The sequence below is a fragment of the Girardinichthys multiradiatus genome, chromosome Y (genome assembly GCF_021462225.1).
Source record: "Girardinichthys multiradiatus isolate DD_20200921_A chromosome Y, DD_fGirMul_XY1, whole genome shotgun sequence".
NCBI lineage: Eukaryota > Metazoa > Chordata > Actinopteri > Cyprinodontiformes > Goodeidae > Girardinichthys > Girardinichthys multiradiatus.
The window spans coordinates 11966166-12031218 of NC_061818.1; the positions used below are offsets into that span (position 1 = coordinate 11966166).

The 65053-nt window shown below is 40.0% G+C and overlaps 2 protein-coding genes across 5 annotated transcripts; both read right to left on the reverse strand.

Moving 5' to 3' along the window:
- Window positions 1–720: 720 nt before the first annotated feature.
- On the reverse strand, window positions 721–18575 carry LOC124864114 (interleukin enhancer-binding factor 3 homolog). 3 transcript variants are annotated; one of them, XM_047358744.1, is made up of 18 exons: window positions 18494–18575; window positions 15670–15763; window positions 13948–14171; window positions 13680–13854; window positions 13244–13391; window positions 10962–11053; window positions 9770–9865; window positions 7999–8110; window positions 7821–7918; window positions 7628–7739; window positions 7428–7541; window positions 7109–7314; window positions 6777–6953; window positions 6415–6696; window positions 5289–5403; window positions 5152–5199; window positions 3344–3757; window positions 721–1502 (listed from the first exon to the last, which is right to left on the reverse strand). In XM_047358744.1, exons 2-18 carry the CDS (start codon window positions 15676–15678, stop codon window positions 1375–1377), a joined length of 2550 nt encoding a protein of 849 aa, XP_047214700.1. In that variant the 5' UTR covers window positions 15679–15763; window positions 18494–18575; the 3' UTR covers window positions 721–1374. The 3 variants fall into 3 exon arrangements, with proteins under 3 accessions (XP_047214700.1, XP_047214701.1, XP_047214702.1); XM_047358746.1 differs by lacking the exons at window positions 721–1502; window positions 3344–3757 and adding an exon at window positions 3855–4649 and having other exon boundaries at window positions 18494–18571; XM_047358745.1 differs by lacking the exons at window positions 10962–11053; window positions 13244–13391 and having other exon boundaries at window positions 18494–18574.
- Window positions 18576–24272: 5697 nt separating this feature from the next.
- LOC124864670 (prostaglandin E2 receptor EP1 subtype-like) lies at window positions 24273–31014 on the reverse strand. Of its 2 annotated transcripts, none has more exons than XM_047359536.1 (3): window positions 30939–31014; window positions 28557–29431; window positions 24273–25755 (listed from the first exon to the last, which is right to left on the reverse strand). In XM_047359536.1, exons 2-3 carry the CDS (start codon window positions 29382–29384, stop codon window positions 25474–25476), a joined length of 1110 nt encoding a protein of 369 aa, XP_047215492.1. In that variant the 5' UTR covers window positions 29385–29431; window positions 30939–31014; the 3' UTR covers window positions 24273–25473. The 2 variants fall into 2 exon arrangements, with proteins under 2 accessions (XP_047215492.1, XP_047215491.1); XM_047359535.1 differs by having other exon boundaries at window positions 30812–30992.
- Window positions 31015–65053: the final 34039 nt, after the last annotated feature.

Here is a 65053-nt window from a genome sequence, read left to right on the forward strand (position 1 = left end):
GTGTTTTAGATGGCGGTAAAGCAGTACAATGACCTGAATTTTGAGACAATAAAAATTCAATGGAAGTTATTAGAATGTAAATGTTTTAAGATTTGTGAGCTCGATATTTTGACTGAATTCTGAAATTACATAGAGAATCCACTTTAAATAAACTTTATTTCAGCTTGGACTATCTAAGAAATGAATTAAAGTCAGTTATCAACTTTAAGATATTCTTAAAACTACTGGATGAGCGCACACTGAAGTGCGATGTAAACACCTTCTCCCTGTAGGCTTCATTGACAAACTATTAAACTAAGAGGTTCATTAGTTTGGTCTGCAGCTTAGGGAAAATCAATGATAGTTTATATCAACTATAATTAGCCACACAGGTTATTAGTTGATGCTCACTAACTGTAAAAGCGCCAAAACCCTAAATTGCTTTAAATCAAGATTAAAATCTTATTTGTTTAGAGTGGCCTTTGACTGTGCCATCTAGGCATGATTAGTTGCATTTTCTTGTCCATCATTTTATTCTCTTTATTTTATTTTACTTTTTTAAATTACCTCTGTTGTTTGATTTTATCATTTGATTTGTTTTTCTGTATCTGTTTATTTGCTTTGATTGTATTGTAATTGTATGTACAGCGCTTTGAGTGTCTCGTTGCTGAAAAGCGCTATATAAATAAACTTACCTTATTACCAAGACAAATACCCAAAATGTATAAACAGAACTGTTAATTCAAAATAAAAACAATTTATTATAACAAACACTCTGTTACACATTAACAAGAGTAAACCCCACCCAGTTTAAAAGCTACATTGAGCAGAGATGTTGATTTAACAGCAGAATAAATGTTCCAGTTATCTTTGAAAAATCAGATGGTGAAATCATCACATAGCATCAGGTAAATAACAAAAACAGCCAAAAATCACAACCACCGCTGGGTACATTTTAATGTTACCACAAAGCGCAGCAAAGTAATCAAATCAAAAAAGGTTAAACGATATTTCTGTTTTACTCATCTCACATTTTTCCAGCCATTAAAAGAAAATTGAAGTCAGGACTATAAAATAAATTTGTGGCATCAGTCTTTATGTTTAGTGGCAAGTGCCAGGAGCAAAAACGTATAAAATAAATAGAAACAAAATGTAGAACTGATCATACAACTGAAACAGACCACTAATGTTAACCACAACTCAGCTCTGACATTTAAAAAGTCCACAAATCTCAAAGTGTGCCGACATGTGCTACATCTAAATCCAAAAGCACATAGGCAGCGAACATGGAAAAGGCAAAGAGCACTAAGTCTTTGATCACTCTCTTTGGAGAAGGGCTGAGACACTGATGCAGGGTGTTGGGTGCCGGTGATTTACAGACAGAGTGGTAACAGCCTATCTATACTGGTAATTCATGTTGCCGTCACCCCTGCCGAAGCCTGGGCTGTGGTACGGAGTGTGGTTGGAGCCGAAGCCCTGGTTGACACCTCCCTGTGCACTGTAACCGGATTGGTGACTGAAGCCTGGAAACAATATAAAAATGGGAGAAAAACTTGAATTGTGATTATGGTTCCAGCACATTTATTTTAAGTCAAAATAAATTTCAGAGTTCTCAGTCATTTATGGCCATGTAAGAATAAATATAAAGTTTCATTTAGAACTTATAGGAGACGTATCCACAGTGGCAGTACACGTGGATACGAATGCTTGGGTAAACAGCGTCTAATGGGATAGAAGAACGTGATTGGATGGGAGAAACAACTAAATCAATGGACAAAAAGGTTCATGTTGTGCAATTAATCAAATGTTTCATTTTCTATTCGCTTCCATAAACAATCATTGCTAAAAATAAAATTTTTGTTTTGACACATTCTGCTTTGTAGGCTTGTGCCTACTTTGTAACATCTCTCGACAGCACAACACATTTCTGCAACCAGCTTAAATTTAAACTTTGTGATCTATTAGCAACAAATACAGAAAGTGACTGACATTTTCTTTTGAGTAAATTTCAATACATTTGTAGGGTTGTTTTTTTTTTTGTAGCTTTGTGCAAAGTAACTGCTATTTATTATTAGTGTTGACATTTCTCATACATTATCTAATTTAGTTTTTATTTCCAGTTATTGTACAGATTGCAGAAGGGCTTTGAGTATTTTATTAGTGCATATTTCTTTATATAATAGCATGCAAAAGTGATGATTCAACAAGGAGGCATGAGGGAACATTTTATGTTGCAGGGCAATTCATTGTTCAAGTGCAATAATGTATTTCTTTTTCAAACTTAGTAAATAATCATTTTAACTGACCCTGATTATAATTTATCTTTCAGCAGAAATAAACCGACAGCCCAAATTAGGACAAACAAATGACTGATGGATGGATAGAAATGGATGGATCTAAGAACGATGCACCAATGTTCTGATGATTGGAAAACAGATTGGTGGGTAAACATATGGATAAATAAATGGTTTGACAATGCTGTGCCCCGACTATGGGACGAAACGTGGACTAAACTGAACACTTGGAGACTTTTATTCTTTCATGTTTGCTTGGTAGTTAAAAGTTGTTGTTTATTTGCCTATTTAGAGATATTGACTGAAATATGTAAAACCTAGAGTTGAATTTTCTGTCAATTAATTCTTCTATTTTTAACCCATGTGTGTGCAGGGTTTGACGTTTTAAGAATTCCAGTGCTCAAATCCCTCTTTCATCTATTGGTCTAATACCACTGCCATATTGGGGCTGTATTCATAGGTCAATACTTGGCAGACTGGAAGTTTTAAACATACTGCACAAGTAGATGGATGGACACACCGAAGGACTGATGGGATAACTGATAGGATAGGATAACTCTATGCGTTACATTAACGCTCAGCTTGGACTCCTGCTTTACTTGCACAATGATCACCTGCACTGTTGTATTGCTCTTGCATCTTATACTGCTCTATACTTACTCTCACTCACTTAAAACTGTGCACATATATTTATATTATATTGTAGATATGTTTATACTTTTTAATTTGTATTGTATTGCATTGACTACGCCAAAACAAATTCCTTGTATGTCCAAAAACGTACTTGGCAATAAAGCTTTTCTGATTCTGATAGACTGATGGGTGGGTAGACAAACTGATAAATGGATTGCTGGGTGCATAAACAGACCTAATGATGGACAGATGGATGATGGAGAAACAGATAGATGAAAGGATAGACAGTAGAATGGGGAATAAAGTCTGGAAGTACAAATATTCTTCCATACGGTCTTTTTTCCATACTCGATAAGAGGAAAATACTAAAGTTCCAAACTTTTCTAGACTGTGTAGGAACCCTTTGTTTCAAGCTTAAAACTGAAAAAAATCCTCACCTTCGTAACTGTATTCCTGGTTACCTCCAGGGACAGTACCTCCTGTCACCTGGCTTGGGTAGGCAGTGCTGTACGAATAACCACCCATACCCCCCTGGTTCTGGTTGAAACTCTTCTTTACTTGCCCATACTGGTTATATGACCCCTGCCCTGCAGAGACGTTTAAAAGATAGCCTCCTGGAGGTCCTGCTGGTCCCCTAGGGGGACCTGGAATGTTTGCCTTCCCACCCTTCAGCACTGGGGGTTTCTTTTTGGGCATTTTGTTGGCAGCTTGGGCAGTGTAGGAGCCTTCATTCTGGTAATAAGAACCATAGGAGCCTGGAGCTGGTGCTTCTGTGGAGCTGAACAGAAGGCCACCTGAAAGGCTGCTTGATACCCCAGCTCCTCCATTTGCTCCACCATTGTCGTAGTAATCTAGAGATGACAGCATAGCACAGTCTTAAAACAGGTACAATATTTAGATGGTAGCATCTTGTGTGTGTTGTAAACTTGCAATGAATAACTAAGTCAGTCATGAATGCAACATTTATTAATAAAAAGAACATATAAAAACAGCTGGAGTAAGGAATCCTCCCATAAACAGATCATCATATCGATCCAGTCGAAGCCCAAATTTAATGCAAACAGCCTCTGTTCATCTTTGTCAACTGCCGATACAAATCAGGCAATAAAAAAAAACAAAAAACTGAACAACGCCAGAGTGAGACCATCATGCAGCTAGAGTATTTCTAACTGTAATACTAACAAGACAGGGAAACAACAGATTTCATGATAATAATGTAAAATTTCCTTAGAACAGAATGACATTTTTAAAATGACCCTAATCATGATTGGAAGTGATAAAAGGCATAAAGTTAAAAAACAAAAAACAAAAAAAACACTAGTTGTCTATTTAAAAGTTGGGAGGCAGAGATGTCCCTAAAGGTGGTCCAGCTCCCACTGGTCATAATTATGAGAAGACACTGAGCCAAGTTGGCCCTGAGGTTTGAGGAGGTCCAGGTGTTCAGGTTCATCCACAGCAGGTTGACAGGACAGAGGGCATCTTAATGGCTGCATGCATGCAGTGGAAGATCATCTCCCCAAGGTGGCAGGGTGTGACAAGTGGTATTGGCAAGACAGGTTAGGAGGAGTCACTTTATTCCCAGGCTTGTGGACTTGATGGTGATGGGACTTTATGGTCCTGCTGGAACACTACTGAGTATTTTGTCCATTCAAATCCTCTCAACAGGACTGTTTTATTTTTCTAAGACTGGGGAGTTCTATGTCGCAAACTCGGGGTAGCCATAGTAGTCTGAGACAAAGTCACCTAAAGAGTGAGACAGGGCAGAGAAGGGGGAAAAGAAAATCAAAATTAGATTATTTTGAATTTTTCTTCTGCCTTGAAAATGGCAGGACGTGTTAGGTCAAATTCTGCTTTTTTTTTTTTTTAGATTTCTCTGCTCCTGTCACGCTCAGGTAGGTCAGTCTTCAAACCAGGCTGCCAGAATGAAGAAAGGGAAACTCATAAGAGAAGGCTTGTCAAAAACCGATTCAACCCTGTGGCTTAAAGCAGAGAAATGTAAAATCACTCAGCTAGGATAATCCCAGCAAGGTATCAAGGAGCTTTTACACTAACTGTTTACACTCCCCCCCCCATAGATTTCAAGAGCTCTGGCAAGTTGCAAGAAGCTAAAGGACACAAGAACATCTTTGCCAACACAATGGTCGACCTTATTTATTTTACTTTCATCAACAATAAAAAGACATTTGATACAGGAAGCAGTAACCTCAAGCACAGCAACATTAGAGGGAAATAAATAAATACTCACTGTAGCCAGAGTTAGTGCTGTTCCCATATCCATATGTTCCAAAGCCACCTGAGAGGAAAGCACACATTTAGTGCGCCGATATAAACTCCATCAGCCCTGTTAGTCAAGTCTGTAAAAGTAGAAATGTAGGTTTCTACCTCCTTGGCCGTAACCTCCGCCGTTATTGAAGCCTCTGCCTCTTCCACGACCTCGTCCTCTCCCTCTCCCTCTCGATGCACCAGCATCCACACCTCCCATCATGCCAAATGTGTGCTTAAGAGGATATAAAAATATTTTAAAATAAACCAGAAAAGCAAAATGCCCCTCTGTCCTGCAGTCAACAAGTGTAACCTGTTTTCTTACAGTGCCCTTGCAAGTAGTCTAACCCCTTTGACTTTACACTTTTTTTCACTTATTTCACTGAGATTCTATGTGATAGATCAGAACAATGTACGGCATAATTATGAGAAATTGTGGATGGTTTACTTTTCTTATTTCACAAAAAAATAAAAAAAAGGGAAAAGTGGTGCATTAGACCCATGGTGACTTTGGAGGAGTTGCAAAGATCCATAGCCCAGGTGGGAGAATCTGTAGATGGGAAAACTATGCCATATAGGAGGACACAGCAAACAAGTGAAAGAAGGTTCTCTGATGAAATTAAAACTGACCTTGCAAAACACTGCAAGCGGCGTAAAACTAGCACTGCGCATCACCCCGAATACAAAATCCCCAGTTTCAAACATGTTGGTGGCAAGGATGCTTTTCTTCAGCATGGATAGACAAGATGGATGGAGCTAAACGCATCATCCTGGAAGAACACCCATCACGAGTTGGCAAAAAACCTGAGACTAGGGTGGAGGTTCACCTACCAGGGAGGACTACCAAAAAACATCCACCCTGAGCTACTATAGAATGGTTTTGATCAAATCATATTCATGTGTTAGAATGGCTCAGTCAAAGTAGAGAAAAACTCATGATAACTAGTGGTGAGACTAAGTGCCTTTTACAGAAGCTCTCCATCCATCCAGCCTGACTGAGTTAACTATTCTGCAAAGAATGGGGAGGAATTTCCAATTCTAGATGTGCAAACATGGTTGAGAAAGATGATTGATTTAAAATATCTACGTATTCGCTCAAGGATGAATACAAATGTGCACACAACACTTTTCCCACTTTTATTTGTAAAAAACAATAAAGACTTAAAATTGTGGCTGTAAGGCGACAAAGTTTGGAAAAGTTTAAGAATCATAAATGCTTTTGCAAGGCAACATGCAGGATGCTCACCATGGGTGGGCCCTTCTTCTTTTTAGCAGGCTCAGGAACAGAGCCTTCAGGAAAAAGTTTCTCCAAGGCCGCCAGGGCTGCATACGCCTTCGCCACCTTCTTATTTGAACCTGTGCCCTGGAATTTCTGCCCGTCTATCTCCACCTCCATGACGAAGCGTTTGTCGTGACTGCCGCCCGTCTCTGAAATGAGCTCATACTTGAGGCACCGCCGCTTCTCGTTCAGCTCCATCACGGGGTTCTTGCCATGTTTTGTCAGAATTGGTCCCTGTTGGCGAGCAGTCTGACGAGAGAGAAGACAGGTAATGATAGCTCTGAATATTAAACCTTAACGCCGTCCAAATGTCATCGTCTGAAGCTTACCTCGGTAGATTCAGAGGAAACACCAGCTGCTCCGGTGGCAGCAGTGGAAGATTCAGTAGATGTTGCTGCAGGCTTTACTTCCTCTGCAGTGATTGATACTACCACTTCTTCCACTTTCACAGCTGGTTCAGCACTTTTCACTTCCACCCCAGTAGGTAGGCCCATGTCCTGCAGTACCTAAACCCACCCGAAACATTCACTTTGATTGAGATAAAAACAGCAATATTTGTCTCCTAAGTCAAGCTTTTGGCTCGTCTTTCTGAAAGACTGCCTAGTATGAACTACCAAGGTAAATAACACATTTAGGATGGTCCTTTAAATGCTCTGCTCACCTTGACAGCTACGTGCAGCTTGGCAGTACGCTTGGATGGCCCAGAAGCCTCAAATGTCTTTCCGTCCACCTCCACAGCCATAGTAAATACTGGAACATGAACTGGACCAGTTTGGGATATCAGTTTATACTGAAGACCTGGTTTCAGCTGATTCAGCCTCATTAGGGCATTCATAACCTGTTGGGGCTCAGCCTTCTCTTCTGCAGCTTTTGGGACAAAACAAGAAAGGATTTAGCTATTTTACTGCCAGAACATCAGTGCACCTTTAAAAGTATATAAATAGTGAATCTAGTCATCCAAGTGCTAAAGGAACACGTACATTTCTTCTGCAGCTTTTTCTTCTTTTTGTTTGGACTCTTATCATCAGGTCCTTCTTCTTCCTCTATAGGCCTTTTCATAGGTGGGGCATATGCTGTGCTGGGTGGGATTTGCACTAAACAACACAATAAATTACCCCATTACAACAAAATTAGATCAACAGTCATAACTGTAAACTTCCAATTGAAGAGGGTGATGTACCTGTGTAATCAATAGGGGTATCACTGCGAGGTTTTTTGGGCATTTTTGACGGAAGTGGGTCCATCCCAAGTACTTTGTGAAGCTGTCCGAAAGCTGACAGCCTTAAAGCATGCTGACAGTAGGAGAGGCAGAGTTTTTGTAAATAACATGATTTACTATCTGAATTATTCACAAACAACTTTACTGAACTCACTTGAGCACTCGATGTGATGTCTTCTCTCTGCTGCTGATTCAAATGACCAATAGCATCCGTGGGGTCCTTTTCACATGGATCATAAATTCCAGGACCATCTGCAAAATGGCAATTTAGAATTGTATTTTGAACCATTGCAGATATATCTTGAGAGGATGCCCAGACGCTTTTCACATACCTGCCATAAGAATCCCTGAAGCGAGACACTCTAAAACTCTCCGCAGAGCTTCACCTGCCCCCATGGGCCTGTTTCCTGTCCCAATTGCCTTCTCACAGATCAGCTCCAGTGGCTGTGCAGCAGAAGAAAGAAACTGTGTTACAAATGTAACAGTGCTGCGTTGTCGTTTTTCCCTCATCCTAGAATTATACATCTTAAACTACATGCTTCATATTTATTTATTTTTTATGTATAGTGCCTCCCAAAATATTCACAGCCCGAGAACTTCTTCACATTTACCTAAAAACCACAAACGTCAATGCATTTTATTGGAAGTTTATGTAATACAGCTTTATACATCTGGAGATTGTTGTTTTGACCATTCGTCTTCACAACATACCTCAAGCTTAGCAGATTGGACTATAAGCATCTGAGAACATCACTTTAAGTATTGTCAACGATTCTTAAGATTCAGGTCTGGACTTTGACTGGGCCATTGTAAGACATGAACATGTTGTGATCTAAACATTTTCATTGAAGTTCTGATCTGGGGTCTTTTGCAGCCGTGAGCAGGTTTTCTTCAGGACTGCCCTGTATTTAGCGTCTGCATTCTTCCCATCAACAGCATGATGCTGCCACTATCACAGGACACTATAAGATGGTGTGTTTGGGCTGATGTGAATTTTTTTTCCAAACTGCATTTTGCAAATAGAACAGAGTTTAGTTTGGTTTCATCTTAGCATAGCACCTTTCTCCAAAGATTTGCTGTGTCTCCTATAACGCTTGAAGCAACATGAGAGCACTTATCTTGGCTTTCTTATGACCATTCATTAAATGCTAAATTTCTTAAATGTGCAGCTAATAGTTGTCCTGTCAACAGATTTTCCCACCTGAGCTTTGGATCTTTGCAGCTTTACCAGTTACCGTAGGTCTCATGGCTTCTTCTCCGACTGATGCTCTCCAGGTCTGGCCTGTTGCAGCTCTATTATTCCACTATTTCTATTTTCAGATGACAGACTAAACAGAGCTCTGTCAGAAGTTCAAAGCTTGGGAAATTGTTCATTGATTTAAACTTTTCCACAACGTTCTCCCTGACCTGTCTGCTATGGTCTTCATGATGCTGCCTATGTTTCCTTCACAGAACAGCTGGGATTTATGCTACGATTAAATTATACAAAACTGGACTCCATTTACTAAGCGGATGGCTTCAGAATGCAGTTTGTGACGATCGATTTAATTTAGGGGTGTCAGAGTAAGGGAGTATGAATACGAATCACACTTAAATATTTATGTTTGGTAAAAAAATAAAAAAGCTTGAAACCATTTATCATTGCCTTCCACTTCACCATTATGCAAAACAACCGACTGGTCTATCAAATAAAACACTTTGAAGTTTATGGTTATAACACAAAAAGTTCAAGAGGTAAAATGAAATTCTGCAAGACTGCACAATGTATCATATATCGTCAGCCAGGTATCAGTGTGTGCAGCATATACATCACAAAGGACCGTTTGGAGTGCAATAATTGTTGGTTAAAATATTTTAAGTGTTGTGAACTTGCACTTTACACGGGATCGTAATATTTAGCCAGTTGGACAGAGTCTCACGGCAGCAGACGCTCACACTGGACATAAATGACATTACCCAAAATGCTAAAGGTCCCAGAGAGATTAAAGCACAGATGAGAAAGAGAGGGAAGAAGAAACTAGGCAAATATCACAACTGATATTGCCTTGGCAAGAAGGGCGGCCCTAATGTATATTATAATGAAAACTGGGTTCATTAACTTACCCAGCCACGAAGCGGGGCCCATGTGGAGACTCGGGCGCACAGGTCCCTTAGGATCCGGATTACGATGACACAGGAACGCAGCCCATTGGCTCTGGCCTGGAAACACAAGCAGGAGTGGGGGTAGGGCAAGAAGGGAGGTGGACAATATTAGTCAAGAAGAGAGAACGATGTGGGAAAAGCAAGACAAACACCCACATAAAAATGGAGCCACAGACTATTACAGTTTAGTTTTGTAATTATGGAAAATATCCCCAGATATTAAAGAATTGTTTCTTTTAGAATATTTTATGATCATGAACACATAATTAAGTAAAAAAAAAAAAAAAAAAGAACTGATGGTGCAGTTATCAGGAGTAAACAAGTTCTTTTGTGGGGAAAAACATGCAGCTAACAAAGATCAGAAGAAAAGAAGTAAATAAAAGCACCTCAAACTCAATCCTAGGCTAATGTGAGAAACAAGTAAACCATTACAAAAGGCTGTGCAAACATGTGCCATCACTCTAAGGGGTCGTGGTGAAGTTAGAGACTGAAATACTTAGAAATGACTCAAGGTGCAATATTCCTGTTGATTTTGTGGCAAACACTAACAAAAGCAGCCAGAGGAGCAGAAAATGATGAGGCCACATACTCTAAACTTACAAGCTGCTGAGATGAAGCACTGACTGTTACAGCATGTAAAGCCAAAGGTGACACAGCCAACAGTACTATGAATAATAAAACACGGTTAACCACATCTAACGGTTTGGCTTACATTATCACATGGGGCAGCAAAAAGTGCTCTAAAGGTAGCTTGCATATTTACATGTAAGAAAACAACTCATTCACAGCAACAATGATATTATAGAAATATTGCACCTGGATGCATGGCTATTAGTTGCAGATTGTTTGGATTCGAGTTAAACGAAAGCATCGATAAATGACAAAACTAATTAAACCTAGAGCTAAAAGCAACCATTTTTACTGGAAGAAATGTTACTGACAGAGAACCTGTAAAGTGAGCAAAGCAACTGAAGCGTGTGATGAAACACATATCCTAAGAATCAACAAGTCATCAAATTATATTATAGGAAATACACCTCAAAGGAGGAAATACAAAAGAAAAAGATATCTGAAATTAATATAAGAACAAAGAGCATAAAACCAAAGTCAAAGCTACATCTGTTTTAGAGACAAATAAAGACAAGATTCAAACCTGGAACCACTTAGCGTGGCGTAGAGATGCCAAGGCAGTTAGGCATTTCTGCCTGTCCAGAACATCCGGGGGCTCGATGACTGAAAGCGTTTCTATTGGCAGGTGGAATAAGAAGACAAGGTACAGTTTGACCAAGGGGAGTTCTGTCAGCCGGCCAGGGGGAACACAGGCAGCCTTCCCAAACCACAGGCAGGAAGGGGGAAGGGGAGGGGATCCCTCCACTGGATAACCACTCAAAGCTTTCAACCTCCCAGTTAATATTGATTTACAGTCCCCCCCAACACACATAAAAAAAAAGACCCCTGCAACTAGAGAAGCATCGAGAAATTGCCCAGTGGCCAGAATCAGACGATTTTACGCTTCACCACTGGTCGGGAACTAAAAATTCAGTCTTTTTCAAGTCAATGACCTCATCATACCAACTACTACCAAATCTGACTAATACTACTCTTTGGTGTGGAAGTTATTAGTGAGTGAAGACTCAAAGGTGCCCGTTTTCCAGTATCGTATTGATGTATTTAAAAAATGTAGTCTGAAAAAACACACAAAAGCTATTCAAGGGGAAACTTTAAATAGCTTCTCAGCTTTTCTCGAATGATGCCACAACAGGAAGTTAGATGTCAACAAACAGGAAGCTGAGCGTTTTAGAACAAAATTTCGCCGTTTCATCCTTCAGATAATTGCTTTGAAACAGGTTGGATTTCAAATCATTGGCTGCGTTGGAAATATCACTGTTCAGAGAACGGTCTACCAACTTTAAAGGGAATACATACTTAGACGCTAACCATGCTAATTGCTAATGAAAGATGCTTAAGGCAGCTTAAAACATCTTCTTAGCACTTTACCTTTGTGAAATCTTTGCCAACTGCTGAGCTGTGAAATACCAACAGCTCTCTGATGTCACCTTTCAACCTAATATAAATAATCATCATTCATGAGAGGTTTCTGTGTAGGAACAATATATGAATGAATGATTTAATATAACAGCAACTCAAAGTACTCTTGTAAAATCATTATATTTTTTTTTGTTAAAACAGTTAAATTACTCTTTTTATTTACATTTAGATTCTAAGGAGAAACTGGAATTGGCTAAAATCGACACTGGCAGGTCGGAGGTCTCCAAAACCTGAGGTCGGAAATTGGCCACAGAATTTCTTATCAGTGCATCTCTACTTGAAACCCAGCGTACTTCCAGGGTTGTGTCTCAAGTCATAAGCTGTGTAAAAACACAAAGATGAAAAAAGGCATAACCATCTTTTAGACTAAAATGGAAAAGAAAAGTATCAAATGGGAGGATCGTTTTTCAGCTCAAACAGATGCTTTTTTTCCCCCCTAACATTAACAGGAGGTGGAACCCCTCCCCTTTGCCCATATACTGGGTACACTGCACTTTGCCCCTTCCGAGACAGAGAGCGGCCAGTTGGTCAAAGGTCCAGCGTCCCTAAAAATTGACAAACTAGAAGGCTTGACAGAGAGAATCAGAATTGGAACCACAGGCAAAAATTATCAGATGCACAAAAAGTGGGTATCAAAACAAGTCCACACTGCAGCAAAACTGATGGCTCAATAAATGAAGGCCCAAACTGGGCATCACTGTTATTGCAGGGCTACAGATAAAGTCAAGGCTCAATTCTTACTGTTGTTGAGTGCTCTGAAAACGTAGTAAGAAACCAGAGACCTTACTCCACATCAAACATTTATTTCAATGATTCTAAAGAAGATGGACTGCTAGGACAACTTGTTGTCAAATTGTCATCCATGCCAAATTCCTGTGCCCCTTGTCATTATCTGTAACCATGGACCTTTCCTGCTAAAAAAACAGAGGCGATTAACAGCCCACTATGGGGTCAAACCAAGAGTTTGGGCTTTTGCTACTCATTTTTGCTGCAATGCAAACCGTTCATCATCAATGATAAAACACATGCAAACACAGTGGTCTCAGTGGTTTTGTATTTGGGTTAATTCTCAGTAAGCCTTCATTTCATTGGTTACCTGATCTTTAAAAGGGGAACAGAAACCATATCTTTAACAATAATTACACTACCTGCCCTTTACTGTATATTGGGCCATCAAAAATGTACAATTACATTACATGGAACTACGAGAGTGTCTAGAGAGCTATAAACATAGCACAGTTTTATTATCTGAAGGTCTTCTTGTCCCCTAGCTCCATTGAAGGCCCAATAAACAATATCTATCTAGCCTTGTTTCCTGCCTGGCCTCCCAGCTGGAAGTAGATTACCACTAATAAAGAAAGAGAGTCCTTGTTTGGGGGTGCTTACCTCCAGCAGTAGCCTTCTCTATTTCTTCACGAACCAAAGGGGATGTAAAGTGAATTGTGAGCGTGAGAGGGGGCTCCTTTGTGTTCTGGACAATGATGCTTGCATCAAGGATGTTTTGTGTAACTACATATTTGTCTTCTGTTATTGTCTGGAAAGAAGAAATAGGACAGGCCATTCATTTGCATATTTATGAAATATTTAGAGCAGATTACCGTAAATATGGTAGGAAACCTAAACAGATTAAATAAGGTGACTGCTGTGGTGAGGGTTAAGACTGGATTGTGGCATGTAGCAGAGGGTTTATCGAAAAGTCCCATGAAACGACAGTTCCAGAAGGAGCCCAAGTTAAAGTTGATTTAAGCATAAAATAGACAGCATGTAGACACATCAGCAATGTTACTGTTTCATCTTCTGCATCTTAGAGTCACAGTTGTACCTGTATCTGTGTCACAAGGTTTTCATACACCCTTTCCAGCAGATTGATGGTAGGCTTGTCCTTACAGAGTAGCACCAGCTCTAGGTCCAGATCTCCTTTCAATAGCAGACCCTTAGCAACCAGGCCCACCCTCATAACACCACGCAGAGTGCGAGTGGCCTGATCTTTCTGATCACTTTTGGAAGACAAAAGTAGATAAAACAAGTTAGGTCTCTATATTGTTATTATCTAGTAACCAACAAGACTGTACTGCCTAATATTTCCTGACCTGTCCTTGTCAGTGTCTGTGCTTTCAAATTCAGACTTAGAAGTTCCCTTTTCCTCTTTATCCAGCCAGTCAGAAACGGCTTTAAGAGCACGCTCTGTGTGGGACACCATGTTCTGGACACTTTCCAGCTCCTCCTGAGTTGGATAGATGGCAGAATGTTTGGCCATAACGTGGCGATCCCCGTTCATGAAGACACGCATTGCTCTATGGCGCACAGGGGGAGGCTAGGGTTGAAAACAGACAAGGTAGTAAATTAATGAAGAAAAACTTCAGAGACTCTTAAAAAAAAAAAAAAAAAGCATGGCAAGTAGAAACTAACTTGCATCAACATCCACTAAACAGACTATCTGATGTAAGTATATAGAAATGAATTACAGTGAAATCTCTCAATGGGAACACATTTGAATACACATATTGCCAAATACTAACGGCAGCTTCAATTACAAATTTTCCATTAGTAAGAGCATAATCCAGGACTGCATGCCTCTTTCTACCCTGACTTTGTCGTGCCAGTATACTGTATGGTCCAGGTGCTGCTGCTGCTGTGTGCGCTCTTTCTCATGTGTCGTTTTCCCTACTTTTCCTGCACCTGACACACAAATGAGCCGAGGGTAGTGGTGCTCACTACCAACAGCCATCAGAGAGGTTTGTGCAATGCTCCAAAAAGTGCAAGGCTCTTGTGCATAGCATCGCCCAAACGAAGTGGTCTCACACAACGTAACTCTATAGAATAACAATAACATGTGACTTTTCTTAGCATTTTGAATTGCAGGCACATGCAATTGATAATGAAACAATTTGCTTTCAGTTGCAAGCCTGGAGATTGTGATGCAATCTCTGCCAGGGCTTCTAGGCAGGTAGTACGGAAAGCAGTGATGCCACAATTTCTCACTATTGTGTTGGGTTTTGGGCCCTCTTGGGTGGAGAACGCACCAGATATCTGTCCTTAAGCCATAATGAAAGTTGTTGGTCCAAGTTGTAAAACAAAAAAACCATCAATTATTCATGACAAACAGGTGGTTCTCCCAGAGAAACTGTGTTGTCATTATTTATTGTTTCTCTGGTAATTTACTATGCAATGCTTCTAGCAATGTTATAATATAGAATTAATTATTATATTTTGTTAAAAAATGGCCATGTTGGAAAAAATGTGTATTCAGAGGTTTCACTGTATTGCTTTTGGTATTACTGCCTTTAAAAGAGCAAAACACAACTCAATGTAAACATCCTAGATATTTTCTCTTTGTATTTTTTACCATAAACTTGTTACAGACCTCAACACCTGCCAAGCTAATGCAAACAGTTATTGAACTATATTTGCTGATCCTGCTTTATGCAACAGCCTCCAGGTCTACCTAAAATGTTTATTTAAGCTGCGGTATTTCCAAGGTTCTGCAGATTTTAAGTTAGATTTGTTTTTTGTTTTAGGACTTAACTTTGACTTAAAAGATTGGATAATTTGCCATTATGTTAAAGGCAAGATTCAAATGTCAGTGACCACAAAAGCTGAGTGCATACACAAACAATCTAAAGCCAATTTCCACATATACATGAAATTCAAGGCATGTTGGAATGACCACCTGCTGGCACCTTTACAGCAAATTAAATGTGACAAGATAACAGTTTCTTTAATTAAGAAAATTAAAGTAAGACTAGTATATTGTTTAGCTAATTCTTAACATAGCATTTGGTTGATAAGAAAAACAAAAATTGTAATTTTACCATTTTCATTGTAGTGAAGCAGGTGGCTTTACTGTCCAGAGAATAATGTTAACAGTGTCGTCTTGGAAGGAGATGGCACAGCTGGTGCTTGTTTCTGCGAGAGGAAACCAATGATCATGGCACTGTGAGTAAAGACTAAGCTGAATGAACAACAGACACATTATTTATTGATTTGATTTAATGTTACCGTTTAAGGCCGTCAACTTGTTAAATAATTCTTAGAGCCACTAATCTAAGTCTGAAAGAGGACGACTTTTTTTCAGTTGTCAATTGCAGCCAGTTGCTCACTTAAATTCATATAATTAAATCATTATTAAGGAACACGAGTTGGCCCCAACTCTGTTTTGCTGACACTGGGCTTGTTGATAATAAACAAGAACATGGACTTAAGCAAGGGGTCAGACTTTATCTGATATTCTAAGTGTGTCAGACTGACCTCATCCTCAAAAACAAAATGTGCAGATAAATCTTAATTAAGTATAAATGTTAACACACCCAAAAACACATTGCTTATATTTTTTTTTCCGCAATGGGGTTTTCATTAAAGCTTAGTGACTTTCCTGTAATTAACTTATTCAGATATAGTAAATGACTTTGGTGTGGCCAGTAAAACTACTGATGATTGATATGATCAAATCCCAGTAACGTGCAGTTTCCAATTGCTGGGTTTGTAAAAAATCCCCATAAAAACCTATTTTTATTTCCTGTTACAGTTAGGGAATTCCAGAGAAAATTATTATTTTCACTCCTGTTGAAAGCATCCCTGTAGTATAATGCTGAACGTTTAGTTTGGTAAAACTAAAAGTTTGATTTACCTAAAGATTGTTTCCTTTGAGATAAATTTTTACATTCGTAATGACTTTACAGTTTAACTTGTTTTTTTTATATGCTTAAGTCAAACCAAAAGTCTAACAATTTTACCCGTACACCAAAAATCCACTGATTTGATTTGTGCGCACATTGTCAAGGCTAGTGTTCAAAGAATGGGGGTTGTAACATGAAGTCACGTGACTGCACGTCGCAATCGCCGCCTTGGGTGGCAGCTGCAGCCTGTTTTCGTTGTTTTAGAAAACACTGAGTACACAACGTCGACTACTGTGGCTGAATCGGATATCGAGGGCAGATTTGGACGGCCTGAACCTCACTCACCCAAGTGTGCAGTGCACATTTTATGACAGGTAAATAAATAATGTTTGTCTACATGTACTGTAATAATATTCTGAAAAGTAGTCTGCCAAGACCTTGAGCTTATCAAGTTGATTCTGAGCTGGGCACTGCCACCCAGTGCTGTGACCTACTTCAGTATGCCGTGCTCCAACGCCTTGACCAGCTAGATGTAGGCTGCAATTTACCTTTACCATTATACTGTAAATGTATTGTCTAGTAATATAACTATTATGTAATTATCCAATAAAAGGCAATATTGAACTTATGGATTTTTGCCAACGTTGTGGCTATGAAAAAAATAGTTGTGCGGCCAATCGTCCGGATTTGCGCTAAACAAACCAATAGGCCATCCATATGGATCATCCACCTTGTTGATCGCAATTTTCTTGAGGTAGATGACCTTATCGGGAGGCTGTAACAACTCTAGATACTTATCTATGGTCGAAAAAGTTTACAATGTTGTGAAATGCGTGAAGCGATATGGAGACACCCAAGGTGGCGGACCGGCGACTTCAGTGACATCAATGATTTACAATTTCTTCCTAAAATTCTGGATTCAATCTTATTGTTTACTTTGAACAAGAAAACAGCCTAATCTTTTTGTTTTAATGAGAATGATACCAGAATAAAGGTATCACATTAAACAGTTTTGAATGTGACCTTTTGGGTAAATAAAGGACTATTACAAATGAAATAACTCGTATTTATGGATAGAATGTACATCAACAAACGTTTGCCTACAGTTTCAAGACAACATCTAAAAAAAAAAATGTAGAAAATATGCTAATTTTGTGATGAATATTCTGCTTTTGGTCATAGCATTTAACTTGTTAATTGAGTTAAATACATAATCCCAGTTTGTCAGGTTTTAAAATTTCAAGCCTCTTCGCGTGAAGCCATAACATGCCTAATATGACTGACTCTAGTCAGGTAAATACTAGTGCTGCCGTTAATAGCAAAGCATGTATATATCAGGTTAAAGATAGATGTATTCGGGGATATTTTAGCACAAATTTGGTCAAAACGCTGCCGTGAAGATAATACGGTGAAACGGCGACCATGCCCATTGTTGTTCCATTCATTAACTCACCAACTCTTGGCATCATCTCGAACTGATCTACTGTAGGCACGTAAAAAGCTACTGGCGTACAATGCGCTTTTGCATGAAATAGCTCATGCGACGCAGTCGGTCCCAAACCCAATTGTTCCGCCGGAGGAATTATAAAACCGACGCCATTTTATTTTGGTTCAGTTAGCCTCGACCAAAAAAGAAAAAAATATAATTCACCTAACGTTTCAAGCTAATGGCATGCTTCTTAATGAACAAAACACGACAAACGACATCAAACCTATGTTTTTTATTGACCATATATAAGTCTACAAATATATCAATTATAAAATGATATTTAGCTCTGTTGGTTAAGGGATAACAAAATGGTCGAAGAGACAGGAGCAAGACCCCACTGTATCTCCGACCAGTTAGCTATAGCAGGTTAGCTTTACCGAAACGCCGCAAAGACCAACGACTCAAGCACAGGAATGGAAGCAAATAACGAACAAAAATCGTCAATGTGTCTTCTTAGAAACATGCACCTTTTAATATTGTCTTGCAAATATGTCGGAGATTTATTTTACACATTTTACTGTTGATACTTACCAATATATGGTTTCCACCCACGAACCGTGACACCTTCGAAGAGCACTAGCTTAAACTATGCAGCCCGAGCGTAAAGGGAGACGCCCACGACACCAAAATCATTAGCGCTCATTGGACAAACTGCAGATGACGCTGCCATCTGAACCAATATAAACATAGGTTCGTAGGGGTGTGGCCAAGACTCAAGACTACATTATTTTCCTGCTATAAAAGGTACAAGCATCCTATTTTTCCTCGTAAAATTAAAAAAGAATTACGTTTTTTAAATACATTTAAAAGAACTCATAATAACATATATTTAAATTTTAAAAACCTTCTAGCTTTCTATCTTATTCCTACTTTCTATTTCTTTATTAACAGTTGCTGCTCCGAAAAACTACTTGAGATCACAAAGAATATGAACCATGCAACAAACAATAGATAGAGACCTCTGCAACATCTATATATTTAGACATAATTCTTCTCTCTTCTAATATTACGTCCATGAATTATACAATTTTTGGGGGCATCTTAATGTTGAATCTTAAATCTGATCTGGCTAGATGCCATTCGTCATTGTCGATATCCCGCCGCACTTCAAACTTTTTATCATCATTTTCATGTTTTGCAAACATATAAAAACCACAAAACACATTAATATATAATTATTGATATATCTATAGGGTTTTAATAAATAAATAATACAGATAAACAAGAACGTAAGGGGGGAAAAAAAAATCACATTTTTGTTGAACACTTGTTTATCACTAGTAAGCCATTGTCACAAACCTAACAGAAGCCTGTGTGTGGTGTGTGTGTGTGCGTGCGTGTGCGTGCTGCAGGCAACCTGATGATTTTTCAGCTCTCTTTTATCTGATACCCCAAAATAAAATCCAGTGCAACCAATTACATTGAGAAGTCAAAGAGTTTGTAAATAGAGTTCAATTTAATCTCCCAGGATTGAAACATGGTGGTGACAGCATCATGCTTTTCTTCAACAGGAACAGGAAGTCGGTCAGAGTTGATGAGGCTAAATACAGTACAACCCTGGAGGAAAACCTGTTAGAGGCTGCGAAAGACTTGAGACTGGTGTGCAGGTTCACCTTCCAGCAGGACAATGTCAACGTTCTGACCTTCATCTTTTTCGGAACTTGTGGCAAGACTTGAAAACTGATGTTTACTCAGCACTTTGAGTGTCTCGTTGCTGAAAAGTGCTATATAAATAAACTTACCTTACCTTACCTTACCTTACCTTACCTTACCTTACCTTACCTCCACTGTCTGAGTGAGCTTAAGCTATTTCAAAAGCTGGTAAGCACATTCCAAAATAGCTACAACTGTAAAGTTGGTTCCAGGCCTATTTAATTATAGGAAAAAATGTTATTGTGATATTATTGCAAAAAAAATGTATTGATGTTATTGATTACGGTTAACCCTCATTTTCTTCACTTTTTTTTCTTTACCATTTTGCAATGTTCCCACCATTCTCTGTGAGTTTTAGCAACTTAGCTGTTAAAGATAAACATCAGATGTGGGCATTTGGGGCAGTTAGAGTTCCTCCAACTGGCCAAATATATATCTAGGGATGCACTGATTTGAAAATTTGAGCCCATATTGATATCCGATATTAATAATGCTGTTATGGTCGATAACCGATATTTACCGATATTACATATATTTCTCTTTTGACACCATGAAGAAATAAATGACCACACTCCTTACCCTGTAATCCTGTGCTGCATCACTATCACTGTCACATGCCCAAGCAATTACCAAATGACCAAGCCCCTCCTTTTCCCCTCCTGAAAACATATTCACAAACAGCATTAAGATAGAAATAAATATTGGCTATGAATATCAACCTAGTTTTACTTATTAGACCAATACAAATACAGGTCCTTCTCAAAATATTAGCATATTGTGATAAAGTTCATTATTTTCCATAATGTCATGATGAAAATTTAACATTCATATATTTTAGATTCATTGCACACTAACTGAAATATTTCAGGTCTTTTATTGTCTTAATACGGATGATTTTGGCATACAGCTCATGAAAACCCAAAATTCCTATCTCACAAAATTAGCATATCATTAAAAGGGTCTCTAAACGAGCTATGAACCTAATCATCTGAATCAACGAGTCAACTCTAAACATCTGCAAAAGATTCCTGAGGCCTTTAAATCTCCCAGCTTGGTTCATCACTCAAAACCCCAATCATGGGTAAGACTGCCAACCTGACTGCTGTCCAGAAGGCCACTATTGACACCCTCAAGCAAGAGGGTAAGACACAGAAAGAAATTTCTGAACAAATAGGCTGTTCCCAGAGTGCTGTATCAAGGCACCTCAGTGGGAAGTCTGTGGGAAGGAAAAAGTGTGGCAGAAAACGCTGCACAACGAGAAGAGGTGACTGGACCCTGAGGAAGATTGTGGAGAAGGGCCAATTCCAGACCTTGGGGGACCTGCGGAAGCAGTGGACTGAGTCTGGAGTAGAAACATCCAGAGCCACCATGCACAGGCGTGTGCAGGAAATGGGCTACAGGTGCCGCATTCCCCAGGTCAAGGCACTTTTGAACCAGGAACAGCGGCAGAAGCGCCTGACCTGGGCTACAGAGAAGCAGCACTGGACTGTTGCTCAGTGGTCCAAAGTACTTTTTTTGGATGAAAGCAAATTCTGCATGTCATTCGGAAATCAAGGTGCCAGAGTCTAGAGGAAGACTGGGGAGAAGGAAATGCCAAAATGCCAGAAGTCCAGTGTCAAGTACCCACAGTCAGTGATGGTCTGGGGTGCCGTGTCAGCTGCTGGTGTTGGTCCACTGTGTTTTATCAAGGGCAGGGTCAATGCAGCTAGCTATCAGGAGATTTTGGAGCACTTCATGCTTCCATCTGCTGAAAAGCTTTATGGAGATGAAGATTTCATTTTTCAGCACGACCTGGCACCTGCTCACAGTGCCAAAACCACTGGTAAATGGTTTACTGACCACGGTATCACTGTGCTCAATTGGCCTGCCAACTCTCCTGACCTGAACCCCATAGAGAATCTGTGGGATATTGTGAAGAGAACGTTGAGAGACTCAAGACCCAACAATCTGGATGAGCTAAAGGCCGCTATCGAAGCATCCTGGGCCTCCATAAGACCTCAGCAGTGCCACAGGCTGATTGCCTCCATGCCACGCCGCATTGAAGCAGTCATTTCTGCAAAAGGATTCCCGACCAAGTATTGAGTGCATAACTGTACATGATTATTTGAAGGTTGACGTTTTTATTATTAAAAACACTTTTCTTTTATTGGTTGGATGAAATATGCTAATTTTGTGAGATAGGAATTTTGGGTTTTCATGAGCTGTATGCCAAAATCATCCGTATTAAGACAATAAAAGACCTGAAATATTTCAGTTAGTGTGCAATGAATTTAAAATATATGAATGTTAAATTTTCATCATGACATTATGGAAAATAATGAACTTTATCACAATATGCTAATATTTTGAGAAGGACCTGTATGTTAAAAATTCACTAAGACTGCGGCCGATACCAATGTTAATGCCATTATATCATACATCCCTAATTATAAACAAGTCATCAGTGTCTGACACTTAAAATATGATATCCTACCAAATATGCATCTAAGGAGTCCCTTGTTATTGCAATATAGCCCACACTGAATGCAATTTAATGTATTGTGCAGTTGTTGTTGGTTGTAGAAACTATTGACTCAGGGGTTCTGAATACAAATGCATGTCACACATTTCATATTTTTAGTTAAAAAATAGATTAAACCAAACTTTGGTGTTGATCTATCACCTTATCAGCTATCATAAAATTTTGGGGTTTATTCTGACAAAACATGGAAAAAGCCAAGCAATATGATTACCTTTTCCAAGGCACTGTATTGGTTTATATGGTGGATCTAATTTAGGTAAAATTTCTATCTAATTATTTGTTTCAGTTTCGCAAAGGGAACATTTAATTGTTGAAATGAAAATCGCTTGCTGTTACTGGAAACAGCATTAGATTAGAAGGTGACCCAAATATACAATAAATCGATTTTAATAAACAATCTTACATTCCCTTTTCTGGACAGTATCACATTCAGTCAGCTTCACTTCAGACATATGGAGAAAACAAATGCACAGTACTTACATTCACAGCATCTACATTCCTGTCACAGGATTATATGGGATACACACATTATGGTTCTCACATCTTCATGCTGAGGTAAAAGCATATCCTTTTACGCTCATGTGAATACTGACACTGAGTCTGACAAACAAACAAACATTTCAAAGCTGTTATTTTAGCTGAGATGTTTTCTTTAAGACTCTTTTACTTTAAAGACAAATTTTAATATATTAAAGTCCAACCAAAATATTTTCTATTTGCATGAAGTCATACCTAAGCATAGGCATGACTTCTTTCAAGAATGACAAACAAACTTAGACAATATAGTAAAATAGTGTAAATGTGAATGTACACAACCCCTCAAATTTACTGCATCCCTGGTAAATCCTTAATCTCACACTGTAACATGTCCTGGTATTTAAAACAGTTATTTATAAAGGTAGGCTGGCAAGTTTTCAAGGGCCTTTGGAAAAGAAACAGGCCCACAGCATCACAGACCCTCCACTGTATCCTCCACCAAACTGTGTAGTGTCTAATTGTTGCAACGGAGACTTGGTGACCACAATATATCACTGTTTGCTGCAGCTCTTTAGCAGTGAGCTTTGGAAATTTATTTTACCTCTCTTCCCAACCTTAAAAATATACCTCTGTGCCGCATCATTCAGAAAGTCATAGTTTACTAATTTGCTATCAGAAACCTTGATTAACTTTAAAATAACCATATATTTCAGAGATGCTGCTCTTATGTTTTATTTTAGGGGGATTGTTAAGGGTGCCATTAATTGTGACTTCTGTGATTGTGTGAGAAATAATTATTACCTAACACAGCATTTTTTCCCAACTTTGTAAGTGTAATCAAATTAAAGATGTTTTTTTTCTAACATTTTGTAGTTTGAGATCAGCTGCAGCTAAAAATAAAATTATCTGAAAGTTTTTAGACATCTTTACCAGGGTTGCCAATAAATATAGAGGCACTATCTTTGTTGAGGAAACTGATTCAGTATTAAATACTGAATTGTTTATCCCCATTCTCTGAACAGTGGAGCCTTTACTCTTGGATTTCTGCACATGATGGTATTCTTCATCATTAAAGTTACTTTTTCAAACATTCACTTTCCAAATTTAGCCTTCTAAAACAGTGTCCATGCTGTGTTATTGGTTATATTTCAGGGAAGGAGTTGTTCACTTCAGATAACACTACCTGCTATAGTGCTAGCAATGTTCAACACAAACACTTTGACCAAAGAAACGGTCATAATGAACATATTTTACACAGTATTATATAATGAAAATGAATATTTTCATTCAAATTCAACTGTTTGCCTAATAAAACACATTGAACATTTTGAGGTTGCTGTTGTTTCTCTCCTTATGTATGCATAGCTTTTCTCTGGGTACTCTGGCTTCCTCTCACCTGCATATCACATTAATTGGCCACTTTAAATTGGACTTAGGTGTGTGTGTGTGTGTGTTCCTGTCTTGGCATCACAGTGAGAACCATTTTCCTGATTTCACCATCAAATTGAGGACCGTTTGTACCAAAGTGAGGACATTTTGCTGGTCCTCACGACCTATTTTGCTAACGGTTAGGTTTAGGACTAAGGTGTGAACTGAGTTTAGGTTCAGGTTAGGGTTAGGCATGCACTGGTAATGGTTAGGTTTAGGGTTATTGTCAGGGTTAGGGCATAGAAAGGGTTGAAAATGACTGAAAATCAATGGAAGTCAATGGGAGTCAACACATGGTCCTCACTACATAAAGCAAAACAAGAGTGTGTGTGTGTGTGTGTGTGTGTGTGTGTGAGCATGCATGGTTATTTGTCTTGCTTATCTCTGTGTTACCCTGTGATGGAAAGGTTGACCGTGAAAAAAACAGCCCACCCCACGACCATGTGAAGACTATAGAGGATGGATGGATGGATGGATGAGTTAAATCAACCCAGGCCTGGATCACTCCATACTGGACCCAGGAATATGTTGGGAAAAAAAACTGTTAACTGTAATATTTTACAGTGTATGCAGATGAAATGCTTTATGTTTTTTTTTATTTAACATCTCATTGCTCATTGAGACTAAAACGGTGCTGCTTTGGTTTGATATGCTCAAAAAACATATTTCCAAAGGTTTCTTGCTACCTCGTAAAATCTGTGGCCACCTCTCTCTATAAGCCTGTTTTAGTTTGAACTTGTGGTTTACAACATAGCCAATGTGAGAGATGCTTTGGTGATCTCACCCTCTCTTTTACGTCTTCCATAGGAAAGGGTCTTCATCAGTAAACCATTTCTAGGTAGTAATAATGACCATGGGTAATTATTATTTTTTTGTACATCTGAGCTAACGGGGTGCAAACTCTCTGGTGGTCTCATCATCAAATCTTTAGAAATCTCTTTTGTTTTTGCCATATTGCACTTCAACACATTATATTTTACATCAGACTTTCTTGTTAACAAAAACGGAAAACTCAGTCAGACTGGAAAGTTACTTCATAGAACCATCTGGTCTAATTTGAAAGTGATGCAATTGAAATTTCTAAAAGATTTCCAGACCTTTAAGCCCCTCTTGATGCGTGCTTTCAGGAAGGAGAGGCTGCCATGGCACTGTTATAAACCAGTAGCAATTTTTTACTCAGTTTGGGCTTTCCCCTTTGTTTTAGTGTTATTGTTGCTCATACATAGAACATCTATGTAAAATGGTACTTTTAGGCTTCCATATCTGAAAGACAGATCCAGACTCACTTTATTTACACCAGTCAGGGTGACTTGTACTCAAAGAAGCCAAGAGAGTCAGATTTCTTATGGCTCTATTTCTGCTCTTCAGTTCGGCTCCAAATAAACGACTGTAGCATTCATCTCACTATTTAATATCTAAGTCCTTCCTACTTTTAAATCTTTTTGGCAGGAATATTCTCCAACTTGTGGAGGGAGCTGATGTCCAAGCGGACGGATCGTAAGGTGCTCCTCTTGAAGCTGGCCTGGTTTTTGGTGATGCGGTAGATTTTTCGGAGGATGGCACGTCTCAGCAGGATGTAGACCCATGGGTCCAGGATCTGATTCCAGGTTGCCATTCTGACACCGGTCATCATGAGTTTACTGTAAGTGCGGGTGACTTCCTCGCTCAGTTGTGATTCGCTGTAAGAGTGCACGGCTGACATCAACGAAAAGATCTAAAAAGAAAAAGATGAGCAATAAGTTGATCTCATCTCACCAATTCTGTGTTTTTGTGGTTGTTTACAATAATTTTATTCTTGCAGTTCATACTTTTCACGCTCACTGTCTTAATGCAACTCGCTAGGTTTGTTTTCTACAATCAGTTGAACTTAGTTTAGATATAGTTTGGTGTCCATAAAACATCATCTCATTGTACATTTTTCTATTTATTTTCCCTTTTTGTTGTAAAGCAGAATTTAATTAGGAGACAATCTACACTCTTAAAAACAAGCTTTCACGCCAACAAGCAAGAGTTCTTTTAAGTGAATTTGTTAGTATTTTTTCTTAGTTTTCCTATCTATATTTCAATGTTTTTAATCTAAATCCGCTCTCAAAGATCAGTCAGTCAGTCATTTTCTACCGCTTCTTCCATAGTGAGTCGTGGAGAAGCTGGTGCCTATCTCCAACAGTCTACGGGCGAGAGGCGGGGTACACCCTGGACAGGTTCCCAGTCCATTGCAGGGCAGCTCTCAAAGGTGTTTACTTATATTCTGTGTAGCTGCAGCAAAACGTTTGAGCCGTATTTCAGAAAATCGCATGGATTTCAAGATTTTTCTGGAGTCTTGGAGAACAATAAGCTGTTTGTAAAATGGACCAGCACGGTCAGAAATAGAACTTCAGTTATCCAGAACCTACATTCAATTCTGTGAAAAGTCACAATTTTACCCCAATGTTTACAAAATGCCTGCTACTCAGCTTGATTATTGTGCCTATTGTGATGTCTTCGAGCAAACTACACAAAAAGTAGAAGTAGCAGTTAAAAATTTGTATTCGGTAAAATCCTCAAGTGGAAATCAATACTTCATCAAACTGCTTTGCTTTTATTTTCTGTGTACATTTGGTAGTCAAAATTAATACACTACCAAATTGTATCTTTAAAAGGAAACCAGTGTGCTTTACGGTAACATAGCTGAAAGTTAAAATGAACAGAGCAGGTTGGAAAAACAACACACGTCAAGAATCAATCGATTGTTTTATGTTTCTCGCCCTGTCCTTTTTATCTTTGCTGTGACAGTCATGTGGAATCTAACATCTAACATTGATTACTTGTTAGAGGATTTTTCTGACTCTACAGGAAAATAAAAATGGCATACAGGATCTTTAAGCAATCTATTTCAAAACAGAAATGAAAGGAACTCTCACCAGTATATTTTCATTGAACAAATATTTTCTCATGCAAACAATCTTAAACCTGTTACAGAAAAAATATTTAGAAGGAGTTGAGCTCCAAATTTAAAAAAACTGAGACTACAAGAAATGCCAGAAGTTATTTTGTCCATATAACCGTATATATTTTTAATCACAAGCCTGAAACAGTGTAAAATTGGACAAAGCTGGGAAGAAAAATAGTACAACTTCAGGATATCCCTATATTCCCAATTGTTAATGGAAAGGCTTGCTTGATATCAAACTTTACTGAAGGAGAATCTGGACTAACATTAGGTTTTGTCGTTTTTGGTTTGTTTGTTTTGACCAGAACATTTCCTTTTCACCTTAAACCCCCAGGTTCACCGTATGTTTCAGACCAATTCAATTGCGTGTCTTTGTGTTGCCCTGTGATAAACTGGTGACATGTCCAGGGTGTACCCCGCCCTCAATGACTGCAATGACCACAGGAGATGGACACCAGCCCCCCCATAACCCTGCAGGGATACGTTGGTATAGACAATGGATGGATTGTTACAGAGTATGATATTTAATATTTTGTACGTGTTCTATCAGCAAATCCCAACATTTGTACATCTTGAGAAAGAACAACAATTTATTTAGATATAATGAAAAATATTAATGCTAATTAAAATGTTAATCTACTTCCCAAATGTATAGTCTAGGCCAGGGGTCTGCAACTTAAAGAGTCCAAAGAGCCACTTTGGTCATCAGTTCAGCTAAATAAAACTCGTTTAGAGCTCCTAATGTTACATGACCTTTTGAAAAAAGACGACTTCGTTTTTTTATAAATTTCTAGGATAGGAAATTTTTTGTCGTTTTTCAAGGACTACCATTTTCTTTCAACTTTTAGATTTGAAACTAAAGAAAAAACAAAACTTTTGCAGAAAGAGAATGAATACATTTTCTTTTATGGGATACTGATATTGGTGGAAAATTGTGCAAAAAAAAAAGCACATAGATTCAAACTAAGAAAAATATACCTACAACTTATTACTGGTCATTTTAGTCTCATTCTGTTTTGAAATTCAATGTAATTATTCCATGAAATGAAAAAAACTGTTAAAAGCTGCTATTATATCTATATTAAATTAGTTATCACTTTTAGCCAAATTTATTGAGAGCCATTGCCGAAGGTCCAAGGAGCCACTTGGAGCAGCAGGTTGCAGACCCCTACTGTAGACAATATTTATTTTATTATATTACATTTACTATGGGTTGTATGCATATTTTTATTTTCTAAAAAGAAAATAGCGCTTAAGCTAATAATTTTTGTTTCCCCCTAAGACATATTAGGAGATTTTATTGCAGATTCAACTAACTAAGCTAAAATAGAGAAATATTTCATGAATCAACATAAAGCACAGTTTTTCTGATATATGCTGTCCCACCAGTCAGAAATATGAAAAATCCAAAAATTACCACTGCTGTGCTTGAACAAAAAGTTTGTCTTCAGTTCTATCTTTCATAATAATAATGCTAATTTATAATGTTAATTTATAATGTCTAATTTATTAGATATGTAATTATGTTCCTATGTCCTTTATATTTTCTATCAGCGTATGCATGTTTTAAGATTCCATGGACTCACCAGCAGAGGGCTCCAGCAGATGCAAGAGGTGACCATGATGCCAACCAGTTGGACCACCATCTCTGTGTCATGAGACCTTGCAGAGAACCTCTGTGAGGATGAATTCTTCTTTAGCCTGGCTCTAATAAGTGTGAGTCCACTGATGGTGTTGCATATGAAGGCCAGAGCAAGAGAGCTTAAAGCCAGTCCAGAGAACAGCATCACAAAAGTCAGATCCTTGGCATTAGTGTCCATCACCTTAATAAAGCACCATGTTCCTGGGTACTGGTAAGTATAGTCCCCTAGTTGGAATACAGGTAGCAGGGCTACGCATAGAGCCAGGAACCAGGTCATGGACAGGGCTATTTTCGTCCGGGCTGTGGTTACCAGCCGAGCATGCAGCAAAGGATTGGTGACACCGAGGCAGCGCTCAGCAGCCATTGCACAGCCCAGAAAGAGCGGGCACAAGCCGAAAAACACCAGGCAACCTCCGAGAAACTGACAAGGACTGTCTGGATTTGTTGGACCATCCTGGGATGTCAGATTGGCTGTGGAGTATCTCCTTAGTACCAGTCCTCCAGAGACCACATGACCTGTGAGGTCTGTGACCACAAGGGAACTGGCAAAGAGCAAGAAGGTCGCCTTTGACCTTCGCCGGAAGCGGGTGTAGGCCTTAATGAGAATGATGAGGGCCACCACATTAAATAGGATGCCCAGAGTCATTGTGAGGCTGGCAATGATGGGGTTTGAAGGGATGCCATTGTGTGGGAAGTCCACTTGGGGTGTCATGGTACTGCTGTTAAAGTTGGTGTTAAAGCCTGAGGAGTTGGAGTCCTGCATCACCTGCATGACCGCTGGGTTCTGGTTTTCATGTGGTTCCTTTAGGGGACTGAACACTGACATGGGAGAAAAAATAAGGTGTTAGCATGATTATAATCAGTCTGTGTTGTAGGTTTTCCTTAGCTTTTTTCTACACAGATCAGATTAATCTGCACCCTTCTGTTACAGCTACTACCCTGAACTGCAATCTATTTCCCCTAACAAACGCACATTAACAATAAAAACACAGCTAGGTGATAAAGTATGGGTTACCACTGCAGGATTTCACAAAATATGTTTTTTCAAAAATTCACTGAGGAAAAAAGTGGCGATGGGGCATTGTGTTTATTTGGGTCAACAAAATCACAAGAGGCAGAAGAATCGAGCTGATCAACATTCATCAGTAAACACTATGATGGACAAGCGAGTTTAAAAGATTTCCACATCCAGTTCGCCCTGCTCCTCTTCATAAACCACCGCCATAGGTTTTGTTATTGACCAATTTTCCTGAAACCCAGGCAGTGGCCCCAGCTATTACTCAATGTTTGCTGCAGCTGCACAGAATACAAGAAAACCCATTTGAAGGAGGAATTTGATTAAAAAATAGCCTGTGAAAATCTGTTTGTGGGAGGGTAGACTTTTATATTTATTTAACTGATTTAATGTCTCAGGAAAATATTTACCTTTCAGAGTCTTTGGATTGACAAGACAGACTTTATGGTGAAAAAACTAAAAATCTTGACCATCATTAAGGCTTAGGCACACATCCAGAGGTGAAAATATCTCCTCCCAAACCACATCCACACCCTAGTCTTCCACACCTGCACCTAAAGTGTGACTTTTCAGCTTGTTTTTTTAACAGGAAACTTAAAACAACATTTACCTTTTCTTCTCTCTGCCCTAATGATATGTTGATTATCCTAAACCTTTAGAACCAAGTAGGTCTAATCTAGACTTTTACATATTTTAAATCTAGTTTTTGTTTAGAGCACTTTGTTCGTTTTTTTTCTTTTTAATAACGAGGGAATGAGAGAATCCTGAACAAGTCCCGACAGCTATGCTGTTGAGCACAAAGCACACATTCCTTTAAAATGTAGCAAAGAGCTGTGGCAACTGAAGTGTCTGAACAATAAATTAAAATTGAGTGAATAACACTCACAAACAAATGGTATTTCAATTTTGTAAATCAAATTCAAAATTATATCTTTAGGGTTTTATTTGAAAAGTACATTTTTCTACGTTAATATTCCTATCACACATGTAAGACTCATTCTCATTTGACAAGTTGTTACTTTAAAAAAAAAAATCTTCTGTTTTAAAAAGCAGAAGCTTTATTTAAAAAAATCTTTGAATAAAAAAGGGGGTTTTTATACAATTGCCTTGAGAAAATTAACGTTACATATTTAAAAAAAATATTTCAAAGACAACATCAGTTGCATTAAAGTTATTTCACCTACCATGTAAAGATAGAATCCATGGAGATGCTGAAGATCACTGCAAGTTTGCTGCTGAAATTGCCAAAACCACTGCAGTTTTTGAGCTAAATGAATCCAGAGTTGTTCCTGAATAACACAAGCTGTTTACCTGAAGTGTCTCCTTGTTATGCAACAGAAATTCCTCTCAGGACAAGCAGCCTACCCTGATGCACCGCACGAGCGTGTTTTCTGTCACTCTACTGCTGACTGGCCTTTTTATACTTCACAACTGCACTGAGCTCTTGTTGCCAGTGGGTGTCTCCGTCACTGAAAAGCCTTAATTTCCTCCAGGCAGACACTTTCTGAGTTATGTGGAGTGAAAAACCAGTCAGGGAGACAAATGAATTGTTAAAAACCAGCTAACTCTGCCTTCACCACTCTAATAATTATAGGCTATGAAAATCTTTAATTATAAACCTTTAATGCTGAAAAGAAATTTAACTTAATGGTCATAATATGTCTATGATTGCCACAGTAGAGGTTTGCCACAAACGTAAGACCGGTCAGATTAGGGCTGGTAATGACATTATTTTTACAAATGATGTCAACAGTTGGTTGTATTATGTTCTTGTCCCAAAAAAAAGTAAGATCATCAATAAAGTCTGAGTCACAGACAGCATTCCATCAAGAACCATCATTAATCAGTAACCAGATGCATGAGGGACATTTACAGGGCATTGCCAAAGTATTTACACTCCTTCAACTTTTACATGTTTTCTTTTCCTACATCCACAAATGTCACTGCAATAGATTGTTTTACTTTTTTCTTTTTACAAATAAAGAATCTAGCACACATGGCATGTTGAGCTTCCTACACTCTGATAACACTGAATAAAATCCACCCCAAGGAAGCACCTTCAAAAGTCATGTAAATAGCAAATAGAGTCCATCTGTGTGTAAGTCGGCGTCACTATAAATCCAGCTGTTCTGTAAAGGCCTCGGACATTTAGTGGACAAACAACTTAATTAAGACGAAGGAACACGCCAAGCAGGTCAAAGATAAAGCTGTGAAGAAGTATTCAATCAGTGTTAGGTTATAAAACAATATCCCAAGGTTTGAAGTTCTCCATAATCTGAAAATGGAAAGAGTATGGCACAACTCTAAACCTACCAAGGTCATCCATGTAAACTGAGAGGGTAAGCAAAGAGAGCATTAATTAGAGAAACAGCCACGAATCTAAATATTAAACGTATGCTAGCCTTGTTAAACTTCTTTGAATTTGTAAGCATCTGAGGCAAATTGTCAACTCATAAGATTCATACAAATTTCCCACACATCAACTCATAATTTCTTAATCAGTACACCTGCCTTGCTTTCAACCTTAAAGCTGTTTTTGATACTGTATTAAACATATTATTTAGTTTCTTTACAGTATCAAAATTAACATAAAAAGGAGTGCTGTTTTTCAACAAGAAATAACTTTTAAGACATAACATAGCACCCTGATTGGCAATTGAACAAGCAGTGCTTGACATTCTGTCTGCCGAGGCCGGACCAAACAGCCTGAGCAGTTCATTGATCAACCTCCAGACGTGAGCCAGATCTTCACTCCCTCCACTAAAAACATCTCCGGCTACAACCTGAAGCTGAAGCTGTAATCACAATTTATTTTACGGTTTTTCCTCATGTTCGAAAATTTTACAGACCTCTTCTGCCATCTGGGATGTAATCCCAGCAATGTGAGGAACCAATGCTCCTTTCACAAACACAACAGTCGAAAAATAATGGTTAATATGTAACAATAAGAGGAGCGGCAATTCTTGAAAAACCAAGTATGAAATTAAAGCTGCAAGCAGCCTTGAAGGCCCTGGCACCTCAGCGCAACTTGGCCTGTGGAGCGACCGGGGGAGCCTGGCTTCACCTCCTACACGCCACCGACGACGACACTGCTTCACTTCAACACGTTGCCACTAGGTGGCACTGTGAGCAACATGTCATATGATCTTCGCTCATGCAGAGTTTTGGCCTGGCGAGAATGAATCAAAATTTGGAGTAAATCGGACCTTCCAGATGGAAGCTGCACTCATTTGTTTGCGGGGCTAAAACTACGTCATGAGTTGCCTGTGCCAACATGTTCAGCATTGATCCCTGATGATGTATACTACATTTCAAGTGGATCCGATGATGTATGAGGGAGATATAGCCCTTTAAGTGTCCTAGGGGGTGCTGTTGATCCAAATTCCAATGTAATCCAATAGAGGTATTTGGGGGCTGACAAAGATCAACCATTTTTATTTTGGAGTGAATCGGACCATGCATGTGTAATTTAGAGCCAAACATATGGCCGTGGCATGACATCAGAATTTGCCACGCCATCATAGCCACACCTTCCAGCTAAAGCAGTCGGTATTGGCGACTGTCTTAGACCATCATGTTATCTGTTACTTGGGATAGTTTCACATTGATTAGGTGAAGAACATAAAAAATTGACTCTCTAAAGGTAAACATGACACTTCCTGTTCTCAGGGGCCGGGGCTTCAATGATGTCAGCAGTTGACCAGTGAATATTGTTCCAGTCATCATATGGATCAATCCCAGAAGGTTTCATGTCTTTGTGACTTTCCTTGTAGAAACTATATCAATTTCGTCTTTTATGGCGAGAAGTCATATTTTGAGGCGTGGCCACACCCACACGCTTTCATGTATCAAAAAGCTTTTGATAACATTTGATCCCCAGTGCCTTAAGAATATACTGAGTGATTTTCAAGTCTCTAAGTCAAAAGCTGTAGGAGGAGTTCGCTCAGATATGCGGGCTAGAAACGGCCACACCGGGGTCAAAATGGCAAATTCAATCCAAAATGGCCGACTTCCTGTTGGGTTTGGACCAACGCTCCAAGATACTTTTTTGTAGGTCTTGACAAGTTACATATGTGTACCAAATTTCAGATTCCTCGGTCAAAGCATGGCTTGGGGGTGATTTGTTTTTATTTTCTAGGGGGCGCTGTGGACGAATTAGGTCACGCCCACCAAATATGTCATCAGATCTCTGTTGGGGACTGGACTAGGATCAATCACATTGAATTTGGTGCAAATCAGATGATGTATGTGGAAATTAAAGCCAAACGTATGGCCATGGCGTGACATCAGACTTCGTCACGCCACCACGGCTACACCCTCTAGCCAAACCTGTCAGAACTGGAGACCATGTTAGACCATCGAGTTATCTGTCATTGGAGACAGTTTCATGTTGATTAGGTGAAGGAGATCAAATATGGGCCACACTAAGTGAAACATTACACTTCCTGTTCTCACGAGGTGGGGCTTCAATGATGTCAGCAGTTGACCATTGAATATTGTTACAGTCATCATATAGATAAATCCCAGAAGGTTTCATGTCTCTGTGATTTTCCTTGTAGAAACTATATCAATTTCGTGTTTCATGGCAAGAAGTCAAATTTTGAGGCATGACCACGCCCACACGCTTTCAGGTATCAAAAAGCTTTTGATAACTCTTGATCCCCATTACCTTAAGAGTATACTAAGTGATTTTCAAGTCTCTAAATTAAAAGCTGTTGGAGGAGTTCGCTCAGATATGCAGGTTTGGTGTATTTCAGCCAATTTATGTGAAAGTTATTGCTGTTTGAAATTTGCGGTGAGAAGGCTAACTTTGAGGCCTGGTCCCGCCACTTCAACATACCCAAAAACTCACAATTTTGATAACTTTTAATCCCCAATGCCTTAACTACATACTGACCAAATATGAAGCCGATAGCTCAAAATCCCTAGGAGAAGTTCGTTAAAGTTCGACATGTATGAAAAGTGAAAAACGTCCAAAAATGACCCTTTGACCCAACATGGCCGACTTCCTGTTGGTTTTAGGGCATACCCCCAAGAGACTTTTTTTCATGATTTGGGGAGATCTAGCTATGCACCAAATTTCAACTCTCTAGGACGTACCAGTTGGCCCATCTCATTTTAGGGGGCGCTGTAAAGCCGTTTGGCCACGCCCATTTTCAATTCCCTTAAAAACCTTAGATTTCACTAGGGGGACAATTTTGGGTAAAGTTTGGTGAGTTTTTGAATATGTTTAGGCCCCCAAAAAGGCAATTAATTTGTCGCTTGAATAATAATAAGAAACGGAGCAATTACAATAGGCCCTTGCAGGCCTTCCTGCTTGGGCCAAATAATTCCGACAAAGAAACCTCTCAAATATCTTTAGAAAGGAGAAATCGCCTCACTCTTGAGAGGACATCTTAATATTCTGTCAGCTCATGTCAAAACAGTGTGAGCTATTTGCTGTTAAATTACACTGTTAATATACACCATATGACTCTTTGCTCAAACATATTCAGGTTTACAAGAAAAGGTAGGGAACTAAAACAGGGACTGGTATGTGTGTGAATGTAAGAGGATTTCAACAAAAAAGAAGTATGTTTAAAAAAAGCCACAGTATAGAGTACAATCTGGGCTTTGTTTTCGCCTGTTTTGATATGAACCCAGTCCAAACTAATTATGGACAAGTACAAGTTAGAGCAGCTCTACCTGATACAGTGTGGTGATATGGGAGATGGAGCCTGATTTAGCTCAACATACTTTTAACCCTGAGAGGAAATGTGGGACACAAAAGTGATCTGCTGATAAAACTGTCCATTAAAATCAAACAGACAGGAAGTCTTTCTCTTCTTTGGAAAACAGGGACAGGCACTGACTATTTGCTATTATACATGAATATGCTACAGCCGAACTTGAACAACAATGTTTGACTAACGTCTGCGACAACAAATGAGTTCTTGTTTTTTTCATTTTTATCAGAAAAATTTATTTTATTGGTTTTCTACATCAATAACATTGAACCGTTTTCATTTTAGTATAAATGTTATCTTTTTCCCCTATTAATGCACACCTAGTAAGCAAATTCCTGAAAAGAGCTTCAGCAACCAAACAAACTACATGGCTTAAAGGACTTTTTTACTCTTTGGATGTGTACCATTGTCTGTGTGTGAGGAGGCAGTAGTACAGTGAAGGAAAATATCCAGCCATCAGTTTGTGACCTTAAGTCCTTGTGCCTTTGAATTATGCAAGCAGAAAACAGTCTCAAGCATCACCTCTGAAAGGTTTTGGAGTGGCCAGGTCCAGATTGAAACTTAATTAAGATACTGTGGCATGACTTTAAACAGGCCATTCATGCTTAAAAACAATCCATACCACTTTTTCACCCATGCGATTCAGAACCAGTTGAACCGGTGTTTCCATCGACAAAAAGAGCTTCCAGGGTGCAAATTCTGATTCAACTCAGGCACCACAGCATACTTGGTTTTTTTGCATGATCCACAATGTTACTTGTGTGGGCAGGTCGAAGCTGCAGGCAAGTGCGAAGGCGAAGAATGTACCATATGAAGATTATTCATATGTTTGTGAAGACATGCTAAACACAAATTCTATAACTAACTACTTGTTTCTATTTTACTCGCAGATACTAAACATATGCAAATGAAAATATTGAGCACACTATTATTCTTGCACAGAGTCACCATCTCCTTTACCGTATTAACTGTATTTTATGGATGCTTTTTTTTTCTCATTAAAAGGAACATTGCGTAGCTAAGCAAGCTCTGATATTTCACTACAATACGTTCCCCCAGCATTGTGTAACGAGTGAACCAGGTCCCAAAGAAGTTCTTCATCTTCATCTACTTCAAAATCCACACTGCTGTCCGAACAATCTTCTACTTCGAGCTCACTGCCCTGCAAAATTGTTTCCAATGCTTCCAAAGTGCTTGTTTACCCTTCTGCAAAATAATAATGTTTCATGAAATTCATGAAAAACACACAAAACAAGCAAGCTTCGTGCATAGCAGTGTGTAAAACAAGCTGTGTGTAAAGCGAAAGTTACTACCACTTCTATAACCTTGGATACGCACGGCAATTACGTGACCGGAAACGTCATACGAAGGAGTGCACTGCATCCCCGCAAAAGGTGAGGTTCTCTAGTTTCCGTTGGTACCAAAAAAGAAGGGGTGGGGAAAAACATGTGTTTCCTGTAGCATTTAAGGTGTACTCAGATATCCCTGAAGGACCCCTGACCACCATCTTGTGGGTTTAATTGCTGTAAAACCAAAAGCATTTGTAAAAAACTAATTTAGCGAATTGCTTTGTAAACATTAAAGCCTCATTGTGGAGGATTTAGAAAACAAAATCTCGTGGTGTTTGGCTGACTTTTAGAGCCAGCGAAAAATGGGCCGCTCAAACGGTTGAGTTCGTCAGGCTTAACAGGTTAAGCTGATTGGACTCGAACATCCTGAAATCAGCAAAAGTCAGGCAAACACAAACACAAACCTGCACACTGCCCTGTGGATATGACAACCAGAGGTTTGGGCTTTAGGAGAAAACACCACAACATCCAGCAGATGTTACTTTGATTTAATATATTTCTTCTTGTTGTGTATCCATAAAAACGTCAGCGCTCTCAGTTGGACATAAGAGTCCAGATTGGCTGCTGTTTGTTTACATAAACCATTCTCTGCATACCTGCCAGAAATACAACAATGAAACTGAAACACCTGGTTTTAGACCACAATAATTTATTAGTATGGCGTAGGGCCTCCATTTGCGGCCAATACAGCATCTATTCGTCTTGGGAATGACATATACAAGTCCTGCACAGTGGTCAGAGGGATTTTAAGCCGTTCTTCTTGCAGGATAGTGGTCAGGTCACTACGTGATACTGGTGGAGGAAAACGTTTCCTGACTCTCTCCTCCAAAACACTCCAAAGTGGCTCAATAATATTTAGATTTGGTGACTATGCTGGCCATGGGAGATGTTCAACTTCACTTTCATGTTCATCAAACCAATCTTTCACCAGTCTTGCTGTGTGTATTGGTGCATTGTCATCCTGATTCACAGCACCGCCTTCAGGATACAATGTTTGAACCATTGGATGCACATGGTCCTCAAGAATGGTTCGGTAGTCCTTGGCAGTGACACGCCCATCTAGCACAAGTATCGGGCCAAGGGAATGCCATGATATGGCAGCCCAAACCATCACTGATCCACCCCCATGCTTCACTCTGGGCATGCAACAGTCTGGGTGGTACGCTTCTTTGGGGCTTCTCCACACTGTAACTCTCCCGGATGTGGGGAAAACAGTAAAGGTGGACTCATCAGAGAACAATACATGTTTCACATTGTCCACACCCCAAGATTTGCGCTCCTTGCACCATTGAAACCGACGCATGAGTGACTAAAGGTTTGGCTATAGCAGCCCGACCGTGTATATTGACCCTGTGGAGCTCCCGACGGACAGTTCTGGTGGAAACAGGAGAGTTGAGGTGCACATTTAATTCTGCCATGATTTGGGCAACCGTGGTTTTATGTTTTTTGGATACAATCCGGGTTAGCACCCGAACATCCCTTTCAGACAGCTTCCTCTTGGGTCCACAGTTAATCCTGTTGGATGTGGTTCGTCCTTCTTGGTGGTATGCTGACATTACCCTGGATACCGTGGCTCTTGATACATCACAAAGACTTGCTGTCTTGGTCACAGATGCCCCAGCAAGACGTGCACCAACAATTTGTCCTCTTTTGAACTCTGGTATGTCACCCATAATGTTGTGTGCATTTCAATATTTTGAGCAAAACTGTGCTCTTACCCTGCTAATTGAACCTTCACACTCTGCTCTTACTGGTGCAATGTGCAATCAATGAAGACTGGCTACCAGGCTGGTCCAATGTAGCCATGAAACCTCCCACACTAAAATGACAGGTGTTTCAGTTTCATTGTCCAACCCCTGTACATGTCATGGTCTTTTAGTTTTATAAACAGTTAATGTCCTGAGGCATTTATATAAAATAGCAGAGCAGCTACAAAATTATTTATGACTTTAAGTACCAAGCATTGACCAAGCAGCAACAATACTTAAACTTTGGATTTTGCAACTTTCACAATTTTATTCTTACACACAATAATACTTTTTAATGGCATGCACATCCTTCTGTCCCCCTTGGCTATGTGACTGTGGGCTCTGTAGGACAGAATTTCCCAGGAACCCTTTTTTAATTAGTGCTGAGAGAGTATCAGAGCAAAAGGAGTTTCTGCTGAACTGGAGTCTCTTTGTCTACATTAGGGCCTTCCGTGTCTTTTTAGGGCTCATATGTATAAAACCAAAACATACACCGTCACAGTTTTGTGGCTCGAATTACGTTTCTTGTTTTTAGTTCAAAGTATCCTAGAATTTTATCTGATGAGCTGTATACAGACCATACAGAGATGTGTAGAACTCCCATAAACGTCTTTATCACAGCATTTAACTGCTTTGAGATGGATATGGAAATGTTCCTGGAATGTGAGGCTGAGGTGCCAGTCACAAATTTAAAAAATGCTGACAAATATTTTAGAGACATAAACCCGGTACAGTGAGTTACAAGAGAATTGATAGCCCTTATTGATAGCCCTTATATTTTTATACATTCTGTCATGTTATAACTAGTGATGTGTCGGTCGCGAATGAAACGGCTCTCGGAGCTGTCTCTATAACTGTAACCTGGTGGTTGCATTGTTTATCAAACACTAAAATCGCGTGGAAAATGTGACTCTCTGTTTCCTGGCATCTTGGTCTTGCTGCATTCTAAATGAATAATTCATTTTGTGCCTATAATTGCAATATTGTGGGCAATAACAAACCACAAAAACTTAAGAGTCATTCGGGAACCAAAAGAGCCAGCTCCTTTCGGTAAGCCAAGCCAAAAGAATCTGTTCTCCAAAAGGAGCTGAAGGTTCCATTACTTGTTACAACCACAGACTCCAGGATATTCTATGTGATTGAAATGTGGACATTAATTACTTGTAGAACCTCCTTTTCCTTTCTTCAATTACAGCTGAAGGTCTTTTAAAACAAGGTGTAATTTTCTTTTGTGTTTGTTTTCTGTGTGGTTTATTATTGTTAGTATGATCTTGCCTTATCCTGTTAATTATTGTCATTAGGGTCTTTTCATATTGGTTCATTCCTTTATGTTTAGTTGCTAATTTCCTGTGTTTTTTCCTCTGTATATTTCAGTTTGTTCCTTCATGTCAGTTTCAGGCGTTTACAATTTTTGATTTGTAGATCCTTTTGTGTCTTGTTCAGCTCCCTGTGTGTTGTCTGTGTTGATTAGTCTCCCTCCCTCAGTTCCCCTGCTCAGTACTCTCCCACAACTGGTCACTGATTTGAATCCCCTGGTTTCTGTGTCACATATCCTCTGTATGTGAAGCCCTTGGTTTCCTTTGATCAGTACTGGGTTCTTCTGTTTCATTCCCTCCTGCTTGATGTCCTGTTCTTTTTGTGCCATAAACTGTAAGTTCCTGTTTTTTAATCAAATCATTTTTTCACTCTTCATGCTTTCAGTCTGCCTGCACTTGGGCGCATTACTACCACAAAACATGACACTACCAGCTTTGTACTAGGATGATGTGTTCAAAGTGTTGTACAAAGTAACTTTCCCCCACACATTGCATTTGGTATGTAGGACAAAAAGTAAATTTTTGGTCTCATCTGACCAGAGCACCTTCATCCACATGTTTGATTTGTCTCCCAATTAGCAAACTGACATCTTCTTGCCACTCTTCCATAAAGACTAGATCTAATTAATAGTTATTCTGCCAACAGAATCTCCCAATTGAGCAATGGATCACCTCTTTGGACTATGAATACTTTCGTAAGACACTGTTGGATTTACTCCTTTACTAGTCCTTTTACAGTTTTTAATTTAGAACAAAACAGAACAATAACCCAGTACACTAGAGAAAGCTTACTGAAGATTTTTTTTCTACTTTATTTTGTTGTGATAAAACAAATTTTCCCTATCTGCAGGCCCTGACATGATCTGCAGATGTTTAAGATTTGTTTTGGATTGTTCTCTCTGATCATTATTGTTTATGCTCTCCACGTGGGGAGTATAGTTCATTCTTTAGATTTTGATTTTTACTTATTCTTAGATTTATGTTTATGGTGCATTTTAGTCCTGTTACTTTTAAAAAAATTGTCCATTGGATTTATTGTGTCTTTGTATCTCTGTTTAGTTACAATCACATTTTGTTTCCACTCTCTGCCACTTCCACCATTGTCAGCCTCTTTCAGTCCACCTGTTTCGTGCCGGTCAGTCTCTTTGTTTTCATCTGTGCCATGCTCTTTATATACTCTACCATTCTGTTTATTACTCACAGATACATATTGTTTTCCATGCTAAGCCTGCCCATGCTTATGTCTGTTTCTGCTCTATCCCCATGCCTCATTTTCCTCATGCCTGTTTTTGTATGTTCTTTTTTTGTTTAACATTAAATATTTCCTACTCACCGTTCCCACCAGCCTGTCTACAGTTGAGTCCTACTCCAAGAGCCTTTGGTGACAGGCCCATTATTCTCACATCAAGGAGAAAAGATAATATTTAATGACATTAACATCATCATCTGACAAAAAATGTGTACAGATGCTTCCATCAGAGCTGACTCACAGGTAGAGGGTCTGAAGTGCTGTACAAAGGAAAAATGGGATAAACTCTGGAATCAAGGATAAAGTAAAGTGGAACTTAGGAGGACATAGGCTCTTCATCCACTTCCATGATCTCCACAGCCTTGTTGTGTCATGATCCTTAGGTTTTGGTTTCCATTTGCGTTTGTGTTCTCATCCTTTCCTTGTTAATTTATGTTTTTCAGTTTTTGCCATATTTAGTGTCCATTATTGTTAGAAAGGTGTTGCCTCATTAGTTCATTCCTGTGTGTTTAGTTTTCAAGTTTATTCTTGTTTACTTTGTCATTTAGACTAGTTCCTGTTTGATCTCTTTTAGATATTTCTCCAGGGCTTCTTTGTATCTCAGTTCAGATTCTTTCAGGATAATTAGTCTCCATCCCTTAGCTACCTGCTTTCACTCTGCCTCATCTGTTCCATATTTTCCTCTGAAACCTCACACCTGTCTTTCACCACTGTCTCAGTATTTAAGCTCCTGATTTCCCATTGTTCATTGCCAGATTCTTCCGTTTTACTGCCATGTCCTCTGATTATCCATCGGGTCTGCTTGTTTCTCCACCTGCGGTTTAAATCCTGTTCTCCCTGTGCCACACTATTCTGTAAGTTTCCGTTTTTATTATTAAAGAACTCTCCACCAGTTTTATGTCTCTTCTAAAAACCTACAAACATGACAGGTAGGTGGACCCAGCAAACTCCAGTTCACTCTCCAGAGCATCTTCGGTGGATTTGGATATCTCTAAGTCACCCTGCCAAAACCTAGACAGTAAAATACCCTATGTTTGTGTTCAATTTATAACTCATCTTGGTCTCGTAGTAGTAATTAGCTTCCCCAGTACTTATACTCCTGGTCTCTTCTCAGTCATTGTCAGATTTTCGGTTTCCCAATATTTCTTCCTGTTTTGCCATGATCATTAGTTCTTCTGCTTTTCTTCTTTTATTGAAATACACCTACCCTAAACGACCACGCCTGCCTCCAGCCGGCATATAGCTTCTCCACTATATCATAACATGAGATCATAGTATTTCTACTAAATACGATCATGCTGTGAGAATCTCATACTGGCTCAAGCCTTGTATTGCAATATTTATTTATGAAGATATTTGACTGCCTTGCCTTTTGACTTGATATTGCCATTGATTGAATGGATACTATCCAACAATTTTAGAAACTGCTTATTTGTTTAGCTTTCCATGGAGCATCATAAACAGACACAAATAAAAATGGCCAACCGCTAATATTTGCGATGTTACTACAATGGCACCAAACAACAGGAATAAAATGTCAGTGGTTGGCCATTTCTAGGTAGGTTTGCAGTTGTGCCATATTTGTTCAAAGCATATAATCGGACCTTGCTTTAGTCTTCTGTCTGCTGTGTTCCTTGGTCTTCATGATGCTGTTTGTTCATTAATGTCCTCTAGCAAACCTCAGAGGCCTACACAGCTGGATTTATACTGAGATTAAATTACATACAGCTGGACTAACTAATTGTTTTTTAAAGGCAATTGCTTGCACTGAATTCTGTTTAGAACTATCAGAGTAAAGAGGGCTAAATATCTTCCACTTCTCAACTTTGCACTTTCCTTGTGGTGGCCTATTACATAAAATACCAAAAAACATGCATTCAATTTTGCGGTTGTAATGTGATACAACGTGACATGGATCAAGCGATATGGATGCATCTGCAAGGCACTATGGCAGATGTTCATATTATAAAAGATGCCCAAGTAGGTCGCACTTACTGGCCCACAGAGAACTGAGAGGATGGGAAAGCTAAAACCCTGAGGAGCGGTTCAAAAAACAAAGACCCCTGCAGTTCTGGAAAGGCATCAAAGCACTAAAAGACTGCAAAGGCAGAACCCCACCATTAGCAATAACAGTGTTCTTCCTCACTCCCTAAGCCAGGTGAATGTGCTCTGATCTCGGATTGTAAACTTTCCTAGCAACATGTGTTCCAGATAGCTTCCTTCACCTACAACTGCATCCCTACCCACTCATCAAACCCTGTTGTGTAGGTTACAGTTAAAGCCGCTGAGAGTGTTTAATGTAAACCAAAAAACGGAACCACAGAGAAAAGGTAACGTCTGTTCAACTGGGATCTATCCTCCTTTCCACCAACGGTGACTTTGTGGAGAGACTTTCCAGGCTTAAATTACTGAGATTCAACACAACAAAGAAGCTCTTATGAACTTTCAACAATATACCTATTGAAGAAAACTCAGCTGAGACCTTTCTGCATGAGGAAACCTAAACAAGCACAGTTTCCTGCAGATGCTCCTTAAGAATTCACAGAATGTCCAGAAAAATGTAGGAAACATTGGGAGGGGCGGGATCCCACCCGGGATCCCACCCAGGATATAGTTTTTTGTTCCCCTCCAGTAACAGAAGGACATTGATCCCAAACTCCACACCAATAGAAGGAAAACAGTGTTCAGTGACAATTACCTTTTATCTGCATATAGGCTCGGTTTCTGCTGCAATTACTCATGCATCTTCTGTTTTGTATGCTGACCTAGATATTAATCAAAAATATTCCTATGTTCCCCGCATTTTAGGAATCAGAGGTCAACATCCAATTCAGGTGTATCATCATTTTACTAAGCAGGCAACCAGAAGTGTGTTCTATACAGTTACTGTGCAATATGAAGCCAAATATTTTCATTTAAATGAACACTGCATGGTACATAAACAGGAAGGAAAAAACGTATATGCTCTTTTGTTTTACATTTTAGGGTTTGATATATTTAGAACTAAAAAAACCTGGTCTTTACTATATTCTATAAGTATTTAAGTCCCATCAAGTGTACAGAAGCATAAAACAGATGACAAGTTTTCATCCTTCCACAATTGTGCTAGACAGTTAGTGGGTGCATTATGGCCAAATGTCTCTACTTTGATCATCTGTAGGACATTGTTCCAGGAGTCTCGTGGTTCATTCAGATGCAGCTTTGCAAGTCCAACCAGCAACTGATTGGAACAACAAAGCAGCAGGAGCAGAGGAAAAAAAAGCTTGAATGGAAAAGATCACAGAAGAATCTGGCTAGAAGGTAATGAAACAGACTGGCTTTAAACTGCTGGGGTGGTGATTGAATGACATGAAAACTGTGTGAGCAAAGCAAAGCATCTGGATGAGGAACTAAACTGAACAGTTGGGGGGGAAAGTGATGGACCCTAGAATGAACCAAAATTAAGGAAATGATCAAGGAACAAACTCAAGGATGAATCGAGGACATTTACTAGTAAAACATGACACTTCCTGTTCTATGTGGGCAGAGCTAAAGTGATGTCACCAAATGTCCCTTCGAATGTGTTGTGCAGTGATCTTGAAGGATGCTCAGAAAGTTTGGTACAACTCTGACCTTGTGTGTGGAAGTTAATGAACTTTCACCTTTTCTGGTGAGAAGTCAGATTTTGAAGCTTGGCCACACTGAGCGTGCAGATGCATCCATACCTCTTGATCCGTGTCATGCCATATGTTGATGCAGAAAAAGCTTCTGATAACTTTTGATTCCCAATGCCTTAAGACTAGGGCTGACTGTTTAATGCTTCTAGCAAGCATTGTGGATAAATTATGCCATACCCACCCAATCTTTTGCTGGCTATCTGTTTGGGGCTGGATTAATATCTATCATATTGAATTTGGTGCAGATTAGATGATATATGAGGAAATTAGCGCCAAATGTATGGCCATGGTGTGACCTTAGACTTCACCACTCCAACACAGCCACACCCTCCAATGAAAGTCTCTGTATTGGAAACCAAGTGAGACCAACTTGTTATATGTCTTCTGACACAGTTTCAAGTGCATTAGGTCAAAAGGGTCAGAGGGTCAGGTACTGTTTCAAGTGAAAAAAGTGACTTCCTGTTCTCAGAGGGTGAGGCTTAGATGATGTCAGTGTATGACCATATGGTATCGTCGGGGACCCAAAATGGATCAATCACACAGACTTCGGTATAATTCTTCCTTTCTACGTGAAAGGTACAGCATTTAGAATTTTTTGACGCAAAGGCAAAGTTTGAGGCCAGGCTATGCCCCGTAGACATGATCAAAAACCGAATTTGAAGTCTATACCTCAAAATCCCTCAGATAAGAGTTTGTCAACGTTTGACGTGTAAATTCTCAAAAACCCTCAGAGATTACTTGTCTATCTTGTCTTTAAGGGTTCTACCTGTGCAATAAATTTCAAATGTCTATGTTATACCAGTTGGCCTGGCTGAGTTTAGGGGGCGATCTGTGTGGCCATGCCACTTTATACAGCTTGACAGGCTAAAATGTCACTAGGGCAACAATTTTGTGCAATGTTTGGAGAGTTTTTGTACATGTTTAGGCCTCCAAAAAGCCACTTTATATTGGGGAGAGTAAAAAACATTCCAATTCCAGTAGGCCTAAAAAGAAAAAACTCACCAAATAAGACAAATAAAATAAACGTATTTCGGCATTAGAAACACTGGAAGTTGTAACACTCTCATTCCTGTCCACCACTCTGACATTCGTTCTGAAATCTGCCCAAGATGCTTTTGCTGTTGTGGAAAGTGCTAGCATGAGATGAAATGTTGCCATGAGATTCAGTCTTGGTTCTGAGGAAATTGATGTTCCCATTTTTTTGCAGTACAAATAACAACCTGCTAAATTGTAATTGGTCAAACTGGTGCTGAAGACACGAGAACGCATTCAAGTGTTCAGTTAGTCTTTCATAATGATGAACTGAAGTTCTGTTATTCTAGATATGCTACAGAAGAAAGATTAAACCTTCAGACAGATGTTCTACAGATTAGGTACCAAACCTGAATGTAGCGTCCAGATCGTTCTACACTTGGTCTTCAAACTTTAGTATTGGTGCTATGGGGTATTAGCTGCCACAATTTGCACTCATAGGTTTTAGAATAGCCCCTTCCCCTTTTCTCCCAGATTTGCAGCAAGTTGTTCAAGACATTTGTGTTCAGTCTGCTCATTTGGGCCCACAAAAAAACATCAACTTCAGCAATTTGGTTGTTCATTTGGACTCTTTCAGTCTGCCTTATTGCTCTGATGAGCTGTTTTAAGTTTGGTGAATGTACACCTGTTGAAAGTAATGTGCATTCATCCAACTTGTCCTTAAACCTTTAGCATTACTTCCTCAAAACTAAATCCCCTTCTCAGCTAATGCCAACACAAATATTTTTTCTTTAGGTACCGTATCCGTTTCTATTTTTACTACTAAAGTTAATAATAGTGATAGATGTTTATTTTACAAGCTTATGATTCCTTTTCAGAACAGAATACAGCCAAACTGAAAATAACCAGAGTTTAGGTGTTTATATGCAGACTAAAAATAGTGTCCTTTGTTTTATATTTAATGTGTTACACTAAGGTGACTCAGTGTTCTGCTCCCACACAAATATTTAAAATTTATCCAGCAACAGGTGACCATGCTGAAATACTTGATCTCATAAAGGATAGTTTTAGCTCATTTTTAAAACTTATTTTAAACTAGCAACTCTTTGAATGTGTAGATTCTACACATTGCTTTAGAGCATGTTTCTCATCAACTTACACATTCATACCAAACTTTCTGTTATACATTTCAAGACTAACCATAAAGCTATTTATAGAGAGTGGGGGATCCAGTTGCCAGATCTTCCAACTGGAAGTCAAGACCTGGACTTTAAGCCTCTCTGCTAAAACAACGTTGTGGAAAAAATTGTATTTAACATAGAAAGAAATCAATGATCATCACTCAGTTGGATTTATTGGTTTTAACCCTGCAAGGGAGAACAATTTACAGCATCAGACATGTGCTTAGGAGTTGGACCGAATCTGTTCTGACCAGCCAAAAAGAAACGCCTCCCTATATCACAGCATTACAAGATGAAACCCCCATGAAGCCTGGCCTCCCTTAGGAGATGCTGAGGTCAGATCTGTTGTAATTCTTGCCCAGATGTGTTGGCTACCCTGCACCAAGTTCTTCCATTATCTTGTATTTCACAGACCCAGAATCATCTGCATAACATAACTAAAACAGAGCGGTTTGCAGAGCCATTTTCCTGATCCGTGACATAAAATATACAGCAGTGAGGACCAGCATGAGAGAGCTGGGGGGATACGAAAACTTTTGTCAGGTCAGGCAGTGTATCAGCTCAGAAAACAAAGGCACTTTCTACATTTTCATCAACAACAACCTGCTATTGTGCCCATTTATTTTTGTACTATCAGGAATTGAGACAGTGCTTTGGAAAAACATTTACTCTCCTCTGCTCTTCTCCCTGTACACCAACAGCTGCACCTCCAGTCACCAGTCTGTCAAGCTTCTGAAGTTTGCGGACGACACCACCCTGATCGGACTCATCTCTGATGGTGACGAGTCCGCGTACAGATGGGAGGTGGACCATCTGTTGGACTGGTGCAGCCAGAACAACCTTGAGCTCAACGCTCTAAAGACAGTGGAGATGGTTGTGGACTTCAGGCAGAACCCAGCCCCACCTGCCCCCATCACCCTCTGTGACTCCACAATTGACACTGTGGAATCTTTCCGCTTCCTGGGAACCATCATCTCCCAGGATCTCAAGTGGGAGCCAAACATCAGCTCCCTCATCAAGAAAGCCCAGCAGAGGATGTTCTTCCTGCGGCAGCTGAAGAAATTCAACCTGCCAAAGACTATGATGGTGCACTTCTACACAGCCATCATTGAGTCCATCCTCACCTCCTCCATCACCATCTGGTACGCCGCTGCTACAGCCAAGGATAAGGGCAGGCTGCAGCGTGTCATTCGGTCTGCTGAGAAGGTGATTGGCTGCAGTCTACTGTCGCTCCAGGAACTGTACACCTCCAGGACCCTGAAGCGGGCAGGGAAGATTCTGGCTGATCCCTCCCACCCCGGTCACAGACTCTTTGAAACTCTCCCCTCTGGCAGGAGGCTGCGGTCCATCCGGACCAAAACCTCACGCCACAAGAACAGTTTTTTCCCATCTGCCACCAGCCTTGTTAACAAAGCCCGGAAACCACCCTGACACTCTCCCTGGGTGGAACGCTTCTTTGGGTCTTCTCCACACCGTAACTCTCCCGGATGTAGGGAAAACAGTAAAGGTGGATTCATCAGAGAACAATACATGTTTCACATTGTCCACAGCCCAAGATTTGCGCTCCTTGCACAATTGAAACCGGCGTTTGGCATTGGCATGAGTGACCAAAGGTTTGGCTATAGTAGCCCGGCCGTGTATATTGACCCTGTGGAGCTCCCGACGGACAGTTCTGGTGGAAACAGGAGAGTTGAGGTGCACATTTAATTCTGCCGTGATTTGGGCAGCTGTGGTTTTATGTTTTTTGGATACAATCCAGGTTAGCACCCGGACATCCCTTTCAGACAGCTTCCTCTTGTGTCCACAGTTAATCCTGTTGGATGTGTTTCATCCTTCTTGGCGGTATGCTGACATTACCCTGGATACTGTGGCTCTTGATACCTCACAAAGACTTGCTGTCTTGGTCACAGATGCGCCAGCAAGACGTGCACCAACAATTTGTCCTCTTTTGAACTCTGGTATGTCACCCATAATGTTGTGTGCATTTCAATATTTTGAGCAAAACTGTGCTCTTACCCTGCTAATTGAACCTTCACACTCTGCTCTTACTGGTGCAATGTGCAATCAATGAAGACTGGCTACCAGGCTGGTCCAATTTAGCCATGAAACCTCCCACACTAAAATGACAGGTGTTTCAGTTTCATTGTCCAACCCCTGTATGTAAGCTGTCATTCATTTGCATTCAGTCCCAGTCTCAGTTCAATCTCAGTATCAATGTTTTGTTGGTTGTTGGTTTATTTATTATGCTATTTGTTGGAACAAATAGAATCATGAAGACCAGGGAAAACAACAGACAAATCAGAAAGAACTCTGAAGCCGGGTTACGTTGTAAAACAAAATCCCAGGAACTGAATATCTTAATAAGCCCTGTTCAATCCATCATCTGAAAAAAGAAAACAGTACCACTTAAATGCAAACTATGAGAAATAGTTGACAACCTAAACTGGCAAGGAGAGCATTAATTAGAGAAATAACCAAGAGGCCCATGCTAACTACAGAGGAGTTGAACAGATCCACAGCTAAGGTGAGAGAATTAGTTTACAGAACTGTTAGTTGTGCAATGTAAATTTCTGACCTCTATTGAAGATTGGCAAACAAAAAAGCCTAAAGAAATCCCTTTAAGAGGTGGAGCATGGTGTAGCTGTGGAGAGAGAACCCCATATACGCATGGTATTAGTTCACGATGCAGCCATCGGGTTCGATTTCTGACCTTGGGTCCTTTGTTGCATGTCTACCTTCATTCTCTTTTTGCCCATTGTCTGTCCGATTGCTGCAGATCTGTAAAGGTTTGTCACACACCATGTAGGGAACACAACAAACATTTGAAAGAAGGTGCTCAGATGAGACAAAAATGTACACTGTGTGCGGTGGAAAAACCAACATTGCAGATAAGCCTGAACAAATCACCAATATGGTGGTGGTGGCAGCATCATACTGTGGGGATGCTTTTCTTCAATAGGGACAGAGTAGGACTTGGGTCTACAAAGTATTGATCACGGGCGCCTGAAAACAAATTTGCATCACACTACAAAAACATCGAAGACTATGGAGCTTTTTTCTTCCATTTCACAAGTTTGCAATACTTTGGGATGGACTATCACAGGAAACCACGACAAAATACATTGAGGTTTATGGTTGTGATGTAACAAAATATGGAAAAGTTCAGGTTTTGTGAATGCTCTTACAAGGCACTATTCATTGCGGAATACAGCAACATCACAGTGTTTTGTGAAAAGCTCATGAAAAAAATTGCTGATTTTATGTACCAGTCCCAGCCACTGATGGTTTCTATTACTTTCACTATAAGATGTTGTCTTAGGGCTTCATTCACTGTTTCTCTGTTTTCTCCTACTGTTTACAAACCCACTTGTTTGAGGTCAGGCTAAAGAACCCTGCATGGAGGATCTGGCATGCAATAGAGCATGTATAATAATAAACCAATTTCCTGCATTACATCATGCAGAGTTCTGCATTGTCAGCAAATCACACTAAACATAGTAGACACTGTACATCGTAGTGGGTGGTGCAAAAATGAAACACAGATGTCATATTGTTCTGCACTAACATTGGGTTTTAGTTTTGCAACCATCCCACAGTTTCATTTGAGATTCAAGCTACACTACCACATCATAATGACTGCCTTGTCATTATTTTGAGTTTGGTGTGCAGAGATATAAAAGAGGGGCAGATTTGGTTGAAACCATTGTCTAAGGATCAAGGTGACTTTGTTAGTACACAAAGACTGGCGACCATTAAAATTCACGAGTTCATTATATAAAAAGCACATATAGAGCAGTAAAATTAAACATACCCTCCCTTACAGTTATATTCTTTTTGTTTTTTTTGCCACATTTAAATGTTTTAGATCATCAAACAGATCTTACTATTGTACAAAGACAACTGGAATAAGTACAGAATGCAACTTTCATCTGATGATTTCATTTTAAAAAGTTATACAAACCCACCTGGCACTAGGTGAAAAGAAATTGCCCCTTAAAACCTAATAATTTGTCTTTTACTTCACTGTTAAGGGCTTTTTGTCCACTTTTCTATGCAGAACTGTTATAATTCACACATTGGAGGGTTTTCAAGTGTGAATGGAATATTTAAGATCGCGCCATAGTATTGCAGTCAGTTTACATTTTGGACTTGTACTAGGCTACTCCAAAACTTTCATTTTGTTTTTCTAACCAGGTGGCTTCTAACCAGGTGGCAAGGCCCTGAAGTATGGGAACTGCTGTAACCTTCAGCGAGGCCCTGAAGAGCAGGTGCGCGCAATGCTGGAACCCTCGGCGAGGACCTGAAGAGGGGTGAGCTAACCACTGGAACCCTGAGCTGAAGCGCTGAACTGACCCTCTGTGGAACGTTGAAACGTCAAGCTGACCCTCGGAGGCACGAGCTAAAGCAGAGGCATGTTTTCTGGAGATGTGGAGACACAAGCTCAACTGCAGAAAACTGAACAGGACTTGAAGAAAACTCTTTCTGATAAATACCACTGGAGGGCGATGAAGGACCCGTAGCCACAGCTAGCGAACAGGAGGAACCAGAAGCAAACACTGAAAACCAGAGAGTATAAGTACAGAGAGAGAGTGAAAAATGACCCAATGGAGCTAATCACAAGGGAATCAGAAGCTGGTGGATAAGGGACTGAAGGCAACTCAGGGAGAGTGGCTAATTAACATAGATGAGCAGGGAGTCTAGGGAGGTAACAGAAAAACATGTGTGAACAGAAATAAGTAAACAATGAGACTACCAAAACAACATAAGCAGGGAGAAAACATCTAACCAAGGAATCCAGGGAAGTAACAAACATCTAAACAACAGAATGAATTTAAAAAACCTGAATGAACTGAAATAAAGCAAGTGACGAACATGGCAGTGTAGAGAAAGTAAACAGAACTCAAAACCTAAACACAGGCAGATCCTGGCAGTCTCAAGCTGACCTCATATTTTCTGGGCCACAGTACTTTGCTATTTTTAATGTCACCACAACAGTGACTGACGAGCAGTATGTTTTCTGCTGTTAACATACAATAATACAGTATATGCGTTGTAGCCCTCAGTGAGTTTGTACACACAGATCTGGTAGATGTACTGCTGCTCTGCATCCATATCAAACACAAAGTTGTACATAAAGGCCTTGTCCTTTCCCAGGAGGACTTGTGGTTCTCTGGTTGAAGACTAGCATGCACACGTAGCAGCCCTCGATCTTCTCATAGGCCATCTGAGGACGACTCCTAAAAGATAGAAGGACAAAAAAATGTATACAGAAATAAAAGAATGGGGACATTTATGACAAGTTGATACATTTAAATGTGGAAATTTGGTACCAGACAAACTGATGAAAGCTGAGTCTAAAGTGTTTTAAGAAATCACACAGATGAAACAAGATCATTTACAGGTCCTTCTCAAAATATTAGCATATTGTGATAAAGTTCATTATTTTCCATAATGTCATGATGAAAATTTAACATTCATATATTTTAGATTCATTGCACACAAACTGAAATATTTCAGGTCTTTTATTGTCTTAATACGGATGATTTTGGCATACAGCTCATGAAAACCCAAAATTCCTATCTCACAAAATTAGCATATTTCATCCGACCAATAAAAGAAAAGTGTTTTTAATACAAAAAACGTCAACCTTCAAATAATCATGTACAGTTATGCACTCAATACTTGGTCGGGAATCCTTTTGCAGAAATGACTGCTTCAGTGCGGCGTGGCATGGAGGCAATCAGCCTGTGGCACTGCTGAGGTCTTATGGAGGCCCAGGATGCTTCGATAGCGGCCTTTAGCTCATCCAGAGTGTTGGGTCTTGAGTCTCTCAACGTTCTCTTCACAATATCCCACAGATTCTCTATGGGGTTCAGGTCAGGAGAGTTGGCAGGCCAATTGAGCACAGTGATACCATGGTCAGTAAACCCTTTACCAGTGGTTTTGGCACTGTGAGCAGGTGCCAGGTCGTGCTGAAAAATGAAATCTTCATCTCCATAAAACTTTTCAGCAGATGGAAGCATGAAGTGCTCCAAAATCTCCTGATAGCTAGCTGCATTGACCCTGCCCTTGATAAAACACAGTGGACCAACACCAGCAGCTGACACGGCACCCCAGACCATCACTGACTGTGGGTACTTGACAATGGACTTCTGGCATTTCCTTCTCCCCAGTCTTCCTCCAGACTCTGGCACCTTGATTTCCGAATAAAATGCAGAATTTGCTTTCATCCGAAAAAAGTACTTTGGACCACTGAGCAACAGTCCAGTGCTGCTTCTCTGTAGCTCAGGTCAGGCGCTTCTGCCGCTGTTTCTGGTTCAAAAGTGGCTTGACCTGGGGAATGCGGCACCTGTAGCCCATTTCCTGCACACGCCTGTGCACGGTGTGCTGTGGATGTTTCTACTCCAGACTCAGTCCACTGCTTCCGCAGGTCCCCCAAGGTCTGGAATCGGCCCTTCTCCACAATCTACCTCAGGGTCCGGTCACCTCTTCTCGTTGTGCAGCGTTTTCTGCCACACTTTTTCCTTCCCACAGACTTCCCACTGAGGTGCCTTGATACAGCACTCTGGGAACAGCCTATTCGTTCAGAAATTTCTTTCTGTGTCTTACCCTCTTGCTTGAGGGTGTCAATAGTGGCCTTCTGGACAGCAGTCAGGTCGGCAGTCTTACCCATGATTGGGGTTTTGAGTGATGAACCAGGCTGGGAGTTTTAAAGGCCTCAGGAATCTTTTGCAGGTGTTTAGAGTTAACTTGTTGATTCAGATGATTAGGTTCATAGCTCGTTTAGAGACCCTTTTAATGATATGCTAATTTTGTGAGATAGGAATTTTGGGTTTTCATGAGCTGTATGCCACAATCATCCGTATTAAGACAATAAAAGACCTTAAATATTTCAGTTAGTGTGCAATGAATCTAAAATATATGAATGTTAAATTTTCATCATTACATTATGGAAAATAATGAACTTTATCAAAATATGCTAATATTTTGAGAAGGACCTGTATAGCAGACAAACTGTATTTAGAAAATTATGTATTTAGAAAAACATGAATATGGCTGCATGGTGGTGCAGTTGGTAGCACTGTTGCCTTGCAGCAAGAAGGTCCTGGGTTCAATTCCCAGCCTGGGGTCCTTCTGCATGGAGTTTGCATGTTCTCCCCGTGCATGCGTGGGTTCTCACCGGGTATTCCGGCTTCCTCCCACAGTCCAAAGACATGCCTGTTAGTTTAATTGGTAACTCTAAATTGCCCTTAGGTGTGTGAATGAGTATGTGCATGGTTGTTTGTGTGTTGCCCTGCGATGGACTGGTGACCTGTCCAGGGTGTACCCTGCCCATTGACTGCTGGAGGTAGGCACCAGCTCCCCGTGACCCACTATGGAATAAGTGGTAGAAAATGACTGACTGACTGAATATCTCAAGACCTGACCAAATGGCTAAAGGTTGTTTCTAAATAAAGGTATTAACTAAAAGAAAATACAGCAGAAACATTTTTTAAACCTTTATTTGAAAATGTGCACCAAACGGTACATTTAACTAACAGTACAAAAGTTATGTTGTCCAGGAAATGAGATAAGATGTATTTGTGGTCTTACTTGGTTTCAAAGGTCTGGAGGACTTAATGCCATATATCTGAAGCTGGCAGAAGCCAATGTGGATGGGTCTTGTGATCTCTGTGTTTGTCCTTTTTGTGAGGTGGATTTGCAGGCAGAAGGCAGACAGGCAGGTGAGTCTTTTCCAGGAACAAGGTGAGGTCCAGCAGACTGAAGGAGGGCCTCCAAGAGGTGGCAAGGAGGTTGTCATGGAAGCCAGTGAGGAAGGAGCTGGTAGACAAAGTCGACAGACACCAGAAAGCTCTAGTATCAAGAAGCAAAAAGCAACAGGTAAGGATTAAAGATGGGAACAGTCTCAGAAGCTAGAAAGCCAGTTTATAACAGAAATGTGGAGAACAAACTAGCAACTCTCTCTTGCCTCAGCCAGAGTTTTGAGCTGCCTCCCGATGAGCTTGCTAAGCTACAGCTGTGGGCAGCCACGCCTGCCTGCCGTACTTGCAGAGGACTGTGAAGCCAGCAACACACACACATACAATAGATCTGCACTCAGCCTAGCAGATATGACATGGACATTTTTCTTAGCTATTTAAAGATGACCAGTCCCGTTCTTTAGCCATTTTTTTGGCGATAGAGAAGGGCCATAGGGTAACCTGAGGATGTGTTCCAATGGATGCAGTTAAGTAAATCAGGACGATTTACGGCTGCCACTATTTGTAGATGTTTAGGTTTTTGTTTCTCTTTCTAGGTTGTTTTCAGCATCTCTTTATTATTTTTGAGTCTTGTTTCTGATCATTATTGTTAATGTTCTCCAGGTGGTGTTTTATTAGTTCATTCCTTTGGGTTTGGTTTCTTACTTTTTTCTTGTTTTCTGTTATGGTGCATTTTAATGTATATTATATCTGTTAGATTAGTTCCAGTATTTCTGTTAATCTCATTCATGTTTATTTGTTTGTACACTGTGCCATACCCATTGGGCAATCAGCTTCATTTAGTCTACCCGCATCATGCCTATCAGCCTACCAGTCATACCTGTGCTGTACACTATAAATACAGATTGCATTGCACTCTGCTGGAGAATCCTGTTCTATATATGTCTAGTCTGTGCATGTCCGTGCCTGCTTCTGTTGCCGTATTCCGTAAGTTGTATGCTTTAACTTTTTATTCATTAAACTTTTCAACTCATCATGCTGCTTCTGCCTGCCCGTCTGCATTTGGGCCCTGTCCAAGAGCCTTCCTGACAACAGCTGAGGAGGAGAGCAAACAAGTAGGTGGAGGTAAAGTGAATAATTATTACAGGGAACTAAACTAACCACAAAGGAAACTACAAACCAGGGGAGAATATATAATAACACTGATCTAAGAGGATAAACTAAAATACAGAAAACAGAACACATAAAAATAAGTAAGAAACTAAACCTAAAGGAATGAACCTATAAGGTAACATTGCCATATCCATGGGGCTATGTGCAGGTGTTGTGTGCATGTGTGCCTGACGTCCTTTTATTACAGGAAGTGATGGACAGGTGTGTTCTCTCAGCTGGATCTTGCTAAGGTCCATCAGGAGGAGCATTTAGAGAAGTGGATCTCCTGAGGTAGATGCCAGATTGTTCTTGTTCATCAACTTGTGAATATATTGCTTCTCACGTTACTAGCTTACCTTCGTGTTGTCCTTCCATGAAGCCATCACCCCCTTCCCGTTTCAAGATTCCAGTCCTCTGCCTCATCAATTCCAAAGTTTATTGGAGAACTGACCCCAGCATCCCCACCGCAAATCTCATCACTGCTCCTCTGACTGCTCCTCTTGATGCACTTTCTGGACACGTTCACAATCCATCATCATCACTCACCTGCCTGTCCACCCTCCAACACTCCACCGTCATCTGCATGTGTTCCCTAAAAGGAAACACAAGAATCATATCAGCCCGAACCGCTTACCACAGCCTGCCAACCTGAGCCTCTGTGGATATATTCACCTTCTTCCTGGATACTTCACTTCCTTGACAGAAGTTAGACTTCCACTTCTTCTCTGCAGTGATTAATTGGTTATCAGATCTCATTCCCTTCAACAACCACTTACCTCTCCTCCCTGTTGTCATCCTGGAATCCTCCCCTTGACAATCACCTTTTTAACAACAATGAACACAGTGAAATTAACTGAATATACAGATACCTTTTGAACATTAATAATCAAGGAAATTATCAAAGCGCAAACACAAATGGAATCGAAAACTCAAACACCCAAGCATCATAACACAAGAAAAATATGTTAAAATTGGAACTTAGCAACCTCTTCTAACAACTCACTCACAATGTGGTGAAGATCTGTGTATTTTCACGCATGATGGAGCACAGAGTCACAAGGTATAAAGTATCGGAGGCTTGAAAAGATGCTTTCCAACTCTGCATGCCCACTCTGTCCATCTCATTTAACCTGCATGATGCATCACCTGTTTTTTCCATTTATTTGCTACAGAGCAGCACATTGAAAACTATTTGTTCCATTGATTTCCTTTTTATGTATTTTTCTGACCACCTTAAAATGTAAAATCAACATCAGCTTACCTTGTGTAATGTATATACTACTTTCTTTGCTCAAAGTGTTAAAACTGCCTGTCTACAGCTTGGAAGTGAGCTAATTGCTGTAGTTAGGATAATGTGAGAAAGTCAAGTGGTCTCCAAGTTGACTGTATGTAGAAATATGTGACAGTGTGAGTTCTGTTTTGGTTCCCTATGTACAAAATTTTGCTGTTATATAAACTGAGATAAGGTCACTATTTTTCCTGAATTGGACAATATGCCCTCAGTTCTCCGTTGCCCACTGCAAGTAACTGAAATCTGACTTTGAGATGAACCCTGGCTTTCACGTTCGATGGTAATATGGCAAGGACTGCACAGTAAACACGCACACACACATGCACACAGAGAAACTGTTAAAAACCAGGGCTCCTGTTTTTGCTTCTGAACTCTTAAATACTTTGCTTTAAATAAACATAAGCCCTGCTGGCAAATGACTAAATAAGAAGGTAAAGATATGAAAACATACACTCTTCGAGTCAAAATTACCCACCTCAAGTCATGAGACTCCCTGAGGTTTTTCACATTTTGTCATGTTGCAGCCAAAAATAAACACAAAGTAATGCATAACTGTAAAGTGAAAGGGAAGGTTTTCAAAACCAAATAAAAATACAAAGGTGTGGCATATACTTGTATTCAGCACCCCTGAGCCAGTACTGCCAACCTAAAGGACAGTTGGCACCCTTGACTCAGTTGGAAGAGTGGTCGTTTTGTGATCTAAAAGTTGTGGGTTTGATTCCAGCTTCCTCCTGCCACATGTTGATGTGCCACTGGGCAAGGCACTTGATCTCAAGTTGCCTACCGATATGTTTATCAGTATTTGAATGTGTGTGTGAATGTGATGGGGTTAATGTGGCTCTAGTATAAAGGTCAGAATGAAAAGGCTAAATAATTTCAGTCCATCTACCATTTACTGTTAGACCAGGTCTGTACAGTAAAACAGTTCTTTCAAGACTTGTCAGAGATCTTACGTTGTATTTATGTGTAGACTTTGACTGGGCCATTATAACACATAAATATGCTTTGATAAACCATCCTGTTGCATATGTGACTGTATGTTTAGGGTTTTTGTCCTGCTATAGGCTCAAGTCTTTGAAAGTCTCTAGATTTTCTGTCATCTGACCAGCTTCGCTGTCCCTGCAGAAGAAATGCATTTCCACAGCATGATGATACCACCACTGTGTTTCATTATAGGGTTGATGGGTTTTGGAAAGCATTAGTTGTCTGCACAACTAATATTGTTCCTGTGGACAGAGTCTTCTATCTGAGCTGTGGATCTCTGCAGCTCCTCAAGAGTTACTATGAGTATTTTGGCTACTTTTCTAATTATTGCTCTCCTTGCCCGGCTTGACAGTTTAGGTTGGACAGACATGTTTTGGTAGATTTGTAGATGTGTCATAGTCTCTCGTTGACAATATCTCTGTGAGATATTCAGAGCTTAGGATATAGCTTCATGACCTTCTCCATGAGTTTCTCCCTGACTTGTCTGCTGTGTTTCTTGGTCCATGATGCTGTTTTCTCACAAATGCTCTCTAACAAATCTTTGATGCCTTCACAGGACACTGGATTTATACTGTATTTAATTACATGCAAATGAAGAGCTAAAGTTTAATAGTTAGGTGACCTTTGCAGGCAATTGTCTGCACTATATTGTATTTAGAGTATACAGGAATGAAATGGGCTGAAAACAAACGCATACTAAACTTTTCAGATGTTTATCTTGAAAGATGTTTTTAAAAGAACCATTAACCCTCATTTTAATAATAATGTGCTATTTTGGTTGGTTCAATTACATAGAGATTCTAGCCCTGGGTCGGGGGGGTTCTCAGCAAAAATGATATTGTTCAAAAAACTGGTGTTGTCTCCTATTGCTGATCTTTTGCGAGCATCGTGTCCTACTGCCTCTGTACATGTTTTTCCAGCTCCTCTGCAGCTCAGAGGTGTACACTTCAGATAATCGTATCATCTACCCAGCAAATGGGTGGATGTGCTCTGCCCTCTCAAGAAGAACTACATCGCTCCCGATGCCTCAGCAAAACCAAAACATATAGAAGGACTACTCACACACTTGTCAAAACCTGTTCCAACTGCTGCCATCAGACAGGAGATTAAGAAGCATCAAAGCAAGGACTAAAAGACTGAAACACAGCTTTGTTCAATGACCCTCCTCTCAGCTCCATACAATACAGGCTCTTTTCTGTTGGTGTGGTGAGAGCCACGTTTCATAAAACATCTCAGTACCCTCAGCACTTCATCGGAGTAAACTTATTTTAATGAATGCTGATCTGTAAACCAAGCTACTAATAATTACATAGTAATTATCTTGTTTACAGCCAGTCTATAAATTCCACACTATTAGCTGTTGTGTTTACTGACTCCCTATCACATGTGGAATATCCACAAAACTTTAACACTCCCCTCAGGGATTTTACCATACTGTGCGCTATGCAGGGTGTCAAATTATGTATAATTGCACAAGGTTTCTCTGTGAAACATTCACAGCATTTACTGTTAGGGATTTGGTTTCCCACTAGGAAGACCTTTTTGGCCTCAGCATCTCTTCTCCCATTGTGCTTTGTGTCAGTTAAAGAAAACGTAATGATCTGTTGAGGTGGGAAATGGACATGAGTCAATGCACACGCACACAGATGGGTGAAGACTAACCAGTTATAATTTATAGTGTAACAGCTTTAACTGGACAAAGAAATTGTCCAAATTATCAAACAGAGAAAACTTGTATGATTTGTGACATGATAAACGGATGTGCAGGGGAATAAAAAAAAATCTAATATCACTATAAAGTTTGAAGATGTTATGTTAAAACTTAGCTATAATCAGTCAATCAATCAATCAATCAATCAATCAATCAATCAATCAATCAATCAGCCTTTGATTTTAGAGCACTTTTCATATATGACAAAGGCAACACAAAGTGCTTTACATCAGATAAAAACAGGTGATGAAAAAATATAAACACATGACAAAAGATTGACATTCTAGAAAATGTAAAAACTAAAATGACAATTTTAGTTTTTACTAAAAAGTATTAGTTGTGCACATACAATTTTCATGTGCCTAGCTTGCAAAGATGCATTATAGTATATAGTATATAGGTTTTTTTTTATAAAGCATTGATAATGTGCTCTCTTCAGTTGGTTTTCCTGTGTAATCGAAGTGGGTATTCCTTCCACTGCCCTGAAGAAGACGGCATTTGAAATTGTAGCTCCCCATGCCTGATATGTGCACCAGTCCAAGCAGAGCTAGCAGCTGCTAGACCGAGAGCAACTGCCACGTTCATCGGACCTGCTTAACTATTAACACGCTATCCTATTCATCAGAACGTAAGAGTTTTGTCAGAACAGAGAAAATTAGTTTAGGGTAAAATAATTTTAATATTATTTATTTCCTTGCTTTTGTTTGTTTTGAAGCTTAAACTGTGTTGGGCTGGAGAAAACCGGAGCTGCGGCTACCGTCGATTCAAACTTTATCTCAATCAGGGGTTTGAGCATTGATAATATTCACACTGAACAGTACAGGTCCTTCTCAAAATATTAGCATATTGTGATAAAGTTCATTATTTTCCATTATGTCATGATGAAAATTTAACATTCATATATTTTAGATTCATTGCACACTAACTGAAATATTTCAGGTCTTTTATTGTCTTAATACGGATGATTTTGGCATACAGCTCATGAAAACCCAAAATTCCTATCTCACAAAATTAGCATATCATTAAAAGGGTCTCTAAACGAGCTATGAACCTAATCATCTGAATCAACGAGTTAACTCTAAACACCTGCAAAAGATTCCTGAGGCCTTTAAAACTCCCAGCCTGGTTCATCACTCAAAACCCCAATCATGGGTAAGACTGCTGACCTGACTGCTGTCCAGAAGGCCACTATTGACACCCTCAAGCAAGAGGGTAAGACACAGAAAGACATTTCTGAACGAATAGGCTGTTCCCAGAGTGCTGGATCAAGGCACCTCAGTGGGAAGTCTGTGGGAAGGAAAAAGTGTGGCAGAAAACGCTGCACAACGAGAAGAGGTGACAGGACCCTGAGGAAGATTGTGGAGAATTGCCGATTCCAGACCTTGGGGGACTTGCCGAAGCAGTGGACTGAGTCTGGAGTAGAAACATCCAGAGCCACCGTGCACAGGCGTGTGCAGGAAATGGGCTACAAGTGCCGCATTCCCCAGGTCAAGCCACTTTTGAACCAGAAACAGCGGCAGAAGCGCCTGACCTGGGCTACAGAGAAGCAGCACTGGACTGTTGCTCAGTGGTCCAAAGTACTTTTTTCAGATGAAAGCAAATTCTACATGTCATTCGGAAATCAAGGTGCCAGAGTCTGGAGGAAGACTTGGGAGAAGGAAATGCCAAAATGCCAGAAGTCCAATGTCAAGTACCCACAGTCAGTGATGGTCTGGGGTGCCGTGTCAGCTGCTGGTGTTGGTCCACTGTGTTTTATCAAGGGCAGGGTCAATGCAGCTAGCTATCAGGAGATTTTGGAGCACTTCATGCTTCCATCTGCTGAAAGGCTTTATGGAGATGAAGATTTCATTTTTCAGCACGACCTGGCACCTGCTCACAGTGCCAAAACCACTGGTAAATGGTTTACTGACCATGGTATCACTGTGCTCAATTGGCCGGCCAACTCTCCTGACCTGAACCCCATAGAGAATCTGTGGGATATTGTGAAGAGAACGTTGAGAGACTCAAGACCCAACACTCTGGATGAGCTAAAGGCCGCTATCGAAGCATCCTGGGCCTCCATAAGACCTCAGCAGTGCCACAGGCTGATTGCCTCCATGCCACGCCGCATTGAAGCAGTCATTTCTGCAAAAGGATTCCCGACCAAGTATTGAGTGCATAACTGTACATGATTACTTGAAGGTTGACGTTTTTTGTATTAAAAACACTTTTCTTTTATTGGTCGGATGAAATATGCTAATTTTGTGAGATAGGAATTTTGGGTTTTCATGAGCTGTATGCCAAAATCATCCGTATTAAGACAATAAAAGACCTGAAATATTTCAGTTAGTGTGCAATGAATCTAAAATATATGAATGTTAAATTTTCATCATGACATTATGGAAAATAATGAACTTTATCACAATATGCTAATATTTTGCGAAGGACCTGTAATATCACTGGATTGCATTATTTGGTTATTGGTTTTCCAATTTTATTCTACTTTGTTCCTTTTTACGATTTTTTTCCATAGTCTATCCGTTTTATTCTTTAAATTTTTACTTTACTCCGGCGCCTCAGGAGGGGGAAGCAGTGCTTCGCCAACACTGTTTACAGTGGGGGTAGGAGGCTGCTGACCTCGACTGGGGACATTATCAGGCAATGGAAGGAGTACTTCGAGGATCTCCTCAATCCTGCCATCACACATTCCCTGGTGGAAGCAGAAGCTGGGGACTTGGGATTAGACTCTTTCATCACCCAGGCTGAAGTCACTGAGGTGGTTAAAAAGTTCTGCGGTGCCAGAGCTTCGGGGGTGGATGAGATCCGCCCTGAGTACCTCAAGTCTCTGGATGTTGTTGGGCTGTCATGGTTGACACGCCTCTTCAACAATGCGTGGCGGTCGGGGACAGTGCCTCTGGACTGGCAGACTGGGGTGGTGGTCCCCCTTAATAAGAAGGGTAACCTGAGGATGTGTTCCAGCTACAGGGGGATCACACTCCTCAGCCTCCCTGGTAAGGCCTACGCCAGGGTATTGGAGAGGAGAATCCGGCCGACAGTCGAACCTCAGCTTCAGGAGGAGCGGTGTGGTTTTCGTCCCGGCCGTGGAACACTGGACCAGCTCTATACCCTCTGCAGGGTACTCGAGGATTCATGTGTTTTGTGGACCTGGAGAAGGCATTCAACTGTGTCCCTTGTGGTGCCTTGTGGGGTTGCTCCAGGAGTATGGAATCGGGGGCCCTTTATTAGGGGCCATCCGGTCTCTGTACAAGCGGAGCAGGAGTTTGGTCTGCATTGTCCTCTTCAGGTTGGAGGGGAGTTCCTGCCTCAAGTGGAGGAGTTCAAGTATCTTGGGGTCTTGTTCATGAGTGATGGAAGAATGGAGTGGGAGATCGACAGACGAATCGGTGGGGTTGCCGCAATAATGGGGGCGCTGTGCCAGTCCGTTGTGGTGAAGAGAGAACTGAGCCGAAAAGCGAAACTCTCGATTTACCGGTCGGTCTACGTTCCTACCCTCACCTATGGCCATGAACTTTGGGTCATGACCGAAAGAACAAGATCCCAGATACAAGCGGGTGAAATGAGTTTCCTCTGTAGGGTGGATAATTTTTTTGGGCATCAAAGATAATAGGTTTGTATGCTCCAAAATTCAAAACTACATCTATTCTTAACGTTTCTTCCCCCTTTTGTCAGAGCCTGTCTCTTATCTCGGATCTCTTTTAGATCAACCACATTAGCTTTCTTAACTATCAACAAGTAGAATGTAGCGGGCACGTTGTAACGATTTTAAATTACAACGTGTTTAAAATAAGATCTTTAAAGAGACAATTTAGCTTGTGCTAAGAGGGGTTTTGTGGGGTACTAATGGGTGTTGAGTGTCTTTTCTGCAGTAAGAAGCATTCAACACAAATTTATTGGGAAAAAAAAAACTTTAATGGAGGAGTTAAACTAACATCTGCTCAGAGCAAGAGCTGTCCTGCCAACTAAAGCAACTTAAATGTTCAAATTTTGTAGCAATTTGAGCAGAATTTACATTAAGTGCTTGTTTGCATGAAGTAGCTCCTTTATGATAATATTCTCTATCTAACACCATTTGAAACATGAAATATCCTGACACTTATCAGCTCAGGCCACTTTGAGTCAGTCCATCCCTCTAACCAGCACCAGTATCCTCTAATATTATCCTATATTCCCAGAATAAGGAGGGTCATCACACATTTTACACTCTCACCACTGTTTTGGACAGAAAAAAAATGAAAGGACACTGGCAAAATTGTGTAGAGCAACACAGCGGTTGCTCAGTTCTGAAAATATAGAAAATGAAAGAAATGTGTACAACTTATTAACCATCCCGGGATTCCACAGACCTCCATTAGCCACAGGTGAGATGCTTTGTTTTATTTTTACTTAAGTATTAGGCTTCTTAACCAGGACCTGAGTCCGAATACCGTGCCTTAACATGTAAATGTGAGCTGGTATGACAATAAAAATCCTTGAATCCTTTATACTCATGACTTACCCCAAGGAACCAAATATAAAAAATATAACTAATTCCTTAACTGATGGAATACCAGACTTAATTTTGCCAAGTTTCTTTGTTGTTACACTTTAATGAACCAGAGGTTTTTTCCCACCATTGACTTTTATTCTTATTGGGGTTTTTTATAGAAATCTTTTTTCTTACTCTACTTATGCAAATCTTTCTGCTTTTTTCATTTGTTATCTGTTAACGAAATGTTTGTGTGTTTAGGTAAAAGCTTAAAGGAAGGCATTTTCTAAAATAACAAGGAATATGATGCAGGCAAAGACAGTCGCAGAAAAACACTGACCATATGGAGTGAGAAGGAAATCCATCCAAAACAAGCCAGATCACGACACCAGGTTATGGCGTCAAAATTGTTGTGTACTGTCCAACCATGTATTTTGGATGAGTTATGTGAAGTTCCAGCAAACCTTTGTCTTGTTTCACCTTGGGCCTTCTCTTGCCTCGATGTGATCAACACTTCTTTTAAGAATGTTCAATGTTTTGTGTCAAATTAGGCTATGACGTGATCCAGTGTGGGAAACCATTCAGATAAACAAGCCAAAGGGGGTCCTGTTGCCCATCTCTAGTGGTCATTGAACGAAAGACAGTGTATACTCTGAATAGGTTGACAGTCAAGGCAAACAACCATGCAGTCACACATTCAAACTTCTCGCCAATCTATCTAACATACATATTTTGGACTGGGTAAGAAACCCAGAGAACCTGGACCGAACCCACACAAGCATGGGTAAAACATGGAAACTCCATGCAGAAAGACACCAAGCCATTAGTTAGACCCAGGACCTTCTTGTTACGCAACAATGCTAACAACTAAGACACTGTGCACCACAATATATGAATTTATATGTTCATTTTACAACTGCCCAAAG

Excerpts from the sequence above, each read along its gene's own strand:
- LOC124864670 (XM_047359536.1), bottom strand. The coding sequence starts at position 29,384 with ATGCAGGTGATGCAGGACTCCAACTCCTCAGGCTTTAACACCAACTTT. Across the intron at positions 25,756-28,556 it reads TCTGCTGGAGCCCTCTGCTG|ATCTTTTCGTTGATGTCAGC; the intron begins GTGAGTCCATGG and ends TTTTCTTTTTAG.
- LOC124864114 (XM_047358744.1), bottom strand. Across the intron at positions 7,740-7,820 it reads ACATCACATCGAGTGCTCAA|CATGCTTTAAGGCTGTCAGC; the intron begins GTGAGTTCAGTA and ends TCCTACTGTCAG. Across the intron at positions 6,697-6,776 it reads TTTCCTCTGAATCTACCGAG|ACTGCTCGCCAACAGGGACC; the intron begins GTAAGCTTCAGA and ends CTCTCTCGTCAG.